Genomic DNA, 72,089 nt, shown 5'->3' on the forward strand with positions numbered 1-72,089 from the left:
CTGGCCTCTGAAATTTATTAGCTGTATGACCCTGAGCAAGTCACCTAACCCTGTTTGCCTCAGTTTCCTCATCTGTCAAATGAGCTGGAGAAGGAAATGGCAAACCATTCCAGCATCTTTGCCAAGAAAACCCTAAGTGGGGTCACAAAGAATTAGATACAACTAAAAAATGACTAAACAGCTACAAAAGACTTTTAAGCTCTTTAAATTCTAGTTCTATTATTCTGAACGTGAAAAGAACCAGAATCTGAAATTCAGAAGATCTAAATTCTATTCCCAGCCCAATATTTATTAACTATGTTATCACTGGCAAATCATTTAACCCTTGTGAGCCTGTTTCCTCATCTCTAAAATGGGAATTGTACTAGTAGAACTGGTTGTTTAGAAAGCCTTTGTTTTAAGGAAAAGACCTCTTAACCTCCAAAATTCTACATAAATGTATTATTAATAGTAATAACAACAAACATAATGTGATCGATTTACATAATTCAGTTGAATAACGATCACTGGTTCTGACCCTGATTAAACCAAGCTGATCAGTCAGGTTTCCCCTGTGCCAGATTCAACAAGAAAACATGAAGAATGTAGCCTCTTGTTTACAAACTGGGAAGCCTGTGAAAACTTTGCAGAATATTTCTGTCCTTTTAGTGATAACTGATCTCCAGGGGCTTAGAAAGACAAGCTGTTTTGGTTTGCAAGTGTAGGTGTTTTCCCTGAATTTCCTATTCTCACAAAGCTTTCATTTATTCCAGCAACACACAGCCTGATAGTTTCCTGGAGACCAGTGGTCATTTGTATTCTTCTCTGAAAGGAGTTCCGAGCCCATGCCTTGGGACAAGCATTGCTTAAGTCTCAGGGAATTCTAAGTCCTAACACTGGTGAGTGAAGCAATATTTAAGTCAGTTGGATCATAGGATCATGACCTAGGATTGTAAAGAACCTCAGAAACTACATGGTCTGACTCCCTCATTTTAAAGATGAAGAAACTGGGACCTCCCAGAGGTTAAAGGTTTTAGTAAAGGTCAAAGAGATATCAAGCATCAGAGGCAAGAGAATACAAGAAAGCAACCAGAGATTGCCACTAAAGAACTGATCTTGAAGTCAGAAAAAAGTAGGTATAAATCCTGTCTTTAACACAGACTAACTATAATGAGAGAAAACCTTTCAGTGTTCCAGGCAACTAAAACTACAAATAAGAGATAAACTGTTGATCAGCCCCAGTGAAAGAAGTCCGCATACCAGGAGTTATATACACCTATGAAATCATAGGTCCAGAATAACCAAGTTACTCATAGGTACCAAAAGCTAGTATTTTGTTTGTGTCATATTGACCCCAAGGGTCACATGCAGCTGATGTAAGTGAAGCAATGGATTTCAACTTTGATGAGGTTACATTTTTCTGTATTCACATAGCATCTAAAGCGCCCCTGGCAACAAATCTTCTTTATTATTATAACTATTTTTAACAAAAAATAATCATGCAAACCATAACAACCACGTGTTGAGAATGATAAACCAAACATCATTGCCAAAATCTGGTGCGTGTTATCTTGGGGGGAAAACCCTTTGGCACAGTGAACTGCGGAGAGATTACACAACACAGCATGGTTTCAAGGCTGACACTCATCATTGGTTTCTCTCCTGTTGCTTTTTTGGCCCCTCTGCACTGTTCCACTAGCACATTATATGACTCTGGGCTTTACTTTTATTTTTGCATGCTACATATTTGCAACAGCATTGCAAGGGTATCACCCTATTTTGGAGGGACACCACCTGGTTTCATCTTTGAGTCAGCCTTACACAATTCTTGATATCAAAATTTATATTTTCCTTGGTTTGGGAATGCCCCATGAGAGAACTTCCTCCATTGGTATAGCCTATATCAATATCTATAATATAGTTTAAGGGTTCCTCAAACTTTTTAAATAGGGGGCCAATTCACTGTCCCTCAGACTTTTGGAGGGCCAGACTATAGTAAAAACAAAAACTTTGTTTTGTGGACCTTTAAATAAAGAAACTTCATAGCCCTGGGTGAGGGGGATAAATGTCCTCAGCTGCTGCGTCTGGCCCGTGGGCCGTAGTTTGAGGACCCCTGAGAGTAACCAATCTTTACCTAACAGTTCTAAAGACTGGCTGAGGCTCAGAGAAGTTTTGTAATTTGTCTAAGATCACAGTCAGTCAAAGAAGCATGAATTTATCCCAGGTTTTCCTGATTCCAAGTACAGGTACATGGCTTTAGCCACTTACAAAGTTCTCCAAATATCAGACTTCATACCACATAAGTACACAGGCAGAAGAGTTCTCCTCTGCCCACCAATGTTAATTAACAGCAAAGCAGTTTATAAAGTTTATGAGGATTCTTCTATTGAAGCTTCCCATGTCTGTCATCACCACAGTATACTTTTCTTAAACCTGAGAATTCAGTCTAATTAATTTTTCTTCTGTACCTCTGTATGGTTCTCTCACATTTGAGACTCAGTAATTCAGATTGCTGAATATAAAGGATATTTGTATATATTGTACATTGCATATAACATATGACATATAATGAATGATGATTCATGGGGCTGCTGAAAAGTTTACATACCTCTAGTCTGAACAGAGAAAATAGAAAATGCTGATAGTAGAATAATGAACAGAGGCCAACCCCGAAGACAAGATAGATCTCAGGATCATGAAAGGTTAGTTATTTCTAAGAAATAAAAAACGAACTGCAAGATATTTTAGCTATGGGCCAAACAAAGCAAAGCTGTTTTTTCCTTGTTCCGTGGAAGGTTCTATTACCAGATTTTTCCATCTTCCGGTCTCAGTTCCTAATCTCTGTATATATTTTACAACAGGGATGCCTTAACACTTGGGGATCTGAGATGAGTGTCCATAAGGCTTCTGATCTCAGTCTTCTCCTTTCTTTCAAATAACCAGGATTTCTCATTCATGGTGATTTACATCAGCCAAGTCCTCAAGGGAAATCAATTCATTTTTGAAGATAGGCAAATATAGGTAGGTCAATCCACCAGTTTCCCCTAACCTTCATCCATGAACTTTTTAAATATTTAGATATTTCAAAATAATTGTCCTCCTCTATAATCCTGTGTTTTATTTTATGCACTTAAGCACATTATACTAAAAAGGGGTTAAAAAGCTTCATAAGATTACCAAAAAGGTCCATGATACATGAAAAAAAAATTAAGAACCTCTCCTTAAAATGATCTCAATGAAAGCCACCGGAATATTTGAGGGATCCAGAAACCATCCTGTTATCCTGTTATGGTCCTAATGCTGAAGTTAAAGAACCTTTCCTCTCTTGATCAAATGGCAAGTCTTCCGTGGGCCTCAGCTGGTCCCAGAACATGTTTTCTACTCATCCAGCCCAGATACTTTGCCATCTTCCCTGTCAAGACACATTCTACAGCTCCTGCCCTTATCTCTAGAAACAGCAATCCAATCAATACTATGATTGCTTCTAGAAAGGAAGTGACAATTCACTGATGTATGACTCTACTTACTATTCCTATAACTTCCTAATCAAAATTCCCCTCCTTAACCACCATTCCCATATGTTTCTCTATCTCCCGCCTCTCTTGTACAGTGGTTATTACCACCTTCTAAACAACATAGTATCTGATACATTAAGTGATTCATCTGTGAAATGAGAGGTTGTTTAAGGTTCTTTCTGATTCTAGATAAGGATTCTTATCCAAAGATGGTCATCAATCATCTACATTTCTTCTGCTATTTTAACATTCTAACTTAAACACTCCCCCCCTTAGTCTTCCTGGGTTTTAAAAAGTAACATTTAGCTTAAAAATAGAATAATCATAAGAAGATAATTCATTAACTAAAATTGTCCCTGAGAACAGTAGAATGTTATGGTGGCCTGATGCAGTAGAGTGATTCATTTGGAATAAAAAGCACCTTGGTTCAAATCTGGATTCTGCCATTTACCTGGGTGATTTTACTTCCTATGCCTCATCTTTAAAATCAAGGGTTTAGTCAGATCTCATAGATGTCTTCAAGCTCTAGGCCTCTGGTCCTCTGGGCAGAAATGCAATCCTTATCACCAAAGCCATTACAAATGACCATCCAGGGTCACACTCAGACATGTTTCCAGCTTAGGAGGTACATCTCTAATATACTTGAGCCACCATGCCTCTCACACTCCAGGTTCCCTTAATAATAAACTTACATACATACATAACATATACACACACACACACACACACTTCTCCAAATCCCTTTTTTTACCCTAAATATCATTAAGTTTAGCAGACTGAAACACCCCAAAAGCAAGAGAGCAGAAACAATGGAGAAAGTGCCAGGGTCGCTTTCCCAAACAATTTCTAGTTCAATAGCAAACATGTCTGCATCAAACTCAGAGTAAAGTGAAAGAGGAAGAGGATCCCTTTAAAGCCCCAAAGACATAGCACTTAACCTTGAACTGGACTGGGAAGCAAAGTCAGGGTTGACACAAAAGGCTCCTATAATGTATTCTCAAACTACTCACTTAAGTAGGATTTTAAATTATATCAAATTTCCAAGGAATAAGTCAATTTATCTGCAGGGGGATATAAATATGCTCCCACTACTTTGCTGATCCCTGCTCATATCTCCCTGTCTTGCCCAGGTACTAGGAAGCAATATAAGTGAGTCTAAAGAGAGCCCACAGAGCTTTCTGATGCAAATATGGCTTGAAATCCACACATAACTTAACAAATTTCATTAAACTGGACTCAAGGATAAGAAAAATTCCAAAATAATAGATCTGATGAACAGCTAGAATAGATTTTAGCACCTGTATTTTACATTTTATTTTGAAAATATGCCTATATTAAGAAATCTTTTAAAATTGATTTTTGTTTAGACTGAATGGAGAAATGGTTGCTGGGGGAAATCAGTTCTAAAAACTTTTGCTTGACATAAGCATAGATAAAGGAAGTAATCATGTAAAGGTCTCCCTAGGTGCAATTTACTTTCAGAGTAAAGACAGGCTAAAAGCAACCCCCCCATGTCCCTCCATCCTTTCTTTTCTCTTTTAACTCATTCCTGGATACCTGATGATTCTTTGGCTTCTGAGCTATGTCAAAAGAAAGGTCAGCAAATCTAGCTCAGTTCTAGAATTGGAAGGAGAAAGGAAAGCTCAAGAGCATTCACAGGAAGAGGGTCATTTGGAAGCCCCTTCAACACAAGTTCATTTTTCAATCAAAGCACATTAACTGTAACAATTCCCAACCCACCAGGAAGCAAGCAGACTAACTAATGAGAACCGTAAGAGAGACATCAGTTCATGGGAAAAAATAATTTTCTTCAGCTGTCAGCCCATCCCCCTCTTCCCAATCCTGAGCAGCGACCTGCCTGTTTCTTTCATCGATGTTCCCTTCAGTGGCCGAGATCTACATGCTGCACTGAGTGACATGACTTAGATTCTACTACCCATCCCCATCATTGCTTTACTTTTGAGCAGAAAAAAATACATACATACATAACATATACACACACACTTCTCCAAACTTCTCATATATATATATATATGAGCTAGAAGTGCAATCTAGGATTAAATTTCTTCAAAGTCTTGTGTAATCTAAACTCAAGCCCAAACCTTGTTTCAAAAACTCTCTGCTCTCTGTGGCAGCCTTAACCCAGCCTTTCTCTGAACCCATAATCCCAATAGATTGACAGATGGCAGATGCTGCAATGAAATAAATAGGTTCATGCCAAATCCTACTATGCCCACCTGTACTTCAAGGAATTACTCAATGAGCTGATTGAGATGTACCACCTATATTACTAGAGATTTAAATCGTGTTTGTGTGTGTGTGTGTGTGTGTGTGTGTGTGTGTATGTATGTATGTGTATCAATGTCTAAGGAAATTAATAGAGACACTTCCTCAGAATGTTTTTAAATGCATACTATAAAATACCATAAAATTTCAAAGGGAACCAATTATACTAAAATATAGTTATCAAAATATTTTTTAAAAGACAAGGTCACCAACCTTAGTTTAAGAACCCTTATTGCTAAAAAAACAAAAAACAAAAAAAAACAAAAAAAACCTAAAAACCTTTCTCCTGTAAAAATCATATAGGAGAACATTGCCGTTGCAGCTCCCCGATGGAACAGATGGAGTAGGGATATATAAAGACCAAACCTAAGACACTAGAGAGATACGAGAATTAACTGACTCAGTTTCAGCTTTTGAGGTTAACTCCTTGCTCACTTCTATCTCCAAATATTCAAGAAAAAAAAACAAAAAACGACTTAGTTTCAAAATGTCTCCTAAATAGCAACCTGGGTACCGACACATTTTCCTAGATCCCAGGTGATATGAAAAGAAAAAAAAGAAGGAAATTTATCTTTGGATTGTCCATGGAGCTTATTTAATTCATTTAGTTAAGAAAATTCAGGTTTGTGAAATGCTTTGAATTGGTCCTCATTTGAATGACAAGCATTTCTGGCAATTAAATACAATACTGGGTACCTCTGATATTAAAGTGGTCCCAGTTTCTGAGCACAAATGACTATCTAATAAATTCTATGTCAAGACAAATCCCCAGCAGCATGAAGTATCACAAGCACAAAGCGAATCACAAGTTTTCAAATCTAAATATTTCTAGTAGTCTTCCCAAAAATCAGAGGAGCTTGTGCTGGGAGTTAAACTCTGTTCGTAGGCCTCAAAGGAAAACCAGGAAGGAACACATTGTACAGAAAAGCAAACAAACAAACAATACCCTTTTATTTTTAAAGCTCTGGTGAAAGAATAAGCTTCCAAATGACATCCCATTTTTTAAAAAACTGTAAACTAACCTACCTCTAGGTTAGTCACACTATACAGACCGCATCCTATCTCTTAAAGATGCCTAAACATTTCATGGAGTATTTACAAATGTATCAGTTAGGTAGTAAAGTTTCATTGCAATCTTTCTCATTTTCTAGCACATATTCCACAATAAAATAATGGGACTATATTTGCATTTTTGTATAAAACTTATTAACAAATGGAGAAAGGCAATTTTCCTGAGAGAAGATTTGTTCTTGAAATACGTTTTGTCTAACAAATAGGAAATACAGAGAGATGGGATGTTCTTGGTTTAAAAAAAAAAAAAAAAAAAGGAAAAGAAAACAAAGAAAAAATGCACAAAGATGTCTAGTTAACTTTTTTTAAATTATTTAAAGTACCATTAAGTTAAAATGTTTACATTCATTATAAAAAAATGTTGTTAAATCTTATGCAAATGATTTAACACTGATTGCTGCAACGCAAATTGCACTTCTTAAAAAATTATTGTATACATGGAAGAAAAATATCTTGTTTGCTACCCTGTTTACAAATTCTGACTGACTTCAGATCAGTCATATAGAAGATGAACTTTCAAAAACCTCAGTCATAGTGTATGTTATGAAGTTATAATGCAGTCTTAAAACTGAGGGATATTTTTTATGAAAGACATCAGGAACCAGCTTGACCATGAGAGACATGTGCCAAACAGTCTCTTTTTGCTTTCCTCCATGAGTGTACACAGGAACTCTGATATGAAAAGCAAGGGAGAAAGTCTGTGGTCATGAAGGAGTTGTTTGTTGGTTTAAAGGACATTAAAAACCGCGTGTTATTTGGGGGGCAATAAATGCTCAGAACTCTTTTTGTTTTCTTAAATCTCTCCTGGCATCCTTTAGAACGAAAGCCCCACATAAGTCACTTTATCCGGCGGGTGGGAGCAAGGATGAGGAAGTCCCATCAGCATGCATCCTGCATCCCAGAGGCAGGCAGGCAGGCTGCGCTGGCTGACTGGCTGGCTGGCTGGTCGGCTGGTCGGCTGGTCGGCTGTGTTGAAGATGCATGAAGCAGATCTAATAATAGAGGAGGAAGGACGATATTCTCTTTGGCTGTATTATCTTTACCCTGGAAGAAATCCATCGTCTCTCATTTCTCTTGCATAGATGAGGAGTTGGATGGTAGTTAAGGCAGAAAGCCTCTTTGGAAAAACACCTCTATCTCAATAAAGGCACTAAAAAATGACACATCCGAGCAAAGTTCTGCTAGCATCTTCACGGCTGCACAGACTGCTTGAAAAAAATAATTACAGAAACTGTGGGCGTCTAAAGGTCGCGTCGCCCTCTCTCCCAACCCCCATCCAGGGAGGTCTCCCAACTTCCTTTTTCCACTGAATCAAGCAAGTGCTAAAGCACACCATGAATCCTGTCTCACAGACGCTGTAACTTCAGCCGTGGAGGTCAGGCTGACTCCCGAGTACAGCCCATCTTGACCTGAATACTTGAGAGCGGTGCTTTCAGGGCTAGTGTTCTCTCCTGGTCCAGACATCACTGAGGATCCCGCCTAGTGAGAAGGAGGGAGAAGAGAGAGCAAAACAGAAGAAAAAAAGAGACTCATGAAATTGTTATTTATTTAGCACAATTTTATTAGCTGCACAGGTCATAACTATCTGGAGGATTGAAAGAAGGGACTATGATCTTAATTAGAATTAGAAAAGAGGATAGGAAAAAGATGCTACATACTTGAAATAGGCAGCCCAAGTTACCAGCACAAGGTTAACGCAATGCTGGCAATTTAAGCTTTTGGAAACATTATCCTATTACTCGTGGCAGTAGCTTCCCAGGAAGATAAACGGCTGCACGAGGGGAGAGTAGAAGAAGGAATGTGGAATCATTCCTTTTGTAAAAAATACCAACCCAGGATTTCCTGGTCCAACCATAAGACACTGGTACAAAAGCATTAAGGATTATATTCCCAAACCAGCCATTCCAAAAATGATATAAACAACAAAAAGATTTTATACACACATACACACACACACACACACACACACACACACACACCCCAACCACACAACCACAAAAGATCTACATTACCCACAAGGTAATTTCCATCAAAACCTGAATAGAAAAACATCCCTTTCAATATTACTTGACAAATGAAATTTCTAAGCATAAGAAAATTAATCCGCAGCCATCTAAAACTTAATTTCCATCTCTTGTACCTAAAATTTATCCTAGAAAACTGGCAACAATTAATGCCCATTTCTTTATAAAGAATTTCCTCATCCTATTTCTATCATAGCACCCACCATCATTTCTTTCAGCTAATATTTATTTTCCTTAATTTATCCATACTGCACAAAAGGGAAAAGTCAAACAGTTGTCTCCTATAATAAATTGGAATGAATGCAATTAATAAAATTCACTGTGTATATTTTGGGATTAAAAGAAGGGAAAGTTTCTATTGCAAAACACAAAATGTATTCAGGGCCCAACTTTGAGGGACCAGGGTTCAAATACTACTTCTGAAGTGTTCCTCTTATGTGACCTTGAACTCCCTTACTTAACTTCCCTAGGTCTATTTCTTCATCTGCAAATTGAGGGTGTTGGACTAGATTGCCTTGGAGGTCCCTTCCAACTTGAGATCTGCACTCTTCTCTTATTTATTTATTTAGCTGCTTTATCCCCTAGGAACTAAAAGAATTTTGCAAATATTGACTATAACAGAAAGAGAAAAGGAGTTAATGGTTCACATCTTGAAGGTGTGTCAGCTTCTTCAGGCTAATTTAGCACCTTCTATTTCTAGAATATTTTCCAAAACTTTTTTTCTCATATGACTATATTATTATAGAAACTTAAAAAATAATCATGTAAAAATATTGACAGTGATGAAATGAATGATTTTACATGTAAGATAATTTGAAAATAGACAAATGAACTGATGTCATCTGACTTGTAGTGAGTTTTTTTCACATATTATTACATATTATTGTGTTTCTTAAGTTTTTTTTTTTTTGGTATCACAAATTTTAGAAATACATTGAATAAGAAATTTTGTTAAGAACATAATGTATGGGGAACTAGATAGTACAGTGGATAGAGCTCCAGCCCTGAAGGCAGGAGGACCTGAGTTCAAATTTGACCCAAATACTTAACACTTCTTAGCTGTGTGACCTTAGACAAGTCACTTAAACCCAATTGCTTAGCCAAAAAAAAGAGAGAGAGGCAGAGAGCATAATGTAATTGTTATTGCTGAAAATTTTGATTTCTTTTAATCTGAAAGAAAAAAAAAGAACTATGAGGTGGGGTAAGGCAGGTGCTGGGACACTATAAAAGTAAATGGGTTAAGGAAAAACTTATTGAACCACAATTCCAAAGTAGTCATGATGAAACATGCTACCTGCTGTCCAAAAGAGAGAGGACAGAATCAAAGTGCAGATTGAGACATATATTTTAGAAGGAAGTCAGGGCCAATGTGACAATTTGTTTTGCTTGATTATATGTATTTGTCACAATAGTTTTACTTTCCTTCTTTTTTGGGGGGAGGGAAATAGAGGAAGGAAAGAAGATGGATTTTTACTAATTAAACTTGAGTTTTGAAAAATTTCAAGATAAAATGAAGGGGATGGGCTAGGTAAAAATCAAAGGGCTTTTCTAAGTCTTACTCTTCTATCAAGAGAAGTATCACTCTCAAAGGTTTGCAGAAAGTAGCCTTCATCCCCCTTGAGAGAAAATCAGGTTTGTTGGTTTGGGGCTTTTTGCTTTTTAATGGCAGTGTTTCTCAAGAGCATCACCATGCAAGAGCAGCACAGGTTAGAGTGCAGCAATCTGACATAGCCTGCATCAAGAACAGGTTCAGGACTGCAAGTCTTTTGATTAGCCAACATCAACATTTAGCTCCTCATTTTGTTGTTCAGTCCTTTCAGTGTTGTCTGACTTTTCATGACCCTATTTGGGGTTTTCTTGACTAAGACACTGCAGTGATACTGAAGTGGCCATTTCCTTCAGCTAGGAAGTATCTGAGGCCAGATATGAACTCACGAAGATGAATCTTCCCGACTCCAAACCTAGTGAGCCACCTAGTTGTCCTCTCAAACTTCTCAAGAAGTAGATTAAAAAGATGATAGGATTTAAAGCTTGAGAGCTTTAGTTGAATGGTTTTGCCCCAAAATTAATAATAATAATACAATATTATTCCATTAGTGAGATCTCAAATTTTAACTAAATTTTCCTGAAATACAAAGTATCAGAATTAATTCTATGAACTATATCCAACAGTTTTACTAGTTGTATGAAATCTAGGTGAGTCAACCCCACTTTGCCTCAGTATTCTTATGGAGACTAATGGAGACTCTCTAACAGAGATGTTGTTGGTATCATATGAGAAAATGCAGTCCTTTGCAAACCTCTAAGCACTATATGAATGCTAGCTATTATTGACACTAGTGTTTTATCACACTGTATAATATATATTCCTTAAACATACATATGACTCTACTTAAGGAAAATTCACTATCACCTCCTCTCTCAAGTTAAGGATTGATATTTATTCCACAAAAGGATATTTCACTTTGAAATGTATCCACCAATAGTATTCATTGAACTAGAAAGCTTGAGAGTAGTTCAAGCCATTCAAATTCTGATTATAAAAATTAAACATATGGAAACCTTTCTTTGAATGCACCAGTTAGTGCATTTTATACAATTTTTTTCCCCTGAGATTGAGAATTTTCAGACTCACCAAATAACCCAAAAAACATTAGTATTCCTTTTTACTTCTAGGAATTAGTACATTTAGCAAAGGGATTGTCATAATCACCTTCATCAAAAAACCAATCCTACCTATATTAGTTTTAACATAGACTATATATACTTTTTTCCTTAATCTGATTTTATAATGTCTACAACTCAACTCTAATCTGTGTTCTTTGTCATTATATACCTAGAGGGGATTTTCTTTTCAAAGATCTCATTTATGGCCAGTTACATATCTTCTGACTAAGCTAATATTATGTATCAAACCTCAGGCAAGAGACACTAGGCTAGAACATCAATGAGACAGAGAAAAAAAAAAAGTTTTAGGCATAATCCATGCCTTCAAATTTCTTAAGATTCAGTTCTGAGGAGAGTCACATATCATCAAATAAATAAATGTGAATTTTAATAGGATGAGTGCCAAAATGTAATAGAAATAAGCAATGATCTGAAAAACAAAAGGATCAGTAAGAGCTGGGCTGGATGGAGCAAGTGGAACTTGAGCTAAGCACTAAAAAACAGGTGGAGCAAAAAGAAAGACAAAAGAAAGGTAGAAAGTATTCTAAGTAACTAGAGGCAGAGTGGAAGAAGGGAAAAAAGAGAGGGAAGTAGTAAGGAGGGGAGGGGAAAGAGAATGATGCACAAGATGAGCAGCCTCTCCAACTTGGGGTTGAAATGGGAAGCAATTAATAGATCAACTTTATCAGAATGGAAAATTTGCGTAGGGAAATGGCAGGAGATGAAGTCAGAAGAGGTAGGCTAGGGACAGGGTTGTGAGAGATGTCTTCAGCCAAGCTAAAGAGCTTTAAAAGCTGTCCAAATTCTATCACTCTGTAAAGACAAATTGCCACTACCATTGAGCTTAGAAAATAGAAATGGGAATAAATCCAAGGTGAAATGATGTGATGACCGTTTTTCCAATTGCTCTTTAGGGAGGGGAAAGCAAGGAAGAGGAGTTTATTACTTAGAACAACAAACAGCCCAAGAGATGGGAGGAAAGGAAAGGAAAGCAGGAGGGCAAAAAGACAAACCAATTCCTTTTCAATTTCATATAAGACCCTAAGGATGTACAAGGGTATTCCCAAAATGTTCTCAGTGCCACCTGGCTGCTGATCCTGGTATTCCCCTGAAGTAGACAACTAATGTTCTATTCCAGGGCTCACACAGAGTAAAGCATATATACATGAATCAGTTCACCCTTGAATCCATTTAAATAAGGAGCCTAGAATTAGCAGAATGCCAGATCACTTAATTTTCTCTTTTACAAATCCTGCCTTTTCACTTTCATATGATATTGTTGCCTTTGCTCTGGCAATGGGTTCTCTTTTCCCTCACTTAAACTTTCATATCCTGGGCTCCCTTGTTTCCCTTCAAGAGTAAAAACTAGGATGCCCTGTACTATCTCCATGAAACCTTTCCCGAGCCCCTCGCTATTAGTGATCTTCTTTCCAAAAGGAACTTGTAAAGGAAAACTTAGTGATTTTCCTTCCAAAAGGATATTTATATATTTAAGACGTGTCTATTCCACATATACTTATATAGGTACATATTTTCTCCCTCCCAAGATGGAAGCTCCATAAGGCAAGGAGCACAGTGCCTGACATATACCAAGTTCTTAATAAATACTTTTTGCTTAACAAGGCTTTCCTTTCAACAAGAAGCTTCCCACAGGAGAACAAGGGAACACAAATTATGTGCCCTTGAACTACATTTAATTCATTAATTTCTCCAAATCCTCTATAGCCCTTCAAAACCCTTTAACTCGACATTACCTATTTCTGACCCTACCAGGGGTAGCAGTAAATTGTTCAGGTTTTTAACACACTTCAGGAAGTCTTCAGAATGTCAAACCAGCTTCAATCCAGTAGCACGGCCTTCCCTTTCTGTGGGTGGGTCAATGCCCTCTTATGTTAGCACAACCCTGTAACCTGTTTGTTACTTAGCCAGAAAGGGGAACTCATTATTTCCCTGATCAAAGTGCAGGCAGGGTATGAGGGTGGGGCAGAAATCTGCTCTGTGTTTCCATTCACGGCTTATCAGCCCCCACCCTCCCACAGAACACCAAAAATGGAGACATTTCCTGTTGAAAGACTGCATTATCAGCACCAGACCTAGCCTGGGTTTAGCTTCTAAAGCAAGGCAAGTTAGGTAGAACACAGACAGGATAGCTGTTCTGGAAAGCTCTTCTCTTAAAGGAAAGATGACTTCAGGGAAATCCTGGGTTTCTCCCACAGGAAGACATACCAAACACACACACATACACATACACACACATATACTCCTCTGAAGAAGGCATTGGACTAATCTTTAAATTATCCAAATTTTCTTATGCACAAATATTTTTGTTGTGGTTGTGTCTTTTCAATAGTGTCTGACTCTTAATGATCCCATTTGGGTTTTCTTGGCAAAGAAAGTAACTTCCCATTTCCTTCTTCAGCTCATTTTACAGATGAGGAAACTGAGGCTACAGGGTGAAGTGGCTTGCCCAGGGTCACACGCTAGTAAGTATCTAAGGCCAGATTAGAACTCAGGAGATGAGTCTTCTTATAGTCTTCATTAATTTTGAATTCTCCACTTGAAAAACCAAAAATTTTACACATTTAAAGTAACAGTTTTGGGACAAAAGAGAGACAAGGAATAATATACCCAGAATGATCATTCTACAGGACAACTTTTTAATAAAATATGAAAATCCCTTTAGAAATCTTAGTATATTTCATGAGATCAAATGATCAGGGAAAGCGGATTCTGTTTTATGAACAACAGAGAAGAATGCCATTTTGGAGGGAAGAAAACTAAAGATGACTTAAGAAACTACATTCACTTTTCTGTACTGGGATCTATTCTTAATATGGTCTGGATTTAAAGAAGTAAAACAACTTATTAGCTTCATGTGCACAGGGAGCTACATTCAAACTTTGATGATGTCAGATGCACCGGCCCTTTAGCTTCATTGAGTTCAAAATCTGTCTGTTGCTATTGACTTTGATCTCTTCATTACATCTCAGTAAATCTGTGGTTAAACTTTTTTCATTTGTGAGAGGAAGCCAACATGTTCTCACCATTGATGCTATTTAATCTGGCTTTGTAACCTCTAGGTTTAGGCTTCTTTAAATGTTTTATATATAACCTTCCCTTAAGAGATTCACAAAAAAAGGAAAATTAATTTATAAATCCTAAGCCAATTTTTTAAAATGCCCCATCCCTGAAAAAAATTCACTATACTCTATTCTCTATAGACTATCCACTATCCACTATTCTCTACTAAACTATATCAACTATATTAAATGACAATCACAGTGTGGAGAGGATTTAATATTTGTGTCAGTAACTTATGTGGAAACACTTAAAGTTTATATAAAACAATTGCTTCTCTAAGCAGATTGTTTTTGAGATTGCAACTATAGAATACATCCATATAAGGTTAAATTTCTTGTTCAATGTTGCCAATTTCTTTCTTTTTTTTTTTTTTTTTTTTGCTGAGGCAGTTGAGGTTAAGTGACTTGCCCAGGGTCACACAGCCAAGAAGTGTTAAGTGTCTGAGGTCCGATTTGAACTCAGGTCCTGACTTCACAGCTGGTGTTCTATCCACTGAGCCACCTATCTGCCCCTGCTGTCCAATTCTTAATGAGAGACCCCATTTGGGGTTTTCTTGGCAAAGATACTGGAGTGGTTTACCATTTCCTACTCCAGTTCATCTTACAAATAAAGGAACTGAAACAAAAATGACTTATCCAGGATCACACAGCTAGTAAGTGTCTGAGGTGAGATTTGAACTCGGGAAGATGAGTCTTCCTGACTCCTGGCCCAACACGCTAATAAAAGTCAGTGGATCAAGAAATAAAATCCTAAGACCTCCATCTCACAAATTCTACTCATGTGTGAATTGGGGTTATGTTCACATTTAGTGATACTCTTCTTTCCTGTAATATCATCAGAATCATTCAATTAGATTATTTATAGACCAAAAGATTTGTGCTAAAAAAAAAAAAAGTCTACTCGACTATCTCTCTCCCTTAAGGAAAATGGAAAATAAAATAATTCATAAGTGTTCAGTACTAATTAAGATTTTTTTTAAACTCTCCAATAGAAGAATTTTTTATTATCATAACTTGAAGCCAATTAGCATGCTAAAGAACCAGCTTAACTTCTGAGTTATATATATTAAGGTTAATTCTACTCTTCCAGTTTGCCAGGCAAATGGTTCAGTAGACCAAGGTTATAAATAGGATTTAAAACATGGTAATTTCTAATCCTACTGTCACAATTTACTTCTTTTCAAGATAGACAAGTTCTCTTTGTATAAAAAGCACATTAGGAGAATTCATCTAAAAAATTATATTTGGAGAATTAACTAATTTTTGTAATGCACTCAAATCAACATAAAATGGTAAAAAAAAAAAAAAAAAAAAAAAAAAAATCCCTGGTTAGAGAAATAAAATCTTCTGTAAAAGGAGATCACTTTGTTAATCATACCTCTATGTCTCTAAATTCCCCCATTAGGAAAATGGGGATATTTGTAAGTGCCTTTAGGTCCCTGGATGAAAAATGTTATGTAAACTGGAGTATTATTATTAACTTCCAATAATTTATTTAAATAGCACTGTTCTTCCAGGACTTCAAAGGATTTTGTAGGTATCTCCCACTCACTATGTATAACATCTCAGGGAACCAGATGGTAGAAATTATTTTCCTCCTTTAATGGGCAGGGAAAATGGAAGTACAGGAAAGACTCAGTAACATGACATGGTCAATGAGAGCTGGGACCAGGAGACCCAGTTGCCTGATTCACTAATTCACTCCTAATCTAAGTTATGTCTCAGTTTAAACTTTGAACTACACTTAGGCTTCCTTATGACTCTAGTAATTAAATTAGAGACAGCCTAGAGTTGAAAATACTTGGCCCTTAATAGAAAAAAAGTGGCACCAGGGAATACAGGCCTACAATTCTGCGGTTCTATCCCATATTAACAACCAAATGCAGAGTGCGTTCTCTTCATTGTTTAAACATCTTCCAGACATTTACTTGGAATTTTATTTACTCATAAGAATCAATATTTATTCATTTTTTAAACTTGTCTATTTATTAAGAAAATTACTTAGTAAAAGTATTTTTTCTGAGTCCTCATCTAAATTCTAGACCATATAATTGTTCATAAAGAGGTGAAGGATGACCCTTCCTAGGCATCTGTGCTAAAGGTCCTGGCCATTTCTATATTTCTTTTTCCCTAGAAGGTGATTCTTGTGAAGACCAATATTGTGAATACAGACTGTGCTTGATTCAGACCCATTAGAGCTTCATATTGCTAGGAATGATCTTGGCAGACATCCATGAAAGGAATAATAAATTACTTTTGTTCCAGTAAAGGAATTCATTTTCTTCGAAGATTCATTTAGCAATAACATTTCACAGCATTTGAGGCCAGATTTCTAAAACTTCTGTCATGTTTTCCTGTAACATATTTTTTTCATCTTTGGTGACAATTTTATAAGTTCTCAATGAAGAACTAAGGAACAGAAGGAAGGTTGGGTCTTATGAAATATTTTAAAACATGTAGCCCAGGTTAAAAAGCAAACAACTTCTGTAAAGTCTTATCGTTCCTTTACCCAGTGTTCTACCTCTCACATCACAACAATGAGTCACCTGCCTAATCAGCCATGATTCTGTGATAAACTGGGTGGATTAAATGAAAACTAAATATTAATTTATTGGTACTGCTTATTAATATCCATGATTGTTATTGCATGCCACATTTTCCAAAGCAAACAAGAGGGAAAAGGTTGAAAATAAGATCTTGAAAAAAGCTCCTCATGTAACTGTAGAGCACAATGAAATTGTCACATACACAAATTAAGACAAAATTGTATAGATTCACACGCAAACACCAACTCCTGGACAAGGTGACCCATATATGGTCACAGCCAATGTGATCAGTCACACTGGGAAATGAGTGAAAGGTAGCCTGGCACATAGGGATTGAGGAGATAAAATACCAACAAAATATTTATGTTCATGGTTTATAGCAGCATGCGGTAAGTAGGATATTAATAACACTGATGAATGACCGAATCCCTAGGAGGGTTACACAGTTTTAGGAGTCAGGAGACATCTGTTTCTGTCCCAGCTTCAGTCTATGACCTCCTGAAGTCATTCCATTTCTTTGTCTATAAATGGAGTCACCATCATAAGGCTCAGCCACTTCACCACTCTGAGACTTGTAGAGATAATGATTTTTTTAAACTTAAAATGTATGAAAAGAGACTTTGGACTTTTAACACCTCGAAAAGTAGGTATATAAAACATTACATTTCTGTGTCTATCTATAGACAGAAAAGTTAATTGTGCTCAATAAATATTTTTCTAAAACATTTCAAAATATTCTTCATAGTAGTTTTATAGAAGTAATTTGAAGGCCAGTTTGCATAAAAAGCAATTTTAAATTCAATTCATAACAAGTCATAAGGGAGACAGAGACAAAAGAAGCAATTCTTTTCCTCAAAGACACTGTTAAAATATTTTATCATGCACTGATAACAAGTAAATGGCTTCTAAAACCAACAAATAACACTACCAAAGCTACAGATTGATTCATTGCTTTTCAAAGGAACTATGATTTCTAACCACAATAGAATTGATTTTTATGTACCAACTAACAGGTTTGGCATTCAATTGTGTGTGGATTTAAAGCAAACCCTTAATAGGATTTCCACAACACATATGATTTTATATTTTATAGAACTTTATAATAATCACATTAGCTATACCAACAACCGCAGTAATTTTTAGCACTTCCTAGTCCCACTGTCTTTATCGTACTACATTTCTGCAAATAGATACCATATTTATATGAAAATGGATAGGAATTGACTTGCATATGTGAATTTAGGAACAACTTTGGGATCTCAGTCTTCCCATAAATACTGCTGTTTCATAATGCACTATCTCAAAAGGAATAATAAGGAATTATGTTCTCTAATATACTATAAGAAAATCTAGTTACTTGTTATTGAGTCATTTCAATCGTGTTCAACTCTTCATGACTCCATGTGAGATTTTCTTTGCAGAGCTGCTAGAGTCCCATTTCTTTCTCCAACTTATTTTGCAGATGAGGAAACTGAAGTAAACACAGGATCACACAACTAGGAAATCTGAGGCCAGATATGAACTAAAGAAGATGAGTTCTTCCTAACTGCTGTCCCAGTGTGCTATTTACTGTACTATCTATTTGCCTTGCATAATCATTAGTTACTATAAAGTCAAGCTCATCCTTTATTTAAAATGTTTTCAGAGAACAAAGGATAAAAGTGGGAGAGTGGTCCCTAGTCATCATGTGCTCTGATGTTCTGAGTTATTCTCCCAAATTTGAGTTAATAATGCTGGCTAGTGGGAAAAGCCATTAACTTTATGAGAACTGGACTCTCCAGTCCTTGCTGTACAACAAACTTGCTGCATGACAAATCATTTCTTCTCTCTAAGGACTTAATTTCCTCATCTATAAAATGAAGAGGGAGGACTAGATGGCAGAAAGATCCTGATGTCTTAGAGAAGAGCAAGGGATTAGAGTCAAAAGGTATGGGTTTGAATTTTATTTTCCATTTACTAGCTGTGTTATTTTGAGCAAATCATCTCTCCTCTGGGCCTCCCTCAGTTTCCTCATTTACACAAGGAAATCAGTGGACTACTCAATTTTTAAAGCCTCTTTTCAAACTTAAGATTGCATGAAAGAGGCAAGAACTTCAGAAATCAAATTAATCTGTGTCTGATGCTTACTAGCTAGCTCTGGAACTTTGTACACCTTTATCACTAAAGGACTCAGTTTCCTCATCTGTAAAATGAATGGACTGGATCTAATAATCTATGAGTCTGTACTCTATCATGCCACATGAGCAAGCATCACCTGGGACATATTCCTTGTACCTCTTTTACAGTATATAAGAAACTAAATTTTGATGGAGATGATTTCCTAAAGGTCAAAATGAAATGGCTAAAGTTAAAAAGCAAAAAAAAAAACTTTGCTTTTCAAGTCTTCAGAAAGTCTTTACTCAGACGATCCAACAACTTGTATAAAGTGATAATCTATTTACTAAACTTCTGACCCTTTAGTCAGCCCCTTTCTTCCTAATCAAGTTCCTTAAACCACATGGTTTCAAAAGAGAAGTGGTTTCTTCCCAAATGAAAGCAATTAACAACACTTTAGAATTACAGAATCTTGAGGGACCATCTAACCCAACTCACATTCTATGAGAGCCCCAAGAATAACATACGAGATAATTATATTGCCTCTGCTCTAAAATTTCCAGGGAGAGGGATTACCTTTTGAGGCTAGCCAAGTCACTTTGGGACAGCTCTATCTAGAAGGAAGGTTTTTCTGAAATCTACCTGAACAAGTGTAATGAGCATACAGTCCATGCCTTTATTCAAATCAATGATAAGAAAATTCAACAGCACAAATTCCCTAGGGAACTCCACTCAAGACCTTCTACTACATTGACACTGAACCACTAACAACTACTCTTTGGTTTTGGCTATCCAACCAATTAGTAATCCATCCAACTATTTCATTTCATCTATTTAAAAGACTAACTTCCAATTTGTTATTTTTTCAATCATTTCAGTCATATTTCATGACCACATTTTGAGATTTTCTTGGCAAAGACACTGAAGTGGATTGCCATTTCATCTCCATCTCATTTTACAAGTATGGAAACTGAGGCAAACAGGATTAAGTGACTTGCCCAGAGTCACAAAGCAAATAAATGCTGGATAATAAATTCATTAAGATGAATCTTCCTGATTCCAAAACAATGTTCTATTTCCCTGTATCATTTAGTTGCATGCACACACACACACACACACACACGTATATGCTGGGGGGGGAGAGCTACCATCCCAATAGAATAGTTAGAATCTAGATCTTTTCTTTCTCACTATCCCCCAACAAAATGTTCAAGGTAATGTAAGTTAAACTACAGTTTACATTAAATACCTTTTACCTAGCCTTCTTTATCTTCTTCAAATGTTTGTATAAGACAACATCAAAACCAGGAGCTACAAGGTAACTAGCAAAAGTATTAAAGCTTCCCTAAGAACCCACCTCTCTTTACGAATTACTAAAAGCAATTTATTTTAAATATTTATAACTAGTTCATAATCAATTGTATGTTAGCTCCTATGCTAGTCAATTTGCAAAGTAGAATTTTTGAATTGTTGGCCTACTGTACACTACCCATTCCTCCTGTTTTCTTTTCAGAGTTGGAGACTCTGGATGTGGAACACTACATATAATTTTGGACTTGGGACTTCTAGTCAAGATGGCTGCCCTAACAGAGGCAGACAGCCCAGCTTCCACATACCTTCTCTAGCAAAAACCTAAAAATAGCACCAGACAGAATAATGATCAAGAAATCTAATGAGAAAATTTAACCACCCCAGAAATGCACAAAATATCATAAAAAGTACACAGACAATGGGAAAGGGGGTTTCTGCTAGCACTAGCACAACCAGAGAAAGGCCAGAGATACTAATAGCCTGCAGTGTTTTTGATCCAGAAACAACAAGAGCAGAGAACTCCCTCTGAGAAAGCCCCAGGGTGCTTGGAAACCCACAGCATGGACTTTGGAAGCAAACAGTCCAGGTTCAGCAGCATTCAGACTGAGACACAGATTCTAAGTTCCCCAGCATTTTATACCGAAATCATAGGAGGCTTTGAATATACACAATTCTAAAGCCTCAGAGCTTCAGGGAGTTCTAAGTCAGGATGGTCCATGTTAAGACCAACTAGGGCCAACCATCTCACCCAAAATCATAACAGAGAAAACCTTCTCCAGGCAAAATAGCTCAATCCAGGAACTGATATGAAAGAGAAAATGAGATCAACATTTATAAAGAATCATCTATCCAAATAACAACCTGCAAGCAGAGACTCAAAGAGGAGAAAAAATGAATTTTCCGCAAATACTGAAAAATACCTAAGAAGAAATGGAATTGGGGCAGCTAGGTGGCACAGTGCTCAGAGCACTATCCCTGAAGTCAAGAGGACCTGAGTTCAAATTTGATCTCAGACACTTCCCAGCTGTGTGATCCTGGGGGAAGTAACTTAACCCCAATTGCCTCAGCAAAAAGAAGAAGAAGAAATGGAATGGAAAGTAAAAAATGAAATAATTAGAAGGAAGCCAAATAGCTTAGCACAAAATTAGTGAGCTTTATCCAAACCAAAACAACAACAACAAAAAAATAGGAAAGTCGTTGAAACAGTTGAAAAAGCACAAGAGAAGATCAAAAGGAAGCTTTGAAGGAAGTGCAGAAAACTTGGATAATTTTGAAAGTAACAAGTTAAAAAGAGCAACCAATGCTGAACAGCCCCAGTTTCATACACAATATTCTTGTGTTCTACTTTGCACATAAAACCGTTCCTGTTTGGAGGGTTATGTTTACATTCAGAATTTTTTTAAACTAAAAACAGTAAAAATATCTGGATCCATCTGCTATGTCATGGTTAGTTCTGCTCAGTTACTTTTGTTTTCCTATTATTTTAGTTCTTTAAAAAAAAAAAAAAAAGAATAGCTCTCTGGGATCAGGAAGGATATATTGGGATTATAGTTGATATTTTTAAAATATATTAAAAAAAATTTTTAAATGATCTGGGAGGAGGGGGGAGGAAGAGAATATGCTTTTCAGAGAAGTAAGAACTAGATTAAGTTCCTACTATCTACAAAGAAAAGAGCTTGAGCCTGGCTTGGGTCTGACTTCACAACTGGCTGGATAAGAGATCTGATGCAGAGCTGGCTCAGGTTTCTTTAGCAAGGTAGTAGTGTGCCCTGAAATAAGAGTCAATTACCAAAAGAGCCACATGCTAGCCTAATTATATTGTGTTACTTTTTATGGCAATAATTTCAGTATTAGATGTTGAACTCCATAACTTTAATAGAACTATCAGAGAAGTTTCATTAATAACAGAAGTATTTTAAAGAGGCCAAATATTTCTAGAACATGGTATACCTGGGGGTGAGGGGAAACATTAGCTTTAGAAGTCACAAGACTCAGGTTTAAGTCCTAATTCCATCTATTACTAGGCACATGACACTAGAAGTAGTCATATAGCCTCTCTGACCTATTTTTTCATCTGTCAAGGAATAAGAAATGAAACACACTTTAGTCTCACAGGATTATTTATCAGGAAGTGTTGACTCTTTGTAAACCTTAAATCACTCTCAGTGCAATTGTATCAATTGAGAGTGTACTGTAAATGCTAAATATACACCTCTCTGGGAAAAAATGTCTATACCTGCATTATTATAATTTTCTTCACACTTTATTAAACCTAAGTAATCAATAAAAAACAATATTTTTAGAATTGTAGAATATGCCAATTTCTGAAGGCTAAACTGCCCACAGTGTAAATTTAGCAATTGACTCTTAAGCATTTGGCTCCAGCATCATTCCCTATCTCACAGATTTCAATTGAAAACACATACAAAAGCACTAAGGCATAATATAAATATAAGTGATTATCATAGAAGTTAATATATATGAAGAGTATTTTAGTAATTTAATTTGTCCAACAAAATAATCTACCAATTTTTAATCTTTAAAATAAATGATCAGGACAAATAGGGAAAAATCAAAGAAAATTGAGTTGACATGTGAACTGATAGAAAGTGAATTAGATAGAAGCAAACATACACAATAACTATACCAATGTAAATAGATAAAATCAAAAAGCAAAATAGAAGCCTGCATAAGTGTAATGACGAAGAAATACACCTTCCTCCCTTCTTTGCAAAAGGGCTATGGGCATGGAATAAAAAATTATATGCTATAAATTATAGTTGATTAGTTTTGCTGAATTTTTTTTTAATACTCTGTTATAAGGAATGGTTAAATGCATAGGAGATGGTAGGGAATAAATTTTTAAATTATGTAAAAACAAAAGGAACAATGAACTGCATACAATTTTACCATGTTAAGAGTGTTATAATAAATATTTTAAAAAGCAAGTCAGGAAAAGGAGAGATAACAAGTAATGTATTTGTATCAGGCTGTTAATGTTTCCTAGGGTGGCAAACTATATTACAGGTAGAGACAATGTGATCAGTTAAATCAATGAAAAATACTTAAAGGAAAAAGACATGAATTTCAATCACTGCCAGTGTAACTATGGACAAGTCAGTATACTTCTGCAGAGCCTCAGTTTCCATATTTATAAAATATGATCATCTCCTAGTGGTTCTGAGAAAACCATTTTGTAAATGTTTTTTTTTTTTTTAACTATTTTTTAAAGCTTTTGAAGCTTTAATTTTAAAGCTTTTAAAGCTATGAATTATGTGTCCTTTTGCTCAAGACAAGATATTGTACTTCCCTTTCTGGGTATTGTCACCTACTATAGATTTGGTCTTCCCTCCTCTAAGAGATGAAGCTTTACTTCCCTGGAGTCCTCCAGAAATTAATCTCTTCTCAAACTTTCTAGCAATGATAAAGTATTTAAATCAACCAACAAGCACTTATTAAATGCCTACTCTGTCAAACACTGTACAAGACAATAAGGATTGGGGGTTTTATTTTCCTTTGTCATTGACTTTTGTTTGTTCATTTATTCAGGGAGATGTCTAAACTTTTGATTTAACTGGAATAAAATAGCCTCCATTACTAAATATTTATTAAGTACAGACACTATGCCTCAGTTTCCTCACCTTTAAAATGGGGATAATAGTACTACCTCCCAGGGTTATTGTAAGAATCAAATAAGACAATATACGTGAAGCATTTTGTCAAGTTTAAAATCCTAAATAAATACCAGTGATGATGGTGATATAGATGGTAGTGGTGGTGATGATGATAATGAAGATGATGGAGGAACTGCCTGGATGCAAGAAAATCCAAGTTCAAATCCAGCCTCAGACTCTAAGCAAGTCACTTTACCTCTATCAGTCTCATTTTCTACATCTGTAAAATGGTAATAATAGTATCACCCACCTCCCAATATTGTTCTAAGAATCAAATGGGATAATAATTATAAAGTCATTTAGAAGCTTAAAGCACTATAAATGCCAAGTATTATTATTATTACTACTACTAAGAGAAGAATAGCTCCACTAGAATTTTTTTTTAATTTATTTTAGCTCCTCACTTCAAAAAAATGTTCCTGTAGGATTGATCCATTATCAAAATATTCTTAACCATATGATAAAAATACTGTTAGTTATGGTAATCATTGACATTTGCAACCTGCAAAGAGCTTTTCAGACATGACCTCATCTGACCTTCATAATAACCCAATGAACTATGTCATATGCCCATCATTATCTGTACTTTATAATGAGTAAACAGACTCAGAGAGGTCAAATGCCTTTGAAAGAAAATTATAAAGTTTTGAGCAAGAAAATGAGAATTATAGGAGCACATGTAGTATTTTCATCACTGTTGCCTTATATGAACAAGACCTTTGGAAAAGAAAAGCAGATGAGGAAATAGTTAAGAACATAATTTATAATAACAGGATTGGGAATTCTGGGAAATGAATTAAAAGGAATGATAAGCTCTACTGTCAGGGATAAGGTAATTTGCCTGATATCTTAAAAATCTTTTAAAACCTCCCAAATCTTTTCTAAAAACACTTTAAACTGAAAAGGAAATAGAACATCTCCTATATGTATCCTATATAAATGGGCACCAGGGAAAGTAATATTTAGGGAGGACAATAGCAGTACAAATTGTCTCTCCAGAGGAAATAATAAAACTTATGGTTTGAGATAGCTATATATTAAATGCAAAAATTATGGCTAGCAAGGAAAGTAAACCTGAGATGCTAATGCAAAGAAGCAAATTTGATCTTATTGTCTTGCAAAATGAAACCATGAGGAAGAATACACCTTATGCAGATGGAAATAGATGGATTAAATAAAAATGTTTAATTAAATAAAAAGATGGGTAGTGGAATAGCACTCTATATTAGAAATTTAAAGCCATGTGGGGAAATCTAGGAACAAGAAGAGAAGAAACATACTAGAGAACGTTTGGGTAATGATCACACTAGGCTGAATCAGAAATAATATGGTCATTAGATCTTGCTAATGGTCTAATGACCATATTATTGTAACTAATAATGCCATTTAATGATTAATGTGATCACTAGACCACATTACAAATCACCTGGACAGAAAAATGAAAAAGATGAGAAACATAGATAACAAGTCTCCCTGATTTTGGTCTGTATTTCTGCTTCCATCTTTCCATGTTGCTTGGCTATCTCTCTCTCCTCTCTTCCCTCTCTCCCATTTCTCCCATTTCTTCCATTTCTCCTCTCTCCACTCCTTTCCCCCTCTCCGCCTGCCTTTTTCTCTCTCACATACACACTCACAAAGTGATAATTTCTTGGCTAGTCTTAATGATAATTTCATCTTTTAAAAGTGAAGAAAAGAATAACAGAAAATTCTTACTTGGATCTAATTTTCACCAACAAGAAAGAACTAGTTGATGAAGCAAAAGTGATAGGAACTTTGCAAGGGAAATTGCTCCCACATATTACTATTTGTGACAAGGAGAAGGAAGTCAGGTATCATTTAACATGCAGTCTAGATTTTGAAAGAGCAAATTTCAGACAGTTCAGAGAAAGCATAAGACAATGTCAGACTAGAGAGGTAGTTAACTCTGCAGAGTGAAAAACAATTCAAAAGAAGTGGGAATGAGGGGCATGGCTAAACAAACCAATTTGAATGTACACAAAATTCACAGACCATTTTAAACATTTGTTAAGACATACTCGGGATATGGAAGAATGGATAGGTCATGAATAAGTAAGAATAGTGTCTGAAGTGCCAAAAATCAGAATGAGCTCAGGTTGGCAAAGAAGGCTAACACTAATGAAAGATACAGTTTTAGGTATGTTAAGGAAAAGAAGTTACAGAACAGATAGGATTATTGCTAAGGATGAATGGGACAATGTCAGATGACAAAGGAATGCCTAATTTTTATTTTACTTCTGCTTTTTCTGCTATGGAGAATGACATTTAGTTTAGAAAGGACAGAACAAAATTGGATAATACGAAGTTGAAACCCAAGATTAATTAAGCACGTAATAAAATATCCATATGCCCTTGAAATCACCATGCCCAGACATACTACCTTACACTCTAGAAGACAGAAAGAATTGGCAGGCATAACTGTTATGTTTGAAAGAAAAAGGAGCATAGAGCATGGGAGAGGGACTATAGGACTGGAGAAGACCATTTGTTCCAATTTCCAAAAGAAGGAAGACTAAAGTCAGAAAACTTAAGTTAGTGAGCCAAGATCTTGACAGACTATAAATAAAGCTGATAAGATGACTTTTAAAAACATAGATAAGTGCAAAATCCTATGCTTGTGTTAAAAAACAAACAAACAAACAAACAACCTCATGAGTATAATATGAAGATATGACTTGAAAGTTCACCTTTAAAAAGTCTGTGTATTGTCATGAACCCCAAGCTCAATAGAAGCGAAAAGTAAAATATGATTACCCCCAAAAAGTGAATGTTTCTCTAGGCTACACTGAATGGTATAGTTTAGTGTATTCATAGATATGCTGGTAATATTTAACAACAGGCTTTCTGGAAAAAATCTGTTTTAACATCATTCTCCACTATTTTGTAAATCTAGACAATCAGCAGTATAATAAAATCAAGCTCTGATTCATAGCATTTGCAATTTCATCAGCTCAAGATGGTAAAGTTGGTTTTAACAAGTCTGTGAGTATATTATTATATTGGGGCCAAGAAGGAGAAAGTCCATTGTACTTCACCTTGAACAGACTACACCTTGAATATTGTGTTCAATTCTGGCATTATATTGGAAATGACAATGTTTAAGGAAAAATGAAAGGGGATAACGAGATTAGTGGACAGAATATTCCTCCTGCTCAGGAGCCTCAATTTTATGACAAATAAGGATTAAATTGAAACTCAGCGTGTTAATCCTGGAAAAGAGAAGTAGTAGGTGGAGTTATAATTATTTCCCTCTAATGTTTGAAAGGTTGTTATGTAGAAAAGGAAGTCAACTTGTTCTATGGGGAAATGGGTGGCAATTACAAAGAGGCAGATTTCAGCACAACATAAGAATAAAATACCTAACATTTGGAGTTATCTGAATATAAAATGGGCTCAATTCTCCAACACCAGAGATCCTCAAGGTTAAGTCAGATGACCTTTTTGCTGCACAATGGAAATAGTATTGGATCTGAAATCAGGAAATTTAGACTTGAATTTTAGCTTTTTGTGGACTTTCCTTTAGCCTTTTTAGTCTCAGCTTCATCATCTGCAAAATAAATAGGTATAAAATCCCTTCCTTGAATAATGATTGTTAATGAGACAATTTCAAAATCCACAAATTAGATACAAAATTAAATGGTCCTATAACCTTGCATATCAAGGTCACTTGGGAAAAAGACATGAAGGAGTACTGCCAACTCATCTCCAACAGTCCTGACCAGAGGATTAATGACAATTGGTACGATGGTAAATGAAGCACTAAAAGAAGCAAAACCGCCATCTTTCCTCTAAATAATTTAGACCCTCCAGAATTCCTCAGACTTTTTTGCCCTATTCATCTTTAGTGGATGCTACTCAGATTGGAAAGAATAGTTTCAAGGAAACCATAAAATGAGGAACCTAAAATATGCAAAGTTCCCCAAGATTAAAAATGACCAAAATCTCTCTCTCTAGAGGTGATGTCAAGGAGGGGGACATTAATGATGCTAAAGACATGAGTATAGCTGAAGATAGTGGGGAAGAGAGCTCTATAAGCCTATGAATCACAAAAGCCTCATTTATGGACAGCACAGGTTTATGGAGAGGAAGCAAGAAGTAGGAAGAAATTTTTCGATAGGTCAACAAGAATACAAACTCCTACTCTAGGCCCCATATTGGGTTAGCTCCTGGGAATACAGAGAAAAATTAGTCTATCTTCAAGGAAATTTTGCTCCAAGAGGAGAGATAACATGTAGTTGGGTTGGTGGGGGAGGGGTTGTTCTTTTTTTACATGTACAGCGAAAAAATTGTCTCTCCAAATGGCAATGAGATGATGACCAAGACCATCAGTGCATCCATTTGTGAAATACTGGTAAAGGAATTGGATTGGGGGGGGGGGGGGGGGGGAAGCAGAGGGAGGGAGAAGGGAGACGGTGGCTGGGGAGTGGTTAGTCATGCTTCTATATACATCTCCTATTTGCAACTTACTCTTTGAGCAGGTCATGCTAGAATGGGACTGAACCTAAAACAGGCTCTGATAGGTCTAGTGGTGAAGTGAGGACCCAGCCCAGCATGGTAGACACGTGGTTTATAACAGAAGAACTCATCTCTCATTCTCCAAACAGTTCCAAAAGTCTGTGAGTTGTTTTGCCTTCCCTGGCCCTTAAACAAGGAGCTGACCTTTACTCTGTATAGAAAACACAACTAAGTAGCCAAAATAATCTGCAGACTACCAGGTGGGACATATTCTCTCCTCTCTGGGCTGATAGCAACAATGTGATTTACTAGAAATAATAATTACCATTGACCAGATCTGTAACAAGAAAACCCCAACCTTGGGACAGACCTGTGCATCTAAATCCAAAGGCACCAAACAGAAGCCAACTTGAGTCAAAATTTCACTCCTTCTTAGGACTACAGATGTTTACTGAATATGCTTTTTTCCCCCTTGAGAGCAATATATTTCAATCACTAGTAGCTTATTTTGAGATTTTTAAAATAGGCACCACAAAAGAAAAAAACATTCTACCCAAATGATTTCTATTCTCAATTGCCCATTGTTGGCAAAGGTGCCTGTTATAATAACAGGAGATCCAAACAGGCAATGGGCCAGGGGAATTTACAAAATAAAAATACAAAACAACCTTGGCAATTATCTAGTGACTTGGGGTAATATAGTCTACTGATAGAGAATGCCAATGCAAAAGAAAAACAAAAAAGTTTGCTCAATTTTCAATAAAGCTTAAAGCAAACTGGGTTTGTATTACTCAATTTATAGATATAGTCATAGCTCTATAGACCTGGAGTAAAAAAAAAACAAAAAATTTTCACTGTCTTTTTAGCATTTACTTTTCCCATGTTTAACGTGTTCCACTTAAGAGCCTCAAAAATTAATATTTTCTGTCATCCTTGTAAACTCATAATCTTATACCCTCAAGTCCATCTTCTCTCAAGTCAATAGGCATTCTTTAAGATGCATCTATAAACAACAAAAGCAGATAAAAAGGATTCCCTTTTCCCCCCCTTCTGAAACTTTTTACAGTGAAACTGCATATTTCTGTAATGAAACAGCTGGAAAGAATTTGGGTTAGAGAACACTGAGACATACCAAAAAAAAAAAAAAAAAAAAAAAAATCATTTTAAGGACAATTTTTGTTTTGGTTCTGTTTTTTAATAAAGAATAAACTTAAGCTACTTCATAACCGTAGGAGGTTAATATTCTGACAACAAACTATTTACTAATTATATAAGGTAGAATATTTAAGACAAGTTGGCACCTAATGTAAAGAGTGGTTAAGAGAAGTCTTGGGTTCTACCCACTTAAACCTGTATGGCTTGGTTCCTCAATGACTTGCTCTCCAGCAGCCTACCTAGCTACCTATCCCACCCACCCTCATAATCTTTCTATAAGGCAGTGAAGTAAAGACAGGTGACATCACTAACATGGTTTGAAAAAAGTCATATAAGACAGCAAGATATTACACAGCTAAAGACAAGACTCTGTGGTGAAGACAGAAATAGAACTTTGTATATATAACACATAATAAATTAGAATAAGCTTTGCTTTGAATAGATAATAAAAGCAAGAGTTGATAAGGCAAGGTAACTGACTTTTAAAATACTATCAGTCCTGGATTCCAGTCGGCTATTGACCTGGTATTTTTTTCTGATCTATATTTGTGGTACACGTGACTAAGATAAAAACTTGGAAATAAAACAATTTAAGGCTCTTCAAACCAAAACTTCTTGGTTTTACATGAGTTAATTTAACCATAAAAATGATATGGATCTTAATTAAGAGGTTTGTAAAGTACTTAAGTTTGTCATATGTTTACATTTAAATGTAATTTCAAAAAAAAAAAAAAAAAAAAAACTATTCAAGTATCAGCTAACTAAACTGTTGGTTTAGATTATTTTAACTACTAGATAAGATAAAACTGAGATAACATACTATAGAGAACCCTACTTTAGAAGGAAAGGTACTGTAGTCTTTTTATCACTCACCCCTGAGGCTGTGGTGTGTGTGGTAGGAGAAGCATTTTTGCTACAATCATCAGAGTTTGAAGATGTGGAAGTTGGAGTCATAGGAACTGCATTGTTATTGTTACCTAAAACAGACATAATTAACACCATAACTATACATATTGTTTCCTTTCTAAACTTGGGCAAAGACTTTGCAATCAAATTCTCTATTTTATATTTACCAGAGCATGACTTTGACTTATTTATGTTCTTTGGTTTTCGCTTCCTGGTTTGAATTCCCTCTTTCTTCATAGCAAGTGGTCTGGGAACCTGATGGAAAAAAATTCCATACAGAACATAAAGTTTAGTGAATACTTCTTTGAGAAGAAATGAAACTGTAGTTGCAATTAATTTTTGTTGACATGTCTATCTGGTAAAAGAACATGTATGAAAGCTCAGTCCCATCAATTTTACAAAACAATTTCATGTAGACAAAGCAAGCATCACTTGCCCTCTTCATCTCAATATTCATACAGAATTCTTTCATTAAAAAAGTAATGAGTTGAAAAACAGAACACCACTACTACTTCACTTTAGTATATATATTTTTTTCACTAAGCCCCCTTATTGGCAGGAAAAAACAAGTGATTAAATTTTTCATTCTAAAGAATAATTGGAGGGCCAATCTGAAGTTACAATGTTGGTTTTCATAACTTTTACATAGTTAATACATCTCCATCCTCCCCTATCAAATAAAGGTCTGTGTTAATGAACTTTTTCATTTAAAAAAAGAAATGATTTGCTAACCAGAACATCTCTATTTCTTCACTTTAGTTTACACTTTTTTTTTTCAATCAACTCATGTATGGAGGTAATAGATTAAGTTTTTCATTCTAGAGAAAAACTAAATCCAATTTAAAATTTCAACTTTTACATACTTAGTATATTCCACATCTCTCTTCCCAATAAAATAAAGAATCTCTAGATATTAATGATATTTTATGCCACGTTTCAAAATGGAAATTCTGGTACTGATAACAAAAACACTGATACTTTGTACCTATTTAGACATATACAAAGTAAGATTAAAAAGCTATACTAATTTTCTTAACATTCATAAAAAAGTTAGTCTGTGATTTTGTTAGAGCTTTTTTGTTTATTTGCTTGCTTATTCTTATTTTTCTTTACCTTTGTGAAAGAGGTCTAACTTTTTGAATGCTTCTCATCTTTTTTTTCCCTTTTTTTTAAATAAACACTTCAGTTCATTGGGTATGTCCTAATCCTACCGGAGGTACACCACATGTTTGATGATGTAAAACCACATTCAATTGCATCAGTAATTTAAAAACCACATTAAACGGCATACCCCGTGAAGTTTCATGTAGAGCCCACATGCATTGCAAACAGGTTCACCCTCTGCATTTCTACGCCACAGGGTGGTGGTTGTGGTGTGACAGTTGGCACAGGATAAACCGAGCCGCCGTGTTGAAGGCTAGAAACAAGAACAAATAAATCAGACATTAGGAAAAATATCCATCTGCTGGTGTCCTTTAACATTTGATGTTCCTGACATTGGCAAATCACATCATTTGGTTTTTGTGAGAACTAAAATACTCCAAAAAAGAAATGCAGAAAGCAGGAAATAAAACTATCCAGTTACAATTCTTTTTGGATCAAAACTACATATTGGAGGTTTATATAGTATGATTTATCTCACAAAGCTGATAAGCAGATTTGCTATGGTGTATTACTGTTTTATAAAATAGCCATGCAATATTAAGTAATTGGTTCTGGCTCAGAGGTATTAAAAGCACCATCATCTTGAGAATATGTTTGATAAACTTGAAAGCACCTCCTAGTCATTGATATTGAAAGATTTTGCTTGTGATTTTGTTTAAATGGAAAAGTCATCTCTGCAGTTGAAAAGATTAGCAAGCTCATTTTATATTCAAAACTTAATTCTGGCTATGGCTTGATAAGGTACAATATGACTATCCGTCCTATTGTGATAGTCAATAGTCAATCATTATATTCAGGTGAGATACTGGAAAACCTAATCTCAGAAGAGCCATTATTTGCTAAATTGCTTTAGGCTAATTTTGAACCCTTTGAACAATTTAGGTCCTTTGAACTTTTCATCTTCATTTTCTCAATTACAGAATTAAGATAATTCTATTTTTCAGAAAAAAGCAAATTAATATCTGCCAAAAGGAATATGGGAGCAAGGAGGGAAGGGATGGAGTTCTTTATTTACACACTAGTCTCAAGTGACCTTGGGAAATTTTTCCAAATAGAGCAAAAGACAAGAATATGCTGTATGTCCTATAGTCAGCTGTTATCTTATTACCCAACTGATTGTGGTTCTGATGATTAGAAAAAGAGTGTAGAAGTTTTTATTGCTTTAACTATTGTTAAGTGGCTAAGACTATTATATTTACACTAATAGAAATGAGGATTACTTACCCAGATTTGTACTGGCATTCGATAAGGAAGTAAAGTAATAAATGCATTTTGTGTAAAGATGTCATATAGATTCATTTAGGTAGGGTCACCTAGGTAGAACTTCAGAACTGGCCTGCCCCTTTGCTCATGACATCATTAAAAGAATTTGGTTTTATCCAGGTTCTCAGTTGTTTTGTTCTCAAATATGAAAATATATGAGCCTTGAAATTATTAAAAATGTCCAAACTTTTAAAATAATCAGATCCTTAACACTAAAAATTTATTTCAAACTATTTTCTAAGTAGAATCTATCTAGCTGTACAAAATTACAAATTATTCAATTGAAAAGAAAGGTGGTGAGAATCTCAAAAAACTATGCGTGGTAAAGAAATAAAATGTAGGTAAGCAAAATAAATTAGAAAAACTCATCATAAAGATCTAGAGAATATCTCATAGTATACAACTAATATATCTGCCAGCAAAATGGCAAAATTCCTTGAAAGGTCCCCAGAACATGGAACTAAAGTAGTGGAAAGAACAACCTGGAAGAAAGAGAGTTAGGTTCCTATCTGAACTCTGGCACTTACTAGCAACTGTGACCCTGGGCAGATCACTTAACTCTCTGAAAGCCAGTTTCCTCATCTCATTCACCAGTGAAATGAGAAATATTAACTAACAGAGATACTACCAACCTCACAAGATTATTGTGAATAAAGTTGTTGAAACTCTAAAAAATGTGAGACATTATAATTACCATTCTAAATATAAACATTTAATTAAGAAGTGCAATATAGGATTTCATCTCTATGTACATTGAGAAAGCAAGCACAGCCACAGAACAGAACAATTTTATGAGCCAGACTGATACTAAAGTAATTTTTAAAAATTCCCAACTGAAAAGTAAAATTGGGTATTATGCATATCTGTATACTGTGCTGCTATGAGAGTTCTTTTAAGATTTGACATAAAGAAAAAGTAAAACTATTTCAAAGTCCGATTCTTTTTGTACAGCAAAATAACTATATGGACATGTATACATATATTGTATTTAACTTATACTCTAACATATTTAACATGTATTGGTCAACCTGCCAACTGGGAGAAGGGGTGGTGGGAAGGAGGGAAAAAGTTGGAACAAAAGGTTTTGCAATTGTCAATGCTGAAAAATTACCCATGCATATATCTTGTAAATAAAAAGCTATAATAAAAAATAAAAAGAAAAAAGTAAAAGTAAAATAAAATAAAACCATATCACTGGTGCCTTTCAAGAAGTATCTTCAACTAAAAATTAAACTCCACATCAAAAATCTTCTTGAAGAGGGAAGGGAGGGAGGCATAAAGAGTGATTACATTTTTCTTTTTTTTTTTTAATAAAAAGAGAATGATATTAGATGCCTTCCAAGATCCTGTAGTCACACCTTAAAAGCACATCAAACAATTTGCACCAACTGTGGTACATCAAACATTTCTTTATTTTAATATGGGTGTAGGACATATCCCCTTCCCCCCATCAAATTGCATAAGCCATTGCTAGAATTTTTTTTTTTAATTTCTAACTGTTCTCTCCCCCACTCCCCCAAAAAATCAGCTTGACTTTCACAGGTTTAAATTTATGAACCTGACTGACCTAATGTATATTTGGAATAATTATTTGATATGATCACACACACACACACACACACACACACACACACACATTTGTGAGAGAAATTGAGGGAGCTAAGATGGAATCAACTCACTACTTTTTGTCTTTCCCCCACCTCCAGAATGACTGAGAAGGGGTTAAGAGTGATAATTGCTTCCTCTTTAGGAATTATATAAAATCAGTAAATTAGTGACAGTAAGGCCCATTTTGTAAACAAGCCGTTTATGAGTTTTCAGTGGAATTTGAAGTCAATGGAAACAATCCAGTATCAGAAATTGCCACTATTACAAAGAATTTTATGGCTGTCGACCATATATCATAAGTCAAGCCAGTCCTCATAAACATGTGAAATGAAGGTGAATGGGTTATAAAAGTCCCTTGTAACAAGTGATCTCTGTTACATTCATCACTAACAAGGAATTTAAGTTACACCATAAATCTGTTATTTTGCAATGTCAAATTCACTGTGATTGGTTATGTACTACAGGTTAAACAAACTTAAACATAGCACTCAGTTTCTGAGAAGTATCCTCTATCCATTGGGGCCATAAATAAGGAATCTATAATGACTACTAATTGCTCATGACACACCCTCTTATTGGTCCCATTTATTGCCTATTTGCTAGCTATATTGCCTGACCTTGGTTTCCACCTGTTACACTGAAGAAAAATAAGTCAACTCTGGGATATTTTTGTTCCTATATTTTCTTCTTAATTCTTACCCCTGAATTTCTTCATCATATTTACTGCTAAAACAATCTTCCCTATTAGGGACACATACACAAAACTTGTGCAACAAATAGTACTATCAAAACTTGAATGTGCTTCTTGAATTGATTAAATTTATTTAGCAATCAAGTTTGAGACCCAAATTGAAGAAAATGTTACTTTCTAGAGTTCAGCAAATACTAAACTCAATGTGGCTTTTCAGAACCATAAATGTAGTTTCCATTAATTAAAATGTGGAAACGTTGAAACATCCCTATAACATTTATCAGGGAGACACACATTTATTGTATATGATTATACATAACATAAATTACTGCAACATCCATGCTCCACCCCATATCTTTGTACTTATTTATTTGGTTCTTAAAAGTGCCATTTGGGGGAAGCAATAAATTGTAGGAGAATGTAGGATGTTATAATTAACTTTAACTGTATACATTCACACTCATTAAATTCACCCTCGCCACTTTATTTTAAAGACACTAGAAACAAACCCATAAAACTAATTGCCTCCCTATAAGGTGAGAGACTTCTATTGTGATGCAATTTCAATCTAATCTAGTTAGCACAACTCAGTTGCATTTACTCCTGCTAATTAGAATATAACAAATTAGCTGCACACCTAAGAAATCTAGCATCCCACGGCAAAATGTTTTTCTTCAAAATGGATTTGTGGACTAGGATATTTCTTTAAAATAAATGTAGTCCTGTGGTGTTAGTAGAACTGTCTGTAATGAATTTTCTCCAGAAAATACAGCAGTAATGAGCTCACTAAAAGAGACTCAACACACAGAGGTGAAATTGATCCCTGAAGAAAAATTAGAGCTTTTAAGCATCATAAACTTGAAAGATGTTTTAATTTCTAGCTTTCAAAGACCTCAGCTAATAGCAATTCAAAAACGGTGACAAACTAATCCAAATTTACCAAAATTCAACATTCTACCTCCCTCCCCCTCCAAAAAAAAAAATTAAAGAATGTATAGTATTCTACTCAAAAGTGGAATTAAAAGCAAGCTGGCCCAAGAAATTATTCACAATGGAATGCAGATGTGAATAAGCGTCTACATAGAGAATCTTCTCAACCCTCTCCTTCCTTCTTGAATCCAAGACTACCCTGGAGACTCAACTCCACACAGTTCCAGGAGCAACTAGGTCTGCCCCATCTCCCCTACTTGTTAACAAGTCTGTGAGAACTGTCTGGCTATTTCCCAATCCCGGCACTTTCCCTCAATTCCCTTCTCATGATGCCATTTTGGGGGCTCTGAATTCTGGGACACCCCCAGTCAAAGAAAATGGTTTAACTCAACGCCATATAGATTCAGTCACAAGCTGCTCTGTGCATGCTCTCACTTACCACTCTTTTCTGGGGTTTGATAAGAGGTCGACTCAGCCCATTCATTTTGCTGTAGAGCCCACAGGCATTGCATAGGTAGTGGCCTGTCCCATCCCTTCTCCACAGGGGTGTCTGGATAGAACCGCAGTTTACACATTCTCGACTGTCCGACAGATCCTCCAGCAGTTCTGGGGTGGGGAAGGTGGAAGGGGGAGAAAGAGCAGTGAGGGAACAAAAAAAAAAAAAAAAAAAAAAAAAAAATCAAGGGTTGACATGAATATCTGGAAACTGAAAAGCTAACACTGATTTAATGAAGAAATTGAATTGAGGGGAGGGGGAGGACCCTGAGCCTCGGATTTATCATTTGTAAATGGAAGGAGTTTGAACTAGGAGGGAATCCCAAGTTTCCAGTTCCATATCTGTGATCCTATAATGGAACCTATTATAGGCATAGAGAGGCAGATGTTACTTTTATCTGCTTTCCTGCAAAATAATCTGGAATTGAAATGCTCTCCCTACTAAACCAATGGAGTTGTAACGAAATTACTATGCTTCCTCCGAAATGCGACTGCAATCTTACTCTTTATTCCCCCCCTCCTCTTAAAAACCCAACGTAGTCTCAGATCCAGAAATGATTTGGGGATTTACCTAAAGAAGACCTTCCAAAATAATCCCATTTTCCTTGCTCTCCTCCATTCCAGTGGGAGGCAGAATGCTAGCCGTAAAGCCAGGAAAACGGTCAAGTCTCAATTCTGACAAATTTCGCCTGTGTAAACTGAGTGGTCATAACCTCTCAGCACTTGAGGCCAGAGGCCTCACACACCTGGCCTACCTCCCAGTATGGCCTGAACCAAGATTAAAATATAATTGGGAAATTTTAAACTAAATAAAAACACAATCTAATATTGCTGCCTATGTGGGGAGTAAACCTTAGGGAGAACCCCACTTCTGTTTGAGTTTGATTCCTCTGCTATAGGTAACTTTCTAAGACTATTAAATTGCCAAAGAAAGTACCAGTCTTCACTAGAAGAGTGAGTTTCCTCACCTAGGAGGTTCCCTAATGCTTTCTATTTTGGGGCATCTTATTTCACAAGTTTGATGGAACTACACCATCCTGGTATTTGACTAAAATTGTACAGGGGGCAAGGTCAATGAATTTATTGCCCAGAAGCCACACTAGAAACTGTACAAAGATTGATATCGTTATATAATTTTCCATTTAAAGGAAAGGGAAAGTAGGGGATGTTGGTGTATTTTTGCTGAGGAGATTCCAAAAAAAAAAAAAAAAATTCTTTAATTGAAGAACCTATTGTTGTGTGTCTAGCTCTAATATTATCGATACTAATATTCCTCTTTCTATGGCTCTCAAGTTCTCCTCAAGTTTAGACTGAACACTTTCAGGAATGAAGCCTGCACAGTTACAATAAGATTATTTGCCAAACGAGAAGAGGTCATTAAACATTAACACAGATCTGTTCACCACCACTTCCAAAACCTGGGAAAAGTTAATTAAACAGAGGCAGTGTGACATTTTATCATTTTCCTAATGTTATCTGAAACATTTTTAAAGCATAACACTGCTGTCTACTTTCATTTAACAACTCAGTAAAAAACTACTGAAATGAAACTTACTGGTACAGATTTTTTTTTTTCCTACTGAGGGGGGATTCTTTTTCTCTAAACTTCTTGGGACATTATCAATTAATTAGAAAAATAACTATTTTCCTTTAGGAAAAAAGGTATCAACCAAATAAACATTCATGGGGCAGTGTCTAAAAGATTGCTTAAAAGAAAACACCTTACTTGTAAATATTTCTTTCTCCTATAAGACACATTTTAAAAAGTAGCTACAGTGAAAGGTATATACAGTTGCCTCTAACCTCTTTTATCATTGTAACATTAATACTTTATCCTCATTTGAAAACGATTATACCTGACAGCATTAAATAACCCATCCACCAAACTCATATTCTGTGCTTTTTAAAAAATTTTCATTCACAAATTATCATCTAGATTAACATTTTGATCTGTGATAAATATGCTTGGAATCCCAATTCACAGATTTGCCTATTTTGTTGACTCTCAATTAAAATAAATCTACTTATAAAAATCACTAATTAAGAACAAATAGTTGTAACATTTTATTACTCTCCTCCACAAATAGCTAAATGAATGAATGGATAAACAGCTATCTTCTCCTGAAAGACTTCACCAAGAAGAATTAGCCCAATCTTTTAATCCTTAAGACTCTTTAAATTATATGTGACACATTTTCCCATATATATCCCTTTTTCTGGAAATTTCTGGACCGTATTTTCATATTTTATAGAATTACCTCTTGATTATTATGCCAACCTTTTATACCTTCTTATTGCTTGTTGGTCCAGAAGAACAAGTATTCTACTTACTGACAACTCATAGTAAGGTTAATTAAATGTGCTTAAGGTTTTCAACTAACTGCACTGTTTCAGCTATAAAAACAAATTTTAATAAAAGATTATTTTTCCATCTTTCAGAAACGAACTGAATTATCCTCCAGAACTGAGAATATAGTTTAAGGTTTTCACTGGCAAATTAACAAACACAATACACGGGAGGTTTTGTTCTTTCCGCTAAAAGCTACCATTGAATTCGGTAATCAGTAAAAATGCTTAGTACTTCCAAGGACACTGAAGTTAAACAGTTATTTGTCTTGGTTGTTGACTTTAAAATGTTACCTTTCAGAGTACCTATTAGAGGGAATATTTCACTTTGCCTTGAAAATTCTTTCCTAAAGAGAATGCGAATATTAACCAACGCCCCAAATCCAACTGAGAAATTAATTTGAATTTCACTTTTTTTTTAATTCAAAAGGAAAACCAAGCACTCGTTTCACATGTTTGTGGTTATTGTTTAGTCGGTATTTTTCCATTATCTGGCTTAGATGCATCTACAAATCTAAACTTTATTTTCGATTAAAAAACCTGGAGGGAGGACTCCTGGTAGGTAGCACTGGTAGTTTTTCATTCATTTGTTTTAGAACCCAATCTTTGCATAACTCAGTCTCTATCACTTATCACTTTTCTTCCTCAACTTTGAGCCCACACAGAAATTACTTAGTAGCAGAAATCATCCCACATCCCCCATCCCTTCAGTTTCTTTCAGGGCGCGTCCACTAAACTGTGATCACTAACTACACATTGTTGACCACACGGGAATTTTTATGGGAAAAGACTTGAAATTAGATCGAATCATGGCAGACTGGGCAAATGCAAACTCGGTGGGATTTTCACGGAGTCTTCTACCCATTACCTCAGGGGTAGTCAGGGATAAGGAACTTGGTTTAGATTCCAAAACTCTAAATTGTACAGTTGAAAGCTTTTCATTTGTGCTTTAGTCCTCTTGCTTGCAAAAGATGAAGAAAAAGGAGGGATAATGAGAAGAGATGTAAAAAGCTAGCTAAGAGCACTGTAACACTGACATTCCCTGCATTGTGCCCTCAAAGACATTTGTTATCAAGACACCTGCAATTTGGGAAGCAAAGAATAGAGTGATATTTAGTTTCTCCTTTCTTCTACTCGGGGAGATTTCTCTGCTTTCCTTTTCTCAATCATGGAAAATTTCCCTAAGCCTTATTCTTAATAATTCTATTCTTTTAACACTCAATTTTATATATATATATATATATATATATATATATATATATATATATATATATACAGAGAGAGAGAGAGAGAGAGAGAGAGAGAGAGAGAGAGAGAGATTCCACAAATGTGATTCGGTCACATTTGAATTATTACAATAAAACCCAAAGGGAAGATAAAGAGTGTGGATAAGTGAAAAGACTAATTTTGAAATGGAGTTACTTGAAATATTTAAAATTCGATACCACGTTCTCTGCTAGAGATATTCTAGGAATCCTTTGATTTAAAATATTTCACTAAAGATTTATTTAATATTATTTAGAAAAACATCTTTTCACACTATTCTATCAAATATTAGAATAATTTGGAAAAGAGGAGAGGCAAAAAGAGACACTCTGGGTCAAAAAAATAGCCTTCATTGCTAAATATTGATCTACAAATATATCTCATTTACTGTTTTGTGGTTTTCCTCCGATACAATCATGCCCTCAGTCATAAACCCCTCCATCTGTTGTGTTTTTTTTTAAGTCTCTACATATTCATTCCTAGAAGCAAATAGTATTTATCATACAGAATAGGTACCCTCATGTCATCTTAAGTGGGAGAAGTGACAAAAGTGTGTGGTTTAGTTAATAACCTGCAAATTCCACATGCAACACACATACACATATACTTTTATGCAGGTGATTTTCAAAATATTAGGTGATGGGGGAGGGGAGGATCACCAAAAGGGCAAATTAAAGCATGAAAGGTGGTAGAGAGCAAGGCAGTGCTAATTGTCTCCATATTTGTCTGCTCCTAATAAAACCTAAAATTTTGATTTTGTTTTCACTTCATAGTCACACCATCCACTGAGGTATGACAATACCTGCCATCAGTAATCTCTAAAGGACTGGGAGCTTTGTATTCCAGAATTTGTCTCATAACTTCTTGTTTTCATAATTCAGTTTTTACCACCTGGACCTAAGAAAGTATGTGAAGAAGGATAAGAAGCTATATAGATAAGAGTCTGACATTAGTTGGTTTCTTCTCTAGCATCAAAACTGCTATCATTCTCTCCCCCAAAACTAAAAATGTATTCCATTGAATCTGTCAATTCATCAAATGTTAGATCAGAAATGAGATGAATAGTGCTCCTAGGAGTACTGAGAAAGGCTTAGATGGAGATGAGGGAAGAGAAATGAGATTGGTGCAGTTTAGGTGCCAAGAATTACTGTATGGTTCAATTGTCCTAAATATTTAGACAGATATGAACTGAAAAAGGTCCAGTTTCAATCGATGAGAGAGAGGTGCCCTTCGATGTATTACCATGAATGTGATAGATTTGTCCAAATGTCATCCCCAGGTACAAAGCTGGCCTGTTGGTGACTATGAACATTGGAAACCATACCAGGTCTGGCATCTGCCAGCTACCAGGAATCCTCACCTATGCCAACAGGAGGACAGTCTCCCCCAAAGATGGAAAGTCATTGACATAGAATTTCAGGGAATAATCACTCAAGTTGCCAACTCTGCAGGATCTATTATCTGAAAATGACACCCATAATCCAAGACAAGACTAGTTAACCTCTGTTCCTCTATTCTATCGCCAGAAACTCAGAAAACAAGTTACACTGAACCCTTTACTGCTGTATGGTTCTTTAAAATATTTTTAAAGAGGGCGAAAATCTCTTATGCAGGAAAGAAAATTGAGATGTCTTGGGGAATTTGAAAAGAAGAGACATTATTAAAATTCCCAATACCTCCTAAATCCCTTAAGGTCCAGTCAATCAAAAATCTCATCCCCACTATAGAATTTCATCTTTCACCGCAAACACCTAAACGCTGGTTGGAGGACAAGAGAATTTTTTGAAGGCCAAGGAGAGAATTTTAAGCAATTTGTCGAACAAGGCCTGTTCTTCCCAAGAATCAAAATTAATTAATGCTCTTTCCCTTTCAAACAACACCCTCCCCCAAGAATCTACATAAAAATTCAGGACATTTAGATATATAGCAAAATGAAAATGCCCCTTTTTAATTAAATATGTCAATGGTACCTACATTTTAGAAAGGGCCTATAGCCTCAGTCTCTAACGTGGATGTAGCAAGTCCAACTTGTGACTTGCCAGCTTCTGACAGTCTCTACCACTCTGATCGCCCCCTTTCAGCTCAAGTATTCTGGCTTCCTCTCCCTCTGCTCCATCCTCCACTCATCCAATTGCTTGGTTTCCTTCCTACCCTCACCCCTGCCCCTGCGTTTGAAGTACTTCATCTTTACCTGCACTGGGGCCTCGGGGCACTGTGAGTGGAGGGCCTGATCGACTCTGAAGGCTGTGCAGAACGGAGTTCTCGAAGGGGCCCGCGGGCCAACCAGGCGTCAGCGGAGCTCCCACGTAGGGCGAGTAGGGGGCTGGGTGGTGGTGGTGATGGTGATGATGATGGTAGGATCCATTCAGGGGCCGAGGCCCGGCCAGCGGGCTGTACTGATGCTCCCGACTACCCATGGCTCCGAGACTCCCGCTGCTGCCTCCGCCGCCTCCGCCACTCCCTGCGCTGCTCCCGCTGGCCCCGTAGCCGCTGGATTCCCGAGGTGCACCGTTGGGCATAGGAGGGCTAGGCGAATAAGGGAAGCGGGCAGAAGCATGCGACCCTCCGGTACTCGCGTTGCCACCACCGCTGCTCCCACTGCCTCCGCTGCCGTATGGAGGACTATCAGCTGAAGGCTGAGGCCAGCCAGGGTGCCCACCGCCAGGATGATTAGGAGGCCCGCTGGCAGCGCCTTGTAAGTAAGGCAAGCCGGGAAGCATGGAGCCCACGCGGGTGGTGGGCACGTACACGGGAGAACTGGCGGCGGCTGCGGCCGCGGCTGCGGCCGCGGCAGCAGAATGCACGAAGCCGCCGGCCGCGCCGTCGTAAGCCGCTGGTCCCTGGGAAGAGAGGGCCGCGAGGGTCTGGTACATTTCCTCCGGCTGCTCCGCAGCAGCAAAAGGGCTCAGTTTGGTGCCGCGACTGGACCAAAGCAGCTTGCTAGCGGTCGCGGCCTGGTCGAGGTCAGTGAAGAGCAATAGATCCTCCCAGCCTGACAAGGCACTTCCCTGTCCCCCGACCCCGGATGCTGAGGGGCCGTGGGGGGGCCCAAAGTGGTGCGGGGTGTAAGAGCTGAGCAACAAGGATCGAGCTGGGGTTCCGGCCCCGTCCGGGTCTAGCTGGGGCGTCCTGCAGGAACCGGCGCCGCTGGAGCCTCGCTCGCCCCCCCGGGAGCAGCAAGAAGAGGAAGAAGAAGAGAGGGGAGAAGGTGGGGAAGAAGGCTCCCGCGTTGGAAAGGGACAAGAGTCACTGGCGTCCGAAGCCCCGGCCCCACACCGCTTCAACAGGCACCAACTACCGTCAGTCAAGGCCATCCAAGGTCCGGCGCCACACCTAGCAGCTCCGCTAGCTCCTAAAGGAAGGGAGGGAGGGAGGGGATGGAAACCAGGGAGAAAGAGACACCAAGAGAAATATTACCAAATAAGAAAATGAGAAAGCGCTCCAAATCTCTCTCCTCTCTTTAAAAAAGTTATTTGAAAACTCCCTTTTCCCGCTACTATGAGGACTGGAAGATATCTGAAAAGCTTGGGCTGGGGCAGCAGTAAACCCTCACCCCGAAATACCTAATTTTTCTTCCCACGGCCGCCCCCACCGCTCTTTCCCTCACCCTCTTCAGCATCCTTTGCTGGACCCAATACCAGCCCTAGAGGTTCCCCTTCACGGTCCAATCTAGTGAAGTCTCTCTTTGGCGGCTTTTCTGGCTAAGAGTTAATTCCTCTTGGGGAAAGGGAGGAGGAAAACAAAAGCTTTTTTTTTTTTTTTTTTTTTTTAAGAGAATGAGAATCGAGAGCGGGGTGCGGACACTCGGGGTCTCTAGTCCATCTCCTTTCTCTATCTCCGCTTTTCCCCCGGTTAAAAAAAAAAAAAATACTAGGAAGAACCCATGAAAAGCAACCTGTCTCTGAAAACGAAACCACGGACTTTCTCCCCCACTGGATCACTCCAAGAGTTTTCCTAGCTGCCAAGGAGGGAAGGAGGAGGGTGGGGAAGAGGGAGGGGTTGAGGGGGAAAGAAAAGAGAAATCCCGAGATGAGCACAAGTGAAGAGAGGACGTAGGAGGCTAGGAGGCGGAGGCTAAGGGGAGCCTAAGTGGAGCCAACTACCTTTTGGTGAGAGGCTGTGCCAGGCCACGCCATCAGCTACGGGCCCCAAGACTTAGAAGGATCGAGACCCAAACCCAAACCTCGTTCATCAGTCGCCGCCGCAGCTGCCATTGCACACCTTAGAAATGGCACAGTTCCACTATCAACAAGCCCTGAGGTGCTGACCACACTCACACATGCGGCGCGCACACATACACACACACACACACACACACACACACACACACACACACGAGCACTCACAAAGACCAACATATACATAATTTGTAACCCTGGACCCCTACACCTCATTTATTATTCCTCACCAAGACCATACTCACGCGCAACAGAAAGATCCCACAATTCTGGGGGTGAGGGGAGACACTAGAAAGAGAGAAGAGAGGGGAGTGTGAAGAAAAGGGAGACGGGAAGAAACTCGCCCCAGAGCCAAGTCTGCCCAAAAGGAGGGAGAAGGAAGGAGTGACAGCGGGTCACGGAAGAAACCAAAAAGTCCCACCTCTTTGGTGGCCGATTTCTGAAATCTCTTCGGAAAGTTGGGAGATAACCATAGTCGAAGTAATATCAGCACCCACAATTTTGTAATATAAAAGGAGTCTGCCTGCCCATTCGTCTGCTCCCCCTTCCCGGTCTCCCCCTCCTCACCCCACCCCACTCCTGTTCTCCCTATGAGATAACTTGCAGATAAGGCTCTGAGCAGATAAAATATTTCAGGCTCAGAAAAAGCATCGAAGTTTGCCTGAGGGAGGCTCTGTCCCGGGAAAACCCGGCAGCAGCTGCAGACATCGAGGAAGAAGGAAGGGAAGGACCCACCCGGAATCCTGGACGTAGCTTTCTGGTGGCGAGAGTGCGCTCGTTTCTGCTTTCCCCCTCCCTCTGGGAAAGGCCAGAAGCAGGGGACTGAAAAGAGGAATGGGTGGGAGGGAGAGAGAAAGAAATGGCCAAGGGAAGAAAAGGGGAGGGAATGGAAGGCGGGGGGAGATAAACGAACCAAACCTAGAGTGGTCGATTTGCATCGAGGCTGGTTGGAGTGGTGTTTAATCCCGGGAGCTAGGAGCTGGAGCTGAGGAAAGCAAGCAAAGGCGAGAGTCCGGGGTGTGCAGCGAAGAGCTGCTCAAGTATAAAAAGGAGAGAGGAGGCGCCTCTCACAGCCCTGCCGGAAAATTGCAGCCTGCTTCTCCTGATTGGATTCACTGAGCCCTAAACAAACAGCGCTCGCCAGAAGGGTGCCAGTCAGCGGGCCCTCTCGGCTCACTCTGAGCTGCTATGCTCTGGAGGTGAAGAGGAGGGAGAGAGGGAGGGGAAGGGAGGGAACCAAAGCGGAGGGGAGGGGACCAGTAAGGAGGTGACGAGAAGGAGGGGGAGGGGACGTGGGGGCAGGGGAAGGCTGTGTGAATTCTAGAGAGAGAGAGACTGAGCTCGGACAGAGCCTATAATGTGAGGGGTGAGTGAGGAGAGCAGCCCGCGAAGTACCAGAATTAAGGTTAGTTCCACTAGGCCGATTCCAAGGAATCAAAGCTGTACTGGACGACAAGAAACGCGGGTCCCAAGCGCTTGAGGGGTACAGGTGGGAGGACTGAAATCTACAGCTAAAGTCTCTGTGTCCAAAGACCCCCACCAACCGCGCTACATAACCGTGCCACCCCAAATTCACACGGTCCCTAAGAAAAAAAGCCTCCTTGGGTTCTTCCCAGTCCGCCAGAGCAGAAACAAACATATCATGTAGTAAAAGAGAAATGTCCCAAATAAACTATTTCGACTGAAAGAGAAAATTCGATTGGTCGCAAGTTCCTTCTCTTCACTCTCACCACTACCCACAAATTAACCACTACAATGAGGTTTGGCGAATGGGGGACAGAGTGCGGTTGATCTAAATTTGTTTCCGATCTTAAACTTTTAGTACCGATGTACCCACTTTTCCGGGAGCCCGGGATTGCTAGTTTTGTCGCTTGTGGGGAAATTTGGTTTCTAAAATAGCTAGAGGCTAATTCCACTTAACTAGCTCTCTCTCTCTCTCTCTCTCTCTCTCTCTCTCTCTCTCTCTCTCTCCCCTTCCCTCCCTCCCTCCCAAACCCACCTCAACCCCCGGCTCCGATCCTCCTCCGATTCTGCCTGTCTCAATCTCATCTGGTTCTGAAGTTCACGTCCGCCACTCTCTTTGTTATTTCAATTCGGACTAGTGGAGAACTCTTAAGTGTAGAGGATCAGGTGGGTGAAAATGGTCCCATATTCAGATATCAATAATTAACATAAAGTTTATCAGGTTTTTATATACTCAATTTGGTCTTCTAAATATCCCTTTCTACGCCCACCCCCGTCCCACTCCAAATTCAGGTAAGTCTTTTCAAACAAGTTGAGTTGAGAAATTAGCATTCATATTTTCTCCTTTCTTTTCTGTCTCCAAATGGTTATCACAATTGGGCACAGATCAACATGGTTCTTAGCAGGAAAAGTGACTAGGAATTAAAATAACTCGTTCCCCAGGGGTTATCAGCTGGATATCAGTCCTCATCAGTTTGTACAGAGAGAGTCTCATCTGGCGGGAGCTGTGTGAAGTCTGTCTCGCTCCCTGGAGCTAACAAACATCATTCCTTCCGATGGACGTGACCCAAAGACTGGGGACAGAGAATTTAACTGGGGTAGGAACTGCTGTGTTTTGAGGGGTTTTTTTTTCTTTCCATTCATTCCCCCCCACCCCCCCTCCCCCCAGGTAAATCGAAGTAAAAGCATTGTTAATACGCTCTGGTCTTGCTTGCTTTATTTTTCTGCATTCGGTTTCTCTGGGATTTTCTCTTAGGCTTCTTGGTAGAGAGAACTGAGCTGCGGCAGGTAATTTTCAAATGTTATTAAGGACTAAACGATCAGTGTCAAATCTAAATAGAAAATTTTGTTTCCTTTCTAATAAATCTGAATTGGGAGCACTATGGTTCACTGGTGTGGAATGAGGGTGGTTAGAGGAGAAGGGAATGAGCTAAAAGAGGGAATTTACCCTTCCCCCTTCCCTCTTCCGCCAGTTCTTCGTTGTAAATTTCTGTTAAACACTTAGAGATTTTAAAATCCTTACTGTGAAGATTCCTAGTTTTGCTTGGTTTCCTTACCAGTTAAAACTATGTATCCCAATTTCACATAAACGATTGAGTAGCTTTTATAATTAATCCAGTTTTGATCGAGTGTCAATGTGAAGAGAAAGCAAAGCTTTTGTTCAATTGCTAAAATGAATTAGTTTTGAGCTCAGAATTGCCATAGAATTCTTTAGCAAGTAGTAATTAAGTTAAAAATCGGATTGGTTTGCTTGTTCTGTAAGATGTTTCAGTCAGAACTAGTGCTGATTTAGACCTATTTTCCTATTGAATCCAACTATTTTGTTACGGTATTTTTTTTATTAAAAAATTAGCAGTACTCACCTCATAAATTAGTGATTTTTGAAAAGAAATAGCTATTCTATAGAGATTTGCCTGAGAGCTAGTAATAAACTTCGGAATCCGAACGCACACATCCTGCGAAGTTCCCAAGAACTGTTTGTTACCTAGTCTAAGGATACCATCTAGAAATTTGCAATTATGAAGGTGGGGCGGGAGGGGGAAAGGCTAAAAGGGTTGGGCTACTATTTCTATAAAGTAAATTAATGATTTTGACCAGCTCTTTACCACGTCTCTCTCCGACTGAGAAAACTCTACCAAGCTATGCCTAGGCTAGAAAGAGAAGGGGAGAGACACTGGTCCTACAAATTCAAGCCTCTTGTGGCTCTGAGATGACCTGATTTTACGCTTCAGACTCCCAAACTTTTTACTTTATTTTTTTCTAAAACAGAGAAGAAAACTGTATAAGTCTCTGCTAAGCAACATATTTCTTCTCTTTTTTCTACTTTGTTTTCCAACTGGAGATGGCATTAGGAATTGTAGGGCTGCCCTGGTTATAAATGCCGAAGAAAGTGAGATTTAAAAAATAATAAGAAGTTTTAAATCAAAATGTTAATTCCATTATGTTGGAGCAACGCTCAGATTTACTCCTTGTGACTTAGCCTCTTTAGGGTCCGAGAGGATTACTTCAATGGCAAAAAAGCAGTATTTTCAAAGAAACCAAATCAGTCTTGGGTCATCTGCTACGCGTCTCTAAACTGGCTTCTTTTCTTTCTCCCACTAAAGTCATTTTTCAGAATAAGAGTAGGAGAAGAGGTGTGGAAGGGAGGATCTCTTTTAAAGAAGAGAGGGGAAAATTCAGGAGTTTGAAAGAGCTAAAAAAAAATTTTTTTTCAAAAGTAAACAGTCTCGGGTTATTAGAATCACTCTTCCTCTTTCGTTTTTTCTCCCCTTTCTCTCTTTTTAAAAGTTTTCATTTTAAACAATTTCACTGCTTCAAATTCAAAACAAAACAAACAACAAAAAAAAGACATGGATCTTCCATCTAATAAGCCTGGAGTGAGGGGGAAAACCTGGTCCCTGCGATGATTTCATTAAAATAGTGAGTCGAGTAAATTTGGCTTTTCTGGAATTTTCTCCTTTGTCGAGAGGTATAATTTATTTTGGCAGAAGTATATTCATTATTCTTAGTTTTAATTCAACCATAATACGTCAGTTAATGGGGGGAGGGGGGAGGCAAAACTGGCGAGACTGTTCTTAAACTCCGTCATTAGTTCAGTTTTGTAGGCTGTTTTAGAGCTAGCTCAAAAGAGGATTAGCGTCATAATATACCCTTCACCCTACAAGTTCAAGCCTATTATAATGACATTTAACTAAATTGATGATTTTCTTTCAGGGGGAAAAAAAAAACGGAAATAATACAAATTTTCAATAGAAAAGTTTTTCCATTTTAGGAATTTTTTAAAGCCCTGGCTTGTGATGCCTCCCCCTCAATACACTATATTTCTTCTGATCTGACCTTCTCCTGCTTAAAGATTTGGGTCCCACTAAATGTTACCCCTATTCTTACTTCTACCTTTATTCCTACTCCATTGAGAAGTCTCAGTAATTCTAGTCTAGTCTGCCAAATTCTAGTCTACCAAAGGGAAATCTTTGGCTTACAGAAAATGTAGATCATTATAGATCCCTTGTTATCTTAAAAAAAAAAAAATACAAGTTATTTAAAATCCAAAATTGTTTATTTTTCATTTAAAGGGAAAGTCAACGAATGATGAAAGCTAACTCTGCCCAGGTGTCCTTCCCACCCTATCCATCCACTTCCCCAAACTCAATCCCCTACCCCAGGTAAGAAAAACTGTGAATGTTGATCTTTTCAACACATATAAAAACACAATTCTTCTGGAATAAAGGAGGCACCATGGCTCCTGGAGCGGAGAGACTTTAGGTTCCTAGGTTTGGATTCCTGCTGGGGATGCAGGCTACAGTCCCCTGGAGGGCGGGGCTGGGTTGGGCCTGGCCGCGCTGCTGCTGCTGGGAGGTGGGATATACAGTACGAAAGGTCACTCTGGTAGCATTCTTCTCTTCACCATGTTTATATAGCTAAATGTACTTCATACCCGGCTGGTAAGCTATGGCAGTAGAGATAAGCAGACTTGAGTGGGGGGAGGGTGATAGTGAAAAACTTGTTGGAGGTACCTAAAATTCAATTCTTATCCATTCATTTTTTCCCTTCCTTTTTGCCTCCCTTCCCTTTTCCTTCAATCATTTTTTCCTTTCTCTTCTTTTTTTCTTACCTTCTTTCCATCTTTCCTTCCTTCTTAAATAGTGTTATCCCAGTCACCAAAGAAGACATTAATTTATTTTTCATTTTCTGCCTCTTCTAGCCATAGCCACTTTAAATCAAATTAAGTTTGCTATTAAGTGAATATCATCAGACCATCAGTAATGACAAAAAGTTGTTTTCTACAGAAAATTACTCTTCCTCTCCTAACAATAGCAAAGAATGGAATCAAAATTCCATTCCTAATAAATAGATTCTTGTTCCCCCTCTGCCATGATCCTTAACAACTCTTGGAACAGTTTTTTCACCCAAACACTTTGGGCCAGTTTTAATCAGGTTGATCTCTAACATGTTAGCTTCAGAATTAGACTATCAGGACCCAGCCTAGTTTTGAGAAACTCAGGTCTAAAGAACAGAGCAGAATGTAGTTAGTCAAAAAAGCTTCAGAAAGGCCTGGAATTCCTATCCTTTCAGAAATATTTCAAAGCTCAGGTGGATCAGTTTTAGGTTAAGGGTTTGACAGAGTCCATCTTGGGCAGAAGAATTTTAATCTTTCTCACTATAGGTTTGCTGAATAGACTAAGTTCTTTCTAAGATAAGGCACATCTAACCATTCCACTTACTAGGTAAATGGAGTTGGAAGTTATGTAAGTCAAAACCATGCTCTTATTTTTAAAAATAAATAAATAAAGCATACAAACAAAATAACATTTTCATTGCTCTCCCCTTGTTCCCTCCACCCAAATAAAGTGGAAAATATATCAACACCAGCCACAGAAGGCAGATCTCCATTTAAGATGCCAATGAACAGGACTCAGAATCATAAGGCCTCCTATGGATGGGACTAGATAAAGGAATGAAGTCAAGAGCAACAAGACAGGGAAGTGTCTATTTTCTTCTAATAAAGGAGATGGATATAATTTAATACTATTTTTTTCATAATTAATTACCATCCATTTTGACTTACTACAGGATTTTCTAATGTCCTTTCTAGCTCCAAATTTCCTATGATACTCAATGAGAGCACGAAAATCTTCAGGAATCTTAATTTAAACCTTTACCTTACCTTTCACCCAAAGTGGCAAAAGGAATATACATTTTCCATCCTACCTCTTGTCCCCACATTAGGGGATGAGAAATTTGGGAGTCCTTAAGGTCCCTGAGGATGCTGTCGTGCCCCCAGAAAAGGAGCATGGAAAAAGAAAAGAAGATTAAGGAGAAAAAGAAAAAAGGAAATCTAGCATTGGAGGGAGAGAAACAACTCCCTAAATTTTATTTCCTTTTTTTCTGCCTCTACTTCTCTCTCCCCAGACCTCAGACCAAGAAAAAAGTACTTTAGTTCGCTATTTTTGAACAAGGGTTCAATAGATAGGGAAAGAGTGAACATAATATTTTTTTTATCCCAACTGATAGCCTTAGCCTTCCTACCTAGTCCAAATACTCTGCTGCCAAGATGTTCTACAGTAGCTAGGTTCGCAATCCTCATGATGATGTGCTTATAGGGCTTTACTCTATTTTGGAAATTATCAATGTCTTTTTCTTCTGGAAGAAAAAGGAAGAAAGAAAGAAAGAAAGAAAGAAAGAAAGAAAGAAAGAAAGAAAGAAAGAAAGAAAGAAAGAAAGAAAGAAAGAAAGAAAGAAAGAAAGAAAGAAAGAAAGAAAGAAAGAAGGAGGGAGGGAGGGAGGGAGGGAGGGAGGGAAGGAAGGAAGGAAGGAAGGAAGGAAGGAAGGAAGGAAGGAAGGAAGGAAGGAAGGAAGGAAGGAAGGAAGGAAGGAAGGAAGAAGGAAGGAAGGAGGAAGAAAGGAAGGAAGGAAGGAAGCAAATTATCTTTGGAGGAAGAAGGGGTCCCAATACAGATGACTAACGGTGATTATGAATAATGGGTCCAATGCTTCCATTTCAAAAAAAGGCAATCTGTGCCCTGAAAATGCTACCACCACTGACCAGTCTCAAGTATTCCTTGGCATATTCTTTTTTTTTTTTTTTGTGGTTCCCCCAAGGACATCTCAGCACAAATTACAATTTATTTTCAAAAAAGTGGGAGGGATGGAAAACAGCAGCAAATTCAGCCTGAGCAACCCACTTAAGTTAGTACACACAGAGATTTCTTAAATCTGAGTGTAGAAGGTTGTTTTTAAAGAAGTCCCAACTAATTTCATTCATCATCCATCTATTGAGCAAAGATACAAAAACTGGAATTGCAGAGATATCTTTAATGAAAGTTTCCTCTCTGTTCAGTTCTCAAGAACATTATGCACTGAGATATATTATAGTTTGAAAATTTCCAAAAAACTAAGAGTAGAAGTTTCTAATATTTACTAATCATTCATTGTATGGCCAGAGAGTAGGAACTTCATATCCTGATTTTGAAGCATTTGCAAGTCTTGACTGAGACCACTTTACAAAGAAGGCTTTGAGAATTAAGCAGAATTTCCAGAAAACAAAGGAAGGATTGCTCCCTTAAAATTTTGTGAAAAAAAGTGAAATTATCCTACAATTATATCTATTGCTCAAATCTCTTCTATACTTAGGGTTCAGAAAAGAAAGGGATCTCTCTCATATTTAGGGCATTTCTGACAGGAATGATCTTAAATGAGGTATAATTTGAATAGGTGATGTACAAATTTAAATGTCTTCGTTTACCCAGCTGTTTCCTGGAAAAGTCCAACTTGCACTTTAAATCCTGAGCCTTGAGAGATTTCTTTGAATACATATATCCAACTGAGAGTCACATTTCTAATAAAATCCTTAAGGAGGCTCAACCCCATCCTCCTCTAGACATGGAAATATATCCAAAGACATGAAGACAGAAAAGAAATATGGGGGGAAAAAATCATTCCTTTATTTTGATTCCTTTTAAGAAGGCAAATACTTTGCCTGCTCTCAGTGTCCTTAAATGAGAAATCTCATAGCAGAGTTCAACTGGATGTTGAGGAAAAGATGGTGAACTTGAAACTCTTCAGATAAAATTTCTCATAAAGAAATTCATTGTTTCAGCCACTTTACACTCCCTTGAGCTTTTTCTTTGTGCATAGTAAAACATTAAAGATTCAAATCCTGGAGAATGTTTAAGAGTTACAGGGAAATCCTGATCAAAATGATCAGAAAGTACCAAGTTCTGCTAATTCCTGGTTCTCAGTTAAAATACATTTTAAATAACCAAAAATAGCTCCAAAGCCTATTGAATCAATAAGTCAAAATGGATGTATTACTGAGAGTACAAAGACAAAAGTGACACAATCCCTTGCTTCAAGGAGCTTATATTCTATCAAGGAAAGAAACAGTTACACATATAGGTAGGTATACACCAAAAAGATACAAAATAGATACGGGATGATTTAAGGATGCAAATCCATGGTTATCTAACTCATTTCTCTCGTTTTGAAATTTTCAATTTTCACTTTTCTATATGATTTTTGAAAGGAAGGAAGGAAGGAAAAAAGGAAGGAAAGAAAGAAGGAAGGATGAAATGTGAAGATAGACCTTTAGAAAATCTAAAGTGACTTTGTAATTAAAATATTTTGAATCTACATTTTTTTTTGTTCCTGTCTGATAGTAATTCTTCTAAAATGAAAATCCTATCAGTCCCATTACCATTCTTCCAATTGCATTTTTTTTTCATTAAATTCTGAGGTCAAAGGAAATGTAACAAAAGGGAATAGATAATTTCTAAATAAGTCGTTTCCAGATTTAAAATTCTATGGTTTTGTGGTCTCTAGCTTAGGACGGTGAGAAAAGAACTTCATTTGCTTTTGAGAAGGGAGATCCTGAAAGAAATGTAAAAGAGCTTCAAATGCTTGTGCATTTTTTTTTTCTTTTTAGGTTGTACTTGTGCCCAGAGCCTGTTTTTCTCCTGTCTTTGACAACCCTGATCTTCTCTGGGTTTGATTTATTGAGTGCTGTCGTTTCTCTGCTCTTTACTTTCACAATCACACATTCAAACTCGATAAAGTTCAAGACCCTGAATGCTTCCAGCTCTCCCAGATTTACAGTCATGCTGCCTCCCAGAGCAACTCTGAAGCTGATTGAATCCTCATGCACGCAAGAAGTTGGCAAGAATCATCAAAAAAGCCAGAAGAGATGGTGCATAGGATGGTAACAGTCATATTCTTGGGAGGGGGGGGGGGGGGAAGTTGTAAGATATCCTTTGAAAAACAGAACAGATATGGAGTGGTAATGTTTCATATGGGAAGCACCATCTCTGGACCTATGCCATGTTGCCAATCTATGCTATGTTAGTTTCAACATTTAATGCAATCCCCTCACCTAAGGTTAAATAGTTAACTACCTGTGGTCCTGTTGTTACATGGCCACTTAAGACTTAAGTTAATGTTAAGGTAACTTATGACTTCAGCCAGAAAGATAGAAAAAGATTCTCTGCTACCTAGAGTCCTGAATCATGTTCTTAGATTGGACTAAATAGTGTTGTGACTTAGGGCTAAGTATTTAACTCCTCTCTGTTTCAGTTACTTTAGTTGCTAAAAATATTAATTTGTACAAACATTGATCCTGAATGAATTATGTTTAGCAATTTAGACTGACATATTGGTGGAAAGTGAATGAGAATAAATCTGGACTTGTGATTTTATCAGTGTAAACAATTTCTAGTATGGAAATTCCCTCCACCGATACAGATCTCAACTCTTCTGAGACAGGAAATATGGCATCATGAATAATGTGATAGACTTGGAATCAGGAAGATCTGGGCTAGAATTCTGCCACAGACATTTAACTATTAGCTTGTATAAATCAGTCTCTTCATCTATAAAGTGTTCACAATAAAAGTGCCTATCTTACAGAACTATTGGGAACGTCAAATTAAATTATTTATGTAAAGAACTTTACAAACCTTACAGTTATATGGGTATGACTATCATTCTGTAACTTAAAGTTTTGGGAAAAGTGATTAGAATCCTAATAAATTAGGCACCTCTCTCAAGCTCACATCGTCATTATTATCCAGAAGCGAGTCTTGAAGAGCTTCCTACACTTACGCTGTGTAACATTAGGCAAATCATATAACTTTTCTGAGATCCCGTTTCTTCATATATTTAAGAAAAAAAAAGGTTTGGGATTAGATGACTTCTGAGACTCTTTTAAGCATTAGATTCAAAAGTGATTTAATTTCCTTCAGTCTCAACTTTCTCATATGTAAATGAGAGTATTGTATTAACTGATTTCCCAGGTCCCTTCCAGTATGAACCTTTGACTTCCTGACTTCCAAAGCTAGCTACCTAAGCTCTACACCAATCTGCCCCTCATATAAAAAGAACTTATGCATCCCTTAGAAATGAATAATTAATTGTCCATAGCTATTGTGTGGACAGCTAGGTGGCAAAGTAAATAGAGCACAGTGCCCGTATTTACTAAAGCTCGCTTTAATGACTTCAAATCCAGCCTCAGACACTTATTGGCTAGTTGATTCAGGGCAAATCATTTAATCCTGTTTACCTCGATTTCCTCATTTATAAAATGAGCCATAGAAAGAAACTACAAAGTACTCCAATATCCTTGCCAAAAAAGTCCCAAATGAGGTCACAAACATGACTGAAATGACTGAACAACAGCTATTGTGTTAAGACCCAGATCTTTCTAAGCACTGAGATAGCATTTAAATAATGAAATATATTATAGATAGGCATGCTGTTGAACAGCAGAGGTTGCAAAGGAAAGCATTTATTTCATTCAATATTTCATTATGACTGATATATAGGTATATTTGCTACATAAGTTATGTCACTTGCTTTAATTTATTTGCATTCTTACAGTTGTGTATGAGTGTTTAGTGTCTTGAAGGAAGCACCTGAGGCAAAGTTCATTTAGAATAGACCTTTTCCCCCCATAATTCTACATGACTTCATTAGAAACATGTGCAATGTTTAACCTATATTGGTTTGCTTGCTGAATTGGGGAGAGAGGGGGAAAAGAGAAAGAGAGAAAAATTTGGAACACAAAGTTTTGCAAGGTGAATGTTGAAAACTATCTTTTGATTTGGAAAATCAAAATACTATTAAAAATGTTCATTGTTTTTTCATGAAACTGGGAGAAAATAAAATACTAAGTAAAAATATAGAGGAAAAAAAGAAAGAAACATGTGCAAATATCCTAAGTCCATAAATTTAAAAAATGTAAAGTGTTTTTGTTTTCTGTTTTGAAATAAAAATTAAACTCAAGAGCCTGTACCTGGGCATAGGGGGCGAACTTCACTAGTCTCTGAAGGTAGGAAGCTGACGTTTGGATATTATACCAAACTTCTTTAGCAGTGTTAAGTTTTGATAACAGTTCTCTGTCTAACTACAGTTTCACTCAACTCCTTAGAAGCAAAAATAAACAGATAAATAATAGATGAGTAGATGATAGATAGATAGAGAATAGAGATTAGATAGATGAGAGATACATGTATTGTTGTTCAGTCTCTTCAGTATTGTCTGAGTGTTCATTTGGGATTTTCTTGGCAAAGACACTGGAGAGATTTGCTATTTCCGTCTCCAGCAGATATATATACACACACACATATATACACATTATATATACATATAATGTATCCATGTGCATATTTTTTTTAATGGGACATCAATGGAGGAGATTATACCAGAAAACCTCTTTGAGCTTTGGATCCATGATCTTACGAACTTCTGTAGGAATGATGGCATTTTGGTGGGTCCTGAGCCAAGATGATTCTATTTGTACTACTACAAATAGAAGTCATGCAATTAACCAACCACTGTTGTGTAAATATTATACAGTCCTAGATTGTTAAAACTAGAAAGGACATGAGGATCTGTCTATGTAGTGCTTAAAATTTTTGGACTATTAGGCAGGCTGCCTCATTTTACAGAAGAAGAAATGGAATCCCAAAGAGGTCACTACATTTAAAGGTTGTGGCTGTTTAAGTCTGCTCCTGTATTCTCTGGCCACACCCCAAGTATGGATCTACAAAGGAAGTCAACTTTTGCATTTCAAAAGCATCTTTATCTAAGGATCTTAACATGCTTTTCTTAACTGTGAATAAGAAACTGAGGTAAAGGGGAGCTACTGAATTTATTTAGCTGATTACTGGTAGCAGAATCAAGTATATATATATATATACATATATCCAGACCATAAATAGAATAAAGTTTACTATTTTCAGATTATTTCTAACCAGTAATAGGGGAGTAGGGGGAAAAAATACTATTGATTTGAAAAGAATGAGGATGGAGGAAAGGTGAAAGTTTGTTGGAAAAACTTTTGAAAGAACAGAAGGGATTAAGGGAAAATCTCTTGTATGTAACTGCTGAAATTAAACTTGGTACACTCACTCTCAGGAGCCTTAAACTTGTCACAGAATAACCAAGTTCAGGGAATTAGAGTATTTTTATTCCTTCTCATGATTCCTTCACTATAAGTTTTTAAATGCATATTACATCCTGAGTCTGCACAGGATCTATACTTTCTGTTGCTTCTTTTCTTGTCTATTTGCCCAGCTTCAAAGGTCTTATTTCCTGTGATATTTTAAAAATCACGAATCATTAATTAGGAGCTGAAATTTAGTTCACCCACACCCATTTTACAGAAACAGAAACTGAGGCCCAAGGAGGTGGAATGGTTTACCTAAGCCATCACAGGGACTAAGTAGACCTGAGATTTGAACTCATTCACTTCACCCCAGTCCCCTTTGCTCCCTCTCTTATATAGAGGAAATGTAGTATTACAAATGAGATATTTATTATTCTGTTTAAAAAAACAATCCAACTTTCAGAGACTAAGTTCCTAATGTGTGCAAAGCAATGTGTTTAAAAAAAAAAAAAAAAAAAAAAAAAAAAAAAGGTCCAATAAAGCCATAATTATATGTTATGGTCATTTGTCAGTCAAATTTGACTCTTCCTAATCCTGTTTGGGGTTTTCTTGGCAAAGATAGTGGAGTGGTTTGCCATTTCCTTCTCGAGATCATTTACAGGTGAGGAAACTGAGGCAAATAAGGTTAAGTGGCCATTTTCTGAGGTCAGATTCAAACTCACCAAGATAAATCATAGATAAATAAATACATATAGGCTTATTCCCTGTTATTTAGTATTACTACCACGTGTTCAAAACTGCATTGAAATTATTTCTTTTTTTTTTTTTTTTTTTTTTACTTCTAGATGATCTTTGTTAATATTAGAGAGCTGCTTTCCCCATTATTAACTGGAGTACACAGCCAGGATCTGAATAGAAGTATTTTGTTTTTCTTTTTTAATCTAGGATTCTTATTCATTCTATGAGCATACTATGCTCACTCTCAGCTCTTACATAATATTTTTATTGATATCTTTTATTTTTACATCATCCACATTTTATAAAGTACTCCCCTCTCTTCCTCCTCTCAGAAGGGGTTCTCTTATAACAAAGAATGAAAAAGAAAGGGGGAAAAAAAACAGTTGAGCAAATCTAACTCAAACATTAAAAAAAAAAAAAAAAACCTGTTGTCATACGGTGTTCCATAACCAAAATTCACCATGTTTAAAGGAGGAAGAGTGGTGCATTCAGTGCATTCTCATATCTCTTCTTTGGGCCACTTTCAATTCTTGCTCTTATTCCCCTTATCTACATTGCTGGAATCAGTGTGTGTGTGTGTGTGTATTTATCCTAGTTCTGCTTGCTTCACTTTGCCAGTTTTTAAAAAGTTTTTTCATATTTCTCTGTATTCTTTATGTACATCATTCCTTATGGAGTAGTAATATTACATTACATTTTTGTACCATAATTTATTTAAATGTTCCCCAATTGCTGTTCATGTATTTTGCTACTCAGAAAAATTATGTCCTTTTAATAATGAAATTTATTGTTATTACTATGCATGCAAAATGATACTTTTAAAACATAGGATATATAAATGGAGTGGCAAAAGTCAATGATTGGGGAAGAAATAATTTCATCCCTCCTATGTATACTTCTGGGAGATGAAAGCCTCTTCAGATAACCAAATGGACCACTATTCCCATTCATATCCAGGATGTTCCTGAAGAGAACAGGCCACAAAACAATCAGTTGCATAAGATGATACAAAGTTGTCATGTTGCATTGAAGGCTTTTTGATGACATTAGAAACCAAGTGAAGCTCAAGAGCTTTTTATGTATTCTAGAAGAGGCTAAAAATTAGCATCCTTCCATAGCTTAGTCATGTTTTATTTTTAGCAGCATTAAAACACATGATGATAGAAAATCTCATCCAATAAATTTAGATGTCATTATTTTCTTTTATGTGTTTAACTTTCAGTCTAATATTCACAAGCATCAGTGGGGCTTATCTAATAAAGTACTTTTGTTCTTAATGAGATTATAATAATACACTATTGATACTATCATTCATATTTTTATGCAAAGATGATGTCCCTTCCTAAGAACTGTTCCATTCAAAAAGTCATAGACAAAGGCCATTGGATATAAGACAAGACTTCCCTCAGCCTGAATTCCCTCCCTGCAGTAGAGGGAAAAAATATGTTCAATTATACCTGACACATGCCAAAGCATAAAGTAATATAAAATCTCCTGTCTGAAACATAAAAGTCAGTAAAAAACCCCTTTTCCTATACTGATCTCACTATGTGGGGGAGAATCTAAAGAATCTAAATCTAAATGTCAACACAGAGATGTCATTTTTCTATTTGGTTGTCAGCTTTTCTTGGCTGAGAGAAAAGACAGGATGGTTTCTTGAAATAATCCCAAGATAACGTTGATTTTATCCACAGGAGTGTAGTAAGAATTAAATCATCGTTAAATCATTTTCAAAAAAAAAAACCCCAAAAAACAAACAAACAAACAAACAAAAACAAAGAAAGCATTTTATCCTTTAAAAACTGAGTCCCAGTGGGGGGATGGGGATGGAGAGGAAATAGCTCTAATGTCCTTAGCATCTATCCTGTCTTATATATAGTTATAGTTATAAGAGTTATAGGAGCTTCCTGACCCGAATGGATAAAGCTGTGGCATCATGGCACCTGTATCCTAAATAACAAACAACCATAATTTTCCATTAGCATAAATGCCCTTTCCCATAAACATTGACTGTTGTCAACTTCTATTTTTGTTGACCGTTATTCCATTTACCATATATCTACTCTTCTTGATCCCCTAAAGCTACATCCTTAATGAAGGCATCTCTAATCTAAAGATATATATTATAGTAGGAAAAGTGTTAGATTTGGGGATCTCAAATCTATCCTGGTTCTGCCATTTGCAAGTCATTAACCTTATTGGGCCTCAGTTTTCCCATCTGAGGTAAAATGAAAAGGTTAGTTGAGGTTCCTTCCAGCTTTATATCTGTGATCCTGTGAAGCAGCAGGGGCTAAATGATTCTTGTTGAATTGCACATATGTGCCTCCCTCAAATAAATCCACTGTTTACCGGGTCAACTCAGCTTTCTGATCACATTGCCTCTTTTTTCAGGGGTTTTATTACAGATTCTGTTCCATTCCTAGTCATTGGCACTAATGACCCATCACCAGGCTGCCCTTGACTAAGCTTCCTCTTCTACCACCATAGGTTATTCTTAATATCCCTCTTCATCTCCTCAAGCCATTTCCCACTTTAAGCTTTTCCTTTAATAATTCAACAACTCACCAAACGTTCTTGCCAAGTGCTCTCAAAAAGCACCTGGGCGTGAAGTTAGGAGAGATTTAGGTCTGTGTGAGACTCACTTCCCGAGCCTAAGTTTTACTTATCTAGAAACCAGTGCTAATAATACTGGTTCTATCTAGCTAACAAACTGGTGTGAGGAATCCAATACAATCCAGACAAGCATTTATTAGGCTACTACTGGGAATAAAAATAAAGGATGAAATACTAGTTTGACCCTCCTTCCTCTGCCTGCTTTCCCCCTCTCCTACTCCCTCCCCCTCTCCCAACCCCCCACCCCCAGCTCCCCATCCTCACCACCCCACCCACCCCCCATCCCCGAAAAAAAAAATTTTTTTACATTCTACTGAGAAGGGAATTGTTACCATTGTGTAATTCTCAAAACCCTTATACAAATGTTGAGTTATTATTACTAATGCATTGTGCTAGGTCCTGAGATTCTATCATAACTTTAGTTCCATCCTAAAATAAACATTTGATATCCATGACCTCCTTCAGTTAACACACTAACATACTTTCTTTTTTGAATGCTCAGGTGTACCCTGCTTTATTCAAGAGATATGATACTGAAAATGTTTCTGTAGTATAAATTCAATTTTCAAAAGTACAATTTCATCCCTAAAAATGCAGATTTTATTTTTCAAATAATTATTTTTAATTTAATTTTAAATTTTCAGGATTTTTAAAAATTTTCATTTTAAATCAAGTTAGTAATTAGCAATAACTTCTTTTTTTTTTTCTTTTTTTTTTTTTAATTTAATAGCCTTTTATTTACAGGATATATGCATGGGTAACTTTACAGCATTAACAATTGCCAAACCTCTTGTTCCAATTTTTTACCTCTTTACCCCCCCACCCTCTCCCCCAGATGGCAGGATGACCAGTAGATGTTAAATATATTAAAATATAAATTAGATACACAATAAGTATACATGACCAAAACGTTATTTTGCTGTACAAAAAGAATCAGACTCTGAAATATTGTACAATTAGCTTGTGAAGGAAATCAAAAATGCAGGTGTGCATAAATATAGGGATTGGGAATTCAATGTAATGGTTTTTAGTCATCTCCCAGAGTTCTTTTTCTGGGCATAGCTGGTTCAGTTCATTACTGCTCCATTGGAAATGATTTGGTTGATCTCAAGCAATAACTTCTAACAGCTTTCGCTATGCTCCCAGGTTTAGTTCAATAAATTAATTAATAAGCTTAACTACACCAAGAAAATTCCCTCTTTTTAAAAGTAAATACTCAAACAAAAGACCTTTGTCTTTTAAGTAAGTCATCTAACTTCTCTAGGCTGTTTCTTTTTCTGTAAAGTAAGGTCATTGGACTACATAAATGATCCTTTAGGCCCTTTACAGTTTAGAGTTTTGTATTATGAATAATTACTTAATTTATCTTATTAATATATGCAACTTCTCATATCCAATTTAATTTAGCTGCCAAAATAATATTCCTAAAACACAAGTCACTCCCTTTGTCCAGGTATCACTCCCCTACACATAAATCTTCAGTGGCTCTCTATTGCCTCTAGAATAAAATATAAAGACCTCTGTTTGGCTTTTTATACTCTTTATAATCTGACTACTTCACACATTCTGTTAACACGACTTTCTTGTGTTTTCTCATACATAACATTTCATCTTGAGTCTCTAAGCCTTTGCACAGGCTGTCCCTCATGCCTAGAATATCCTCCCTTCTCACTTCTCTCTCTTAGAATTCTTAGGTACCTTCAAAGCTCAGTTCCTACATGAGGCTTTCCCCAATATCCCTAATCTTTAGGGTCTTTCTCTTTCTAGTACCTAATTTCTTTCAAAATTATCTTTCATTTACTTTGCATTTATTTTGCATTTATTTGTGTGTGTGCATATTATCCTCTCTCTCCTCCAAATTGTAAATTCCTTGGGGCAAAAAGTTTTGTTTTGTTTTCTTTTTCTTTGTACTCCCAATATACCTGGTACAAAAGTATAGTCTTAGTAAATTCTTATTGAATGACTATTTGGAACTGGACTGATGTCACTGTTTGTTTTTTCACTTAATGTATCATTAAGCCTGATGAAATCAGGGTTGTCTTTGAATAAACTTTTAGAAGGCAGCACGTGACATGGTAATGCTATCACATTAACCTAGAATCAGACAAATTATCCATGTACCATCTATGGTACAAAGGGAGAGTTCCTCTGGCCTCTCTCAGTATTTCAAGGAAAATAATCTTTTATTTGGGAATTCTTGAAGCAGTCTCATTGAAACTTTACCTTCTTACCCTAGGCCTTCCTTTCTTCATATTATACACTCTTCTGGAGATGATGAAGAAAGAATTAGAATAAATAAAGGCAGAGGTTCTCTCCATAATTGTGATCAGATCCTGGTTGTTGTCAGCACTTCCTTCATCCTCCATCATCTTTTCACAAAAGAGAATTAGACTCACCAAAACTTTTCTATAGATGCTTGGGAAGGAACGAGACAGATGAACAGTAGTATCACTGAAGAAGTTAAAAGATATAGGATGTAACATGAAAGAGGATTATGATACATTGAAATCAAATGACAGTGGTATGAAGATGAATGTATATATCATGGTTTGTACCACAGAGAAATAAATGCTGAGGTGAGTGTGAAATATGGTTTTTAAAGTCTTAACAGCATTTTCTGGCCTCAGATCTGTATCTATTTACTAGTTTTGTGACCATGTCATGAAGGAAGCTTTTCAGATTAGTGAAGTTATTAATAAGATTTCCAAAGTCATCTCTGGGCTCCCCTTTTCCCATTGATTAGGTAAATCATTTCAGTAATATCAATCCCACCTCTTTTTGCTATTCTGGAAAGTTGTTTTTATTTGTTTGTTCATTCATTCTTAAGCTTCTTTTTATTTGTTTATTCATTCATTCATTTATTTGTTCAATTATTCATTTATTTATTTTTATCAATGTCTTGGATTCCAATTTCTCAAAAAGACACTTTTTCCTCTCTTGAAAGCATACAAAATGGAATTGGCTTCAAAGATCTTTATCCAATGTTACTTTCTGAATAATCTCTGGAGAATAGTTATTTTCCTATTTCAGAACAGTTTGCAATTCTATAATGCTTTATGGTTTTTGTTGGACTAGCCTCACAACAGCTCAGTGAAAGATAATACAAGTATTAGTGTCCCTATTTTATGGATAAGGAAAGTGATACTGAGAGGGATAAAATGGTTTGTCCAGTGTCACATCACTAGATGTGTGTCAGTCCAGGTCATCTGACCCCAATTTGAAAGCTCTTTCCAGGACCCCAAAGTTTTGTGGTCATGTCCAAAATGGCTCATAAATTACAGAACTGAAGAATCTTTTATTATTTATGATTGATCCCTTGACCTTTCCATAGCAATCATTTTATCCCTTCCCTCCTATACTCTCCACTGAATTCCTCTCATGATAAATTAAAAACTAGCAGACATACAAAAATCACTAAATCTTAAAGACAGAAGAGAACTTTACGATCATCTTGTGATACCTTCTACATGACACGAACTATTGTTTCTCTGCTTGAGGCAAATTTATTCATTATCCCCTAACCAGCTGTAGTGTCAACTTCACAATTTGTATCTAAGGAGTGCTCATAAAATTGCTTTACACAACTTATCATCTAGATGCTCTATATAGCTAGCACATTTGAACAAAAAGTGGAAATTGTTATAATGTTAAATGTACAAATGTTTCCAAACATGGAAATATGTTTCCTAACATGTTACTTCTTGATTATCTCCATTTAACAGTCTAGCATGCAGAAATATGAGTGACAAATAAACTTGTGAAGATATATTTTAAAAAGAAAAACAAAACAAAACAAAATCTTGTGCAAAACACACACATAAAAATCACATATCCTATTTCATAGTCCAAGAGGAAAATATTTGTAAAAACTGGCTATTTTATTTATTACATTTTCTGAGATGAAAAACACATGTTCCTATAACAGCACTTTCCCCACAACCCAGGCTCCTTTTCTTTAAAATAGTTAAGACTGAAATAAAATTATAATCTCTCTTTCATCCAGTATATCTTGTTTACATTATAAAAATGACCGAGGCTTTGTAGGACCAATAAAAAGTCTTTCTATGCATAAAGTTATTTAATGTTTAACCAATGTAGAAAATTCTGAAGTCTAACTTAATTATTGCTAGAATTCTGAACTTGGGAATGGAGCGACAGGCTTCTATTCAGAATTCCATCATGAACTTTCTGAGTCTATATTTTCCATGCATGAACAGACTGACTATTCAATGATCAAGCCAGACAAAAATCACTCATACATTCAATCAGAAATTATCTATTAGTGATAGTACCTATTATGTGACAAATACAAAATAAGACAATTGCTGCCCTCAGAGATTTTATATTCTTCATAAGCCCAACTGAAGATACCTCTTCTTCAACCTCTTTGGCTTTTCCATTTGCTTAACGTGTGGATTCTGTAAAGGAGGACAAGTGCAAGATTATATACTCAGTGTTATTAATATGAAAATATGCCAGCTGCAGATGATTATTTTATGTTCAGCAGCATGCATCGATTGAGCTTCCTCCCTACCCCTATCTCCTTTTGCATGTACCCTTGAGACTCAGAGAAGTACAATGAGTTTTAAGGGACGACTTCATCCCTAACAATGCACCAAGGACTGTGTCAAATCACTACTTCAAAGGGATGCAAATACTGGATGATATCATGGTATAATAAGGTCTGACCCTCTAGTCCTAACATGGACAAACTTCTAAGTGAAGTCAGTGGAAAATTTCCATATCTGGGCATTGTGAGATTGGTCCTTGAATAAGTTATTTTGAGAATATTACTCCAGTGTCATTGTTTTTTCTGGTTATGAGACTAGGTCCAATTGTAGATGTCCCATACAGCACTTGATTTTGCTGCCTTCATCTTCAAGGTCAAATCATGCCTCTCTTTTTTTTTTTTTTTTTTTTTTAACATAATTGAGAGACAAATTTGTCTCTTTAGATTAGTTTAGGAATGTATTCAGATTCTTGTAATAGCCAACAATTTATTGCAGGAAAATCTTTTAATAATAATTTTTAATGGCAGATAATTAACAAACAACAATTAATTACTTATATTGAGTAAAAGATGTAAAATGAACTTTTATTTGCAAGTTAAAATGTCAAAAAATTCTACTCCTGGTTAAGTCATCCTGCAGCACACATTCTCTCTTTCTAATAAAGACAATTTTTAACATTTTAAATTTTTTGAGTTGCAAATTCTCTTCCTCTCTTACCCCTCCCTGAGATAGGAAGCAATTTGATATAGCTTATACATGCTACAAGTTTCTCTTGCTAGATGTATATTAACAGAGCAAGACATTTTGTGATTTTGGTATGTACCAAAAATAGACTAGACAGCAGTTTCAAGAATAAGTGAAAAAAGAACAATTATATATATTAAAAAAAAAAAAAAGTGAGTCTTTGTCACTGCTGAGGATCTCATTGAAATAAACTTCTGAGTCTTTATTTACTGAACCTCACTCAATTAAAAAAAACAACTCTCTTCAGCATCTGTTTAGAGTAGCAAGAATTTCTATTGAGATGAGGTTAGGGAAAGTGGAAAAAGAGGAGGGGGGAATTAAAGAGAGGGAAGTGATTATTTCCTGAAAAATTGCCCATAGCTGGCTACCTATATGAAAAAACAGTCATCTTGTAAAGAAGTGTCCTCCCTCATCCTCAACCACTAAACAATCTGAAATTGGATTAAGACATATTGAGAACAAAATAGAGCTTTTTTTAAAAAGTGGGAGGCAACATAAATCCAAGTTTCTATTGTTTTGATGGTGGGGCTCATGATTTTATTGAATTTGGGATTTCATTGGATTAGGGCACACCCAATAAAGAAATTCCCTCTACCTATGCTGGTTGTATTCTGAAATCATTGCCCAAGGCGTCTGCCTTTATAGATGTGTTACCCATTATCAAAAGGTAAAGATCTGGAATACCTCTGTCCTGAAAGAAATAATTTAAAAAAAACAAAACATGGAAAGACTTGCATGAAATAATGACGAATGAAATGAGCAGAACCAAGAGAACATTGTACACAGTGATAGTAATGTCATTTTGTAGAATAACTGTGAACTACTAAGTTATTCTAATTATTATGAATACTCAAATCAACTACAAAGGACCTATCTATGAAGGAAGATGCTATCCACCTTCAGAAAAAGAATTGATAAATAAAAATATACATACTATTATTTTGCATGTACAAATGTGTGTGTAGTGTGTGAATAGGTGAGTTGGAAAGGAGGAAAGAAGGGAGACAGTTTGAAATTTAAAAGTAAGCCCCCGAATTAATTTTTTTAAGGTAAAGATTTATGTTTTTCAGGAGGGGAAAGGAAAGGAACAAGCATTTATTAAGTGCCTACTATATTCCAGCCACTGTGCTAAGTATTTTACAAATATTATCTCATTTGATTTGAATTCTAATGAAAAATAATTTTTAGAATACAATATATAATCTAACATTTTAGGAATGTTAATACAATGATATTATGGCTATCTACCCAGACACTCTCATCATCTACCTGCTATTACTGATCTAGTACTTTCTGTATCAGACCAGAGACATGGGCCTCCATATCTGGGAAATTAACTGCTCTTTGGAGCTCCTATTCTAGAGTCCAAACCAGTTGATTGATGACTTTCTGTGTGTAATCAAGCCCACTTGGCCCACTATATCTACTACTATCTAATTATTTCTAGACACCAGATCTACTATGTGGCAGACTCTTCTGGTACTAGAAAAACCGAGACAAAAAATTAAATAGTCCCTTGCCCTTACAGTCTATCAGAAGAAATAATTTCTCTTTATATAAGTAATTTTGTTGGAAATCGTGCCGGGGTCCTCAGGAAAGCTCTCTTGTAGGAGACACTTAAACTGAATCTAGAAGAGAGCTGAAGATTTTAAGAGACCAAAGTCGTCAGAAGGAAATGCATACCAGCCTTGGGAAACAGGATATGCAAAGGCAGAGATGTGAGTGATTGAATGTTATGTAAAAGAAATGGCAAGTTAGTCAGTTTTCCTGGTGTACAGGTATCTGAAGGAAATAATACTCCAATAAGCCAGGAGTGGTAGGATGATACCAGAGGATTGAAGGCTTTGAATGCCAGAGTAGTTTGTATTTTATTCTATAGTCAATAAGATGTGAATGGAGATTTAAGTCCAAGGGAATGACATAGTCTGTCATATGCCTTAGGACTATCACTTTGGCACTCTGTAAAGGATGGATTGGAAAGGGGAACTATTTTAGGACTAGATGATCCTTTCGTTCATGAATTTCAATCTTAGATATGTTTTCCAAATAAAACAAATTCTGATTGTCTCTGAAGTTTTATAAACAAAAAATAACAAAAAATTTCACTTCCATACCAAGGAGTGTTTTTCCTTTGTTCCAAACAAAGAAGATATTTCTCCAAGGACCTTCTAATTCTCATACTCTACAAATCTTTTTTTCTTTGATAATTCAGAAAGCACTTTAAGAACTGCCAAGGACTAATAAAGAGTTCTTCAAATATTCAAGGAATATCTTTTCAATGAATGTCCCAAATCAACTTGATTTTTAAATATATATTAAATTAAATTTCAGTTCCATATTAATAGCTGTACCTTTAAAAATATAAGTTGTGTATGTTTCAAAAAATACAGGCAATACTTTATAACAGGTAAGTTGCAGATACAAACAGATGACAAGCTACAATTTCACAAAGATTTATTTACCTTTTAGATTCTTGTTAGTCTTCTTTTTTAAGCAAATTTCTTTTTTGAAGAAAAATGAATTAACAGAGATGCTATAGCAAACTACTTCCATACAATGTCCAAAAAAGGTTTGGATTGTTCTTCTTTTAGCATGTGAAACAGCTACAGACAGAAACCCAAATTATATCATCTACTTCTTTAGTTACTTGTAAAGTGGCAAAAAAAAAAAAAAAAAAAAAAACACACACACACACACACACCGCAAAACATTGCCATCATCATCTAGCTTTTATCACCTATTATCAGGAGATCTTTATGAGCTCAGTTATCTTTAGTACTATAATCTTTTTTTTAAAGATTTGTATTCATTTATGAAATTCTTGCGTATTTTATTTGCCATAATTGTGTTGTAGAATAGTAATTGGTGGCAGACTGAATATAATTTATATGGTCAGTATCTAATCTAGTGTCTCATTTATGTAGGTGATCTATTCGTGTTTGTTGAACTTGTCTGAGCAATAGGAAGCTTTTTGTGTCATTTTCTTTTAGTAAAACAGAGAAGTAACTGTATTGAATAGTGGAAACAGCACTGTAAAGAAGTGAGTAGCTACATGTGCAAAAATGTTTGTGGTAGCACTTTTTATGGTGTCAAGAAATTGGAAACTGAATGGATGCCCATCAATTGGAGAATGGCTGAGTAAATTATGATATATGAATGTTATAAAATATTATTATTCTGTAAGAAATCACTAGCAGTATGATTCCAGAGAAGTTTGGAGAGACTTACATGAACTGATGCTAAGAGAATGAGCAGAACCAGGAGATCATTATACACAGCAACAACAAGACTATATGACCATCAATTCTGATGAACATGGCTCTCTTCAACAATGAGATGATTCAACCCATTTCCACTTGGTCAGTGATGAAGAGAGTCATCTACACCCAGAGGGTGGGAATTGAGTATGGATCACAATATAGCATTCTCACTTTCTCTGTTGTTGTTTGCTTGCATTTTGTTTTCTTTGTCGGTTTTTTTTTTTTCTTTTTTCTTGATCTGATTTTTCTTGTGCAGCAAGATAATTGTATAAATATGTATGCATATGTGGGATTTATCATATATTTTAATATATTTAACATGTATTGGACTACCTGCCATCTAGGGGAAAGGGTGGGAAGGAGGAGAAAATTTAGAACAAAAGCTTTTGCAAGGGTCAATGTCGAAAAATTATCCATACATATTTTTATAAATAAAAAGCTGTAATAAAAAAAATGAAAAAGGAAGAAGAAGAAGAAGAAGAAGAAGAAGAAGAAGAAGAAGAAGAAGAAGAAGAAGAAGAAGAAGAAGAAGAAAGAAAGAAAGAAAGAAAGAAAGAAAGAAAGAAAGAAAGAAAAAAAGAAAGAAAGAAAGAAAAAGAAGGAAGAAGGAGGAGGAGGAAGAGGAGGAAGAAGAGGAGGAAGAAGAGGAGGAAGAAGAGGAGGAAGAAGAGAAGGAGGAGGAAGAGGAGAAGGAGAAGAAGAAGTGAGTAGCAAGAGTTCTGGTCCTCTTGTTTATGTGGCAAGTCATTACTCCTCAGTTGTGTTTTCTCACTTATAAAATGAAAGGATTGACTTCAAAGATCCATTTCAACTCTATTGCTTTATAATTCTAAGTCAATCTTTCTATATTTTCATTTCCTCATCTGTAAGATGTAAGATCTTTCTTTCTCTTCTTGCATGGGTGTTTTAAAGGTAAGGATAGATGGATGCATAGATAGATAGATAGATAGATAGACAGACAGACAGAAAGACAGATAGATATAGATGTAGTATTCGTAGTACTGGAAGCAATGTGCACTGATTCTGGAGTCAAAGAAATTAGGTTCAAATACCATATTTGACATAATTATGATATACTAACTTTTGTTAAGTCACTGAGCCTTGGTTTCTTCATCTGTAAGACAGGAGATTTGGACTATTTAGCAGCACAGAGTACTGTTATTTCCACTTTAAAAAAGAGGAAACAAAGTCTAGGAGACTTAAGTGATTTGCCCAAGGTCGCATAACTAGTACTGGAATTCCAAACCAGATTCCCTTCTTGAAAGTAGAACTTTTCCCAACCCCTTAAATAATTCCACTTAATTGATGAAAGATATTGCATGAGGAGAATTTAAACTAAGAAGGAAATTTTGGATAATTCTATCTTGAAGACAGAGGCATTTTTATGTCTGTTCTTTTAAAATAGCAAAGATGCTAACAATGAGAATTTCCACCTTCACACATAACAAAAGAGAAGAAAGACATCTTCTCTATCCACAGACTTTATTGATGCCTTAATGTAGGAAAAATTTCCAAACTACATAAGCCCTTTTGACAGACATTATCAAGTTCATGTTCTAATTCATACAAAGTGAAAAGAGCAGAACCAGGAGAAAAATAACAGCAATATTGTATGAAAATCAACTGTGAATGACTTAACTATTCTCATCAATACATTGATCCAAGACAATTCCAGAGGGCTCATGATGAAAAAAGCTATCTACCTCCAGAAAAAGAACTGATGGAGTCAGAATACAGATCTAAGCATACTATTTGTGCTTTATTTTTTATGGGAATTTTTTTTGTCTGTTTTCTTTCACAACATGATGAATATAGGAAGATATTTTACATGATTGCACATGTATAACCTATATAAAATAAAAACAAAGCTCAAAATAGTATGCTTAGGTCTGCATTCTGATTCTTTTCCTCAATTGCTACCTAGCCTTAATCACTGAATGTGTGCAGCCTCAGTTTAACTAAAACTTTTTGAAGACTATAACTTCAAAAGGCCAAGGTCTCCTATTACATTCAGGGCCATCTCCAGTCATCCTGCTCTAGATCTGGCCACTGGACTCAACTAGTTCTGGAGGAGAAAGTGAGGCAGGTAACCTTGCACAATCTTCCCTCACTTAAATATGTAACTTGCACGTCATGACATTACCTCTCTGATGTCATGGTCCTCTTCAACAAAGAAGAGTAAATCAGCAGCAACAACAACCTATATCAAACTGCTTACTATCTTAGGGAAGAGGAAGGGGCAGGTGAAAAAGAGAATTTGGAACTCAAAAAATTTTTAAATGAATGTTAAAATTGTCTTTATATGTAATTGGGGGAAAATAAAAAATTATTCAAAAGTAAATTACATCTTGTTCAAAAATAGAGGTTACATGTTTTTGAGCTTCTTCAATATTAAAAGAGAGTTAGAACAAATGTAATAAAGAACTCACATTTCTATAGTGCTTTAAGAGTAATGATTTTAAGAGTAATAAGTATGTTCATTAAAATACCCAGTGAGGTAGACCGTATTATCAACCCCATTTTACAAATGAGAAAATTGGGATTCAGAGAAATTAAGTGATCTGTTTAAGATCTCAAATCTATAACTGGCAAAATAAAGACTTCAGAGGAGGTGTTTGGACTCTGAAATCAGCTATTATCTAATGTGATTTCAGTAACCT

At 36.5% G+C, this 72,089-nt stretch overlaps 1 protein-coding gene and 1 long non-coding RNA gene across 10 annotated transcripts; one reads left to right on the forward strand and one right to left on the reverse strand.

The window, feature by feature from the left end:
* Positions 1-6,702: 6,702 nt before the first annotated feature.
* On the reverse strand, positions 6,703-45,929 carry GATA6 (GATA binding protein 6). 8 transcript variants are annotated; one of them, XM_031946538.1, is made up of 8 exons: positions 45,641-45,929; positions 44,968-45,010; positions 42,736-43,896; positions 36,877-37,043; positions 32,073-32,198; positions 30,949-31,036; positions 30,749-30,852; positions 6,703-8,330 (listed from the first exon to the last, which is right to left on the reverse strand). In XM_031946538.1, exons 3-8 carry the CDS (start codon positions 43,856-43,858, stop codon positions 8,163-8,165), a joined length of 1,776 nt encoding a protein of 591 aa, XP_031802398.1. In that variant the 5' UTR covers positions 43,859-43,896; positions 44,968-45,010; positions 45,641-45,929; the 3' UTR covers positions 6,703-8,162. The 8 variants fall into 8 exon arrangements, with proteins under 8 accessions (XP_031802398.1, XP_031802399.1, XP_031802397.1 ...); XM_031946539.1 differs by lacking the exon at positions 45,641-45,929 and adding an exon at positions 45,458-45,610; XM_031946537.1 differs by lacking the exon at positions 44,968-45,010.
* Positions 45,930-46,008: 79 nt separating this feature from the next.
* Positions 46,009-54,408, forward strand: LOC116420603. 2 transcript variants are annotated; one of them, XR_004230971.1, is made up of 4 exons: positions 46,009-46,127; positions 46,784-46,852; positions 49,759-49,848; positions 54,108-54,408. It is a non-coding gene; the product is annotated as an uncharacterized LOC116420603 (long non-coding RNA). The 2 variants fall into 2 exon arrangements; XR_004230970.1 differs by lacking the exons at positions 46,009-46,127; positions 46,784-46,852 and adding an exon at positions 46,864-47,283.
* Positions 54,409-72,089: the final 17,681 nt, after the last annotated feature.

The sequence above is a fragment of the Sarcophilus harrisii genome, chromosome 1, assembly GCF_902635505.1.
Source record: "Sarcophilus harrisii chromosome 1, mSarHar1.11, whole genome shotgun sequence".
Taxonomy (NCBI): Eukaryota; Metazoa; Chordata; class Mammalia; order Dasyuromorphia; family Dasyuridae; genus Sarcophilus; species Sarcophilus harrisii.

Coding starts and splice junctions, on each gene's coding strand:
- GATA6 (XM_031946534.1), bottom strand. CDS start 45,195: ATGGTTATCTCCCAACTTTCCGAAGAGATTTCAGAAATCGGCCACCAA. Junction 31,037..32,072: donor TCTACATGAAACTTCACGGG/GTATGCCGTTTA, acceptor TTTTTCCATCAG/GTTCCCAGACCACTTGCTAT. Junction 30,853..30,948: donor TAAGTCAAAGTCATGCTCTG/GTAAATATAAAA, acceptor TGTCTGTTTTAG/GTAACAATAACAATGCAGTT.